At 36.1% G+C, this 72089-nt stretch overlaps 2 protein-coding genes across 2 annotated transcripts; both read right to left on the bottom strand.

The window, feature by feature from the left end:
- Positions 1-19835: 19835 nt before the first annotated feature.
- On the bottom strand, positions 19836-37376 carry SMPDL3A (sphingomyelin phosphodiesterase acid like 3A). The gene is made up of 8 exons (XM_081044531.1): positions 37068-37376; positions 32111-32324; positions 31116-31260; positions 26828-26924; positions 25922-26091; positions 25275-25455; positions 23656-23780; positions 19836-21905 (listed from the first exon to the last, which is right to left on the bottom strand). Exons 1-8 carry the CDS (start codon positions 37177-37179, stop codon positions 21588-21590), a joined length of 1362 nt encoding a protein of 453 aa, XP_080900657.1. The 5' UTR covers positions 37180-37376; the 3' UTR covers positions 19836-21587.
- Positions 37377-44494: 7118 nt separating this feature from the next.
- FABP7 (fatty acid binding protein 7) lies at positions 44495-48576 on the bottom strand. The gene is made up of 4 exons (XM_081036453.1): positions 48250-48576; positions 47618-47790; positions 46884-46985; positions 44495-44854 (listed from the first exon to the last, which is right to left on the bottom strand). The coding sequence occupies exons 1-4, from the start codon at positions 48320-48322 to the stop codon at positions 44804-44806; spliced, it is 399 nt and encodes a 132-aa protein (XP_080892579.1). The 5' UTR covers positions 48323-48576; the 3' UTR covers positions 44495-44803.
- Between the last annotated feature and the right edge of the window lie 23513 nt (positions 48577-72089).

A 72089-nucleotide genomic window follows, 5' to 3' on the forward strand; every position in this document is an offset into this window, starting at 1 on the left:
CACAATGAACAAAACAAGTTTCGTGCTCCCATGAAAACATTCTAGTAGGAGGTCGGGGAACAGAGATAATAGACATATATGCATGAATAATTAAATAATTAAAGTATCAGATAGTGATACGTGTACACATACTCTTGTTAGCATGTCCAGAGAGCCTGCTTTGGGTAACTAAAAGCCAAGTGCAGAGCTGAAGGTGACATTCTCTGAAGAGCACGGAAGTTTTTCCCAGGCAAGGGGATAGCTTATGCAAAGGCCCTGCACAGGAGTTTGGGAGATTCAAAAGGTCAGTGAGGCGAGAAGGAATCACTGAAGGTAGGCATGGCCATGCATCCACGCCATTCTCGGCAATGGATACTGAAGAAAAGCGGCTTGAAAAGGATGACACACGTAATGAAGTAACAGAACAACTATCAATAACAAATACGAATCCTGCCTTAAGCACTCAATGGTACTGTGTTTGATTTTCTTAGCATCTGATTTTGCAGCATTATATGAAGAATCCCTCATAAAAGCTTAGTGAAATGTTATATTTACATATCCGAATACAAAATTGCTTAGACAGGATAAGTTTAACCAGCAAGGACTAGTCAAAGAAACAAGACAATATTCATGCTCAGTGATTAAAGCATTATTTATTTAACAAATATTTAACGAGTGCCTTCTAATTCCAGGCATCATTCTTGGTACTGGGGATGTAACAGTGAACAAAACAGAAAAAACACCTGTTCTTATAAAGCTTATATATATTACCGAGGGAGAGATAACCAAAAAATAAAAATTACACAAAGGATGGGATCATTTCAGCTACAAGAAGTGCTACAAAGAAAACATCAGGACCAGTTTGGATGATTGGGTGGCTTCCCAGGTCACCTTACAACTAATCTGTCAGGCAACCAGTACAGCAAACAGTAAGTGAGGTTTCCTTTAATCAGTGGAATGTTGCAACAGTTTTCTCTTTTATTTTTCTTCATTATCTAATCTTTTTGTAGTGAGAATCGTATTTGACTTATGTATTCAAATTAATAAAATATATTAAATAATGCATAAAGATAATCTCATTAACACTTCAGCTGTTAAAAATAATGTTAGGGCATTCCTTTTGCTAAAGGAAAGGAGACAGGTATAAAATAATATTACAAGTAAGGTTTCCAGAAAGATTCAGGGTCTGTGATTTGGTGCCTCTGCTTCATAACTGGAACAAGTTTTCTCAGAGTTTAATCTCTCTTCCCAGAAGTATAAGAAAGCATACTTTATTATTTTTAACACAGATGTTTCCTTCTTTAATTCATGAAGAGTATTATTACCTGGGATACCATTGTTAGCCTCGTGTAATCAAAAAGATAATTTTACAATTTTATCACAGATAAGCAGCAAGAAGCGCTTTCAGGAGTTTGGTCTATGTGTCACGGGGATATTAGTGTATCTCAGCAGAATGAAGCTCCTTATTTTAAATACCCTCTTAATCAAACTTAGAATCAAAACCCTATTGATTGCTACAAAACCAACTATGGAAACAGGTCATTAAGAGTGACTACAATTGCTTCAGCAGGATATATGGAGGTTATTGCTCCATATATCTGAGAAAGAGGAATTTCAGTATTACGGTTCTCAGATGATGGCATCAGTAAAATCAGTGTGTGACACGATTTTCAAATATGCCTCCCCTGACCAGTACGTGACATTAATGAGAAATGACACAAGTGAGAGAAAGGAGACTAGCTCACCATTTATTTAAAGCATACAATCTACTGGAAATAATGTAATACAAGGTCTGAAGAGAGAATATCTAGAAACTTAAGAAAACATTCCACTTACTTTGATCAAAACCAAAACAAACAGAAGTGTTATTTTCTTTGTCCCTACTCTGTTAATGCACATACAAATTTCTAGATAAAAATTAATATAACCATTAGAAAAATGGGGAGGGAGTATTAGGGGAGTCAATAAAGTAATAAAACAGATAAAGTTGATATACTGGACCCAAGTCTCACGAAATGGTAAATTATTTTTGCCTCAATCTTCTGTCTCCCTTTACTTCCTCCCTCCTATTTTAGAAACTCAATTAAAAATAATGTTGTTATAGTGAAGAGCATTCGGCAATTCTTAAGGAAAAATAGTCATCTCTTGCTATTTTCCCAGGCTCTCTTCCCTTTCCTTGAAAGACAAAAAAAAAAAAAAAGCAACAAGGAGAGACTGGCGCTGCCTGGTTCCCCATCATGAGATGCTGATGTAATGGGCTGGGGGTGCACTGACTGGCTGCCGGCAAACTGGTCAGGCTCTCTTCACACATGGAACGGCAATCGGCTTACAACTAAATGACATCTGAGCACAAGCTGTCACCACAAAGGCAACCAAAGAAGCAGCATTCAAAGTCCAACAAAGCATCCCTAAAGCATGAACAGAAAGGAGTCCCTGAGGCTGCTGAAGAGAGAAGCTTCAACATTCCTACCCCTTTGTCTGGGCATTGTGCAGTCTACAGTGGGAGAATGACTGATGGAACACCCTCTGAAGTTCATATTTGGAAAAAGTGCATGTTTAACCTCAGGAATGGGAGGAAATTGCCAAGATATAGAATAAACAAATAAATAAGAAGATGGAGGAAAAGAATAAGAAGGGAAATGCAATGCCACGTTTTAACACCCAGAACTGGTGATGTTTGTTACAGTTTAAGCTTCCAGTCAGCGCTGTTAATCGTTCACAACCAGAAATTTTGTGAACTGCATATACTTTGCATGTCATTTATTATATAATGTAAGCATGAGGAAGAGAGTCATCTCTTCAAAGTGGAAATGCTTTTTGTTGGGAACACTTTTAAAAATTATAACATTGACCAGAGATCATGAAGTGACATCTAAAATATAGTTCAAGTATAATAAATCTGTTCTTCCTGGGCAGAGATTGTTAATTAATATTCTATAAATTATTTACAATCACATCACTGGTTATGTCAGAAATGTGTTATACTAGAAGAAATCTACCAGCTCTAACTTAAATTGGCCCTGAGATCTGAACCGCTTCTCCTTAGAGGACAGTGTAGGATCTCCTACAAGATACTTCTCTATATTATTTACAAGCCTGTCGGCCTACCCCAGCTCTGCAGCCTTCTATACATGCAATACTCACCGAATAGCTCACATAGCGTTTGCCTGTACCGACCTCTTTGTCATCACCTTCCTTTTCTGAAATGCCTTCAACAATACCAGGTTACATCCTTTTATGATAGACATGTTTATAAAGACGTTTGGTAAGATCCATATATGGCAACTCGCTGAATTACAGGTCATTAACAGGCATATGTCGATTTCCTTCTAATTGAGCTAACCAGAATAATCAAAACATTGAACCTCCTAAAAACTGAATGTGAAAAAAAATGAATATGAGATATATAAGGTTTTAGAATTAGACATGGGATGAAAAAGAAAACTAAGAGCTTAACTCACGAGTATGCATAATTTACCTTATTTATTTAACAAATACAGTTATATGATGCTTACATTTTGCCAGAAAATATTCTAAGCACTTAATGAGAATTAATTCCTTTAATATATAAAACAGTTTGTGATATAAATTTTATTGATCATTATATTTTATAGATATGGAAACCGAGGCCCAGCTTGCCATGGTCATACAGCTAATAAGTAGTGGAGATGAGGTTTGAATTTCAAAAGCTGAGCTTTTAACTTCTCTACCATACAGCTTTCATTTTAAATTATGTTTAAGATTTATTTTATCAGTCTTTTCAAGAGCTTTGACACCTATTTTTTAAATAAAAATAAATGTCAATTAATTAACTTGCAAAAGTAAACATGAGCATTAAGCAGCTCAAACTGCTATATCCGCTTAGCAAGCATGCAATTCCAGCCACCTGGGAAGTCAAATCATAAGTAAGGTGCTTAATAAGGAAAGGATTAGAACAAAAGGCGTTCACTCTGTGTCTTAGTTTGGACTGCAATAACAAAAATACTGTAACCTAGTGGCCTAAACAAAAAATATTCATTTCTCACAGTATTGGAAGCTTGGGACATCCAAGATCTGGTATCTAGTGAGACTGCCCTTCTTGGTTTGAAGATGGCCATCTTTTCATTGTTTGCTCACATAGTGGAGAGCACAGAAAGTAAACTCACCTGTCTCATCCTATAAGGGCACTAATTCCATTCATGAGGGCTCCACCGTCACGACTTAATTATCTCCCACAGTCCCCACCTACTAATACCATTACATTGGGAATGAGGATTTCAACATGGGAATTTTGAGGGGACACAAACATTCAGTCCATACCACTACATGCTTCAAATGCAGAAGAGCATCAGGTCCCCACATCCTGATGCATGCATCTCCACCAAAGATAGAACCAAGCCATGTGCCTATCTGATACAAGAACTTTTCTAAGAGTTGGCCCTGGAGAATCAAAAGTATCCTCTGATTTTGGGATTGGGATATTTCACATACTGGCCTTTGTAAAAATAAGCACACTGTCTTCATATGCATCACGTTTTCATTTGGAGGCCATCATACAACAGAACAAGACAAGGTACATATTTACATCTAGAGTGTCAACAAAGAGGACTTTGAAGGCAAACAAGTTAAGAAAATACCACAGTACAGCTTCAAGCATTATGGATTCGAATTTTAAAGCAGAAAATGTATAACAGTAATTTCAAAATTGAGTATATTTTAATTGAGACTAGGTTGAATTATTTCAAAAGCCTGTAGTTATTGTTGAAACACCTAGAAAAATAATAACAACAATAATAATGCTATTACTGAGAAGTAGAAGCTGAATCTACATAGTGTGTCTACAATACTGCAGTCAGACTGGATATGTAAAAAAGGAATTACATTCTCTGTGCATTTGAGAAATGGGAGGTAGGGAAAGGGGGTGGTTCCGGATTTAGAATCTATAATCCTTCTATTACATAATCTAATATAATCACCAGGTGCTGACAGTTTTCTAATTGGTGTGTGAAAATGAGATGGAGAGACACTTTGCAAAACATACTCTAGTTTAATCCAGAGTAACTCTTCTTCTAATTATTTTTAAAGTTACTCTCTCTAAAGTTAATCAATATAAGTGATTCAAATAAGATAACATTGTCATTGATCACATGGCTGAAAGTCTTTAAAAATAATAATAATCATTGTTTAGCAAAGTGTGCACTCTCTGCTTTGCTAGTGAGGGTGTAAATTGGAATATAAAATCATATGGAGAAAAATTGGTATCAGCAGACTTAAAAATGTTCATATTGTTTGATCCAATAGTTCCATTTCCAGAAGTTGATGCTAGGAAAATAATCAAAAATCTATTCAAAGACTGATGTGTAAGAATATCCCTCATAGCATTATTTATAATAGTAAAGCATTAAAAGCAACCTAGATTTTTAATATTAAGTAAATGGTTAAATTAGTGGTTATATTAATCATTTTAGATCCTGTGTCAATGATTACCCATATTTTAGAGGACATTTACTACCAAAATTTCTCAAGAGATTGTGGCAATTATTCTCCCTCAGCTCTGTGCTAAGTGGGCTGCACCCAGCTCAGTGGTCTGGCTCTGTCCTCTTTGCCCTATCTCAGGCTGCCGCCTCTTCGTGTGCCTCCAATTTCCTACAATGACTCAGATTTGCATCTCTCCCCAAAATGTCCTGCTGCAAAATCTGGTTCCAATCCCTAATCTCTCAGTTGTCTTCCCCAACTCCATATACCTCAGGAGGAAGCAAGGTACCAAATTTCTCAGTCCTGAATCTGATAATCATTGGTACCTAGGGACCAACAGAGGTGCGTCATGTCATTTGGAAATCATGCCATATTTGGCTATTCCAGAGCCAGACATACAACAGGGGGTCACTTTCTGGGAAATCCGTCTGCTTGAGGCAGAACTCTACCCCTGCCCAAGTAGCTGAAGAACAAGGCTGGATCCAGAGGAATGCAAAGTAGCTGCTTGAAGCTCTGTTGATTTTAATAATATTTCTCTGTTATTTTTAATTAACCTATCAATATATTGAAAGCAAAGAATTGGAAACCACCTGACTCACAAAAGGATTTGCTATCCATTCACTTTTTCCACACTATAATATTTCTAAGTGCCCCTTTATTTTGTATCTGGGAAATTTTTACACAGTGGTATCATGAACCACAAAAAGATTCTGGATAGATGAGTTGAACGCCTTTCTTTGTAAAGTGGAAGGAAGATGGTTATGAATAAGACAGTGGGGAAAAAACTGGCTTGAAGCATTTATCATAGTTGCTCCCTTAAGGAGATAAATTTTTGGAAGGAGTGTACCTGGAAAAATCTTTCTCAGTATTATCTGGGCATGTCACTATACATCTTTGGGCTCTAAATTTGCTATGATCACATAATTCCAAAGATAGAATAAGTATTGGAAATTTCATCAAGTCCTTCCATCTATATTCAGATAAATGAAAATAGTGCTAAACATGCAAAAAAAAAAATAAAGAATCAAACCATTTCTTAGGCTTTGGGGCATGTGCCCACCTTCTTACTACAAATTACAAATGGGGTCTTTTGGCAATTACCCTCCACGCCAAAGAGCTTCTTCATTTGCAACAAAAGCCAGATTTTCAAATCTCTCCTCCGCCAAATATAATAGTGTAAACCACTATTTCATTATAAATTCAAGATGCCTCAAAGAGAAATACAATCAAAGGAAAATACGCTTGCAGATCTTGATAATAAAAGAGACACAGTGAGGCTGATTAAGTTTGCCTTAAAAATCTGCATTGAAGAGTAGGTATGCCAAAAATCCCCTCTTGCTAACTACTGTTTTTCTTTCAGTGATAATGACTTAATAGCCGCAAGAAGCACCCAGGAATTTATTAAAATCCCTATTATTGATATGAAAATATCCTTTATTGTAGTGCTTGATAAATTATTTTATAACCTGCACATTTTAATCAGTAAAAACCTTTAAAGTTTTGAAAATATAAATTTGATCAATTTTGCAATTAGATAATCACAACCACATACACAAAAGAAAGCTTCATGTTTTTCTTCTCCTAAAGCTTCAAAGGAAAGCATGAGAAAGACAGTGCCCTTTTCCCAGGAAAATGTAGCTTACAGGCACATAGCTTCCAGCTACTCAGTGCTGAATTAATAAATGAAAGAAACATTTACTATAGGACCATTTAAATAGAATGCCTTAAAGAGATCTTGAAAAACAGAAAGATGCCATGCTAAGAAAGATTATTCATTTCAAAGTCTCAAAAAGAAACTGAAAATGGCTGTGGGAAAGTAAGAAGAATGGTTCATACAGATCTTGAACTTGGCCTTTTGGGAGAACAGATATATTCTACCCTGAGTTTACAACATTTAATCCCCATCACCTCCACAAGAAAAACTGTAATGAAAGCCAATTATCTCACAACATGCCATTAGAAAAAATGAGCCAACCACTTTCAGCTCCTTACTGAGTTACAAGGGGTTACCATGGTTCAGTCAGCCTCATGACAAGCAATGCAAAACACGCAGTGTGACTAGAGATTACATAAAGGCACCAGGGATCCTGCTGTAGGAAATCCAATGGTTCCTTGTTTTGTGGCAGCGAAACAGTCTGCCTAAATGGTGAGTATAGCAAGAGAGAGAAAGCTCAAGAAAACTTAAGTAATATTTTATGTACAATTTTATAAGCTACCTAAAACAATTAAGAAATCGGTTATGACACTTAAGTAAAAGGGGGGGGGGCATTTAAGAAGACTGTAAATAAAACAAACCTCACAATATTGTCCCTAATTTTATCATTTAATTAAGTATTCCATTATTTCCCAATATTGAAAATAAGCTGTATATTGTTTAATACTGCATTGACATAAAGCCTCCTGAATTTGATAATTGTGTGTGGTTGTGTAAGATATTGTCTTCTTGGAATGCACACTGAAGTATTTAGGGGTAAAGGAGTAAAGGGCTGTATTTCCACGCACTGTAGGAAATACAACCATGGTTGTCCAGTAACTGTCACTTCTGTTTTGTTTTGTTTGGGTTTTAAGCTTGGAAGTTTCCTTGAATTAACTTTTCCACATTTCATTTTATACATCTGTATTTGTATACGTATATATATATACTCATATGTGTGTATATGCTAGTTTTTATTTTTTTTCTGAACTATATGACAGTTGCAAACATCATGCCCTTTACCCCTAAATACTTCAGTGTGCATTCCAAGAAGACAATATCTTACATAACCACACACAATTATCAAATTCAGGAGGCTTTATGTCAATGCAGTATTAAATAATATACAGCTTATTTTCAATATTCATCAATTCTTCCAACAATGTTCTTTATGAAAATTTTTGTCCCAATCCAGGACTTTGCATTGCATTTACTTGTCAGATTTCTTAATCTCCTTTAATCTGACTTAATTCCTTAGTCTTTCTTTTTCTTTCATACCATTAACCTTTCTGAAGATTATTGGCCATTGTTTTGCAGAATGTCCCTCCATGTGTCTGATGGTTCCTTAACTGTATGTCCATTTTACACATTTTAGAACATAATCAGTGCATCACAACAGGAAGCTCAGCTCTTTCTTAATGATGTTAACTATAAATATTTGGTTAAGGTGACATCTGCCAAATTTCTCTAATAAAGTTACTGCCTTAATTTTTGTAATTAATTTGTAATCTCCAGAGAGATACTTAAAATAGTGCAATAGACTGCTCCTCATCAAACTTTCACTTAATAGTTTTAATATCCATTGATTTTGCTTGAAATAATTATTATGTGATGCTTAAAAAATCATTTAAGTATATTTTGAAAAAACCATATTATTAGAAATGAAAAAGAAGAGATTTGGATTTTGTCATTTCTCATTTTTGTATCTTTATATGTATGGAGAGATAAATACCTGTGCAATTTAATCAAGCATGTAATTTTATTGACTTCATAAGAAATAGAGAAATGTTTCCTTCCCACTCACATTTTCTTTGAGTGAAAAACCTTTCCTCTCATGAGTGTACTTTAATGTATGCATAAGTGCACATTCATGCAACAGTTGTTATTATTTATTGCTTCGTACCAAAGTTATGTGACATAATATTTGTAATACATTGGTGTGTTTTTCCCAAGACAATTCTTACTTTTTTCATGCAATTGCAGATTTTTCCCCTTGTAAACAAAAGGTTTGGAGGATGGTTGTATGAGGAATAGATTCTCTTTTAATATCAGGTGCTCTGGGGGCCCAGAACCTGTGTAGAAACTTGAAAACTGTTCCATAAACTGGAATAATCAGATATACTAGGAACTAACTTGTATCTTGCATAAAATGGATGCTCAATAGACCATATTAAATGGATAATTGACTGAGCTCCATTAAATATATAATGAGTTGTTAAAAACAAAAGATAAGAGAAAGCTTTCTAGCAACACACTGGTATTGAAAGTAAAAATGCACTTAATATGTAAAAATCAAAATTGAAGACAATTATCTTATACTTGCAAAATGACATTTTTTTATACCTACTCTGAAGTAATAGATAAAGGATTAACCCTTTCTTGCATGATTCCTAAATTATGTATTTATTGTCAAGGACAAAAAAGAAACCAAAATATAAAACAGAAGTTTCAATCTGATAGTAGCAGGTCAAGACAACTTCATGCAGCCTTAGTGTTTGGTTGTATTGTTTACAATTCATCAATGACAATCAAGTGAATTTCCTCATAAAGAGACATGTAATATCAGATTCTGTGATTCTGAGCTCTCAGAACAGGCAGATTCCAACAGGACAAAGAGGCAAAGAGGCCTTATTTACTAAATAAACAAAACATTTTTAAATACTGACAAGCAATTTTGGAAAGAAAATAATTGTCTAACCCAGCTGTGAAACACATAACTAAAATTGTTTTAATAGAAGAGTTTATTATTTGTTATCCTTTGAACCTGATGAATTATGCATTGATGCAGAAAGTGCTGAAAACTGCAAAGTTGACTAGTATAATGGAAATAGTACTGAACTTGAAGTCAGGGTTTGAGTTTCAGCTTCTTTACTTAATTAAGCATGCCCCCTAAACAGGTTACTTAATCTTTCTGAGTCAACTCTGCCCATAAATAATGTGGTAGATAGGCTAACCTGCTTGTGAAATATTTACGTAGTAAAGGAGTTTTTATTTTGAAAGTCCATGTAGGAAATCCATGCAAATGCTGTACAGTTTTTTAACAATGTTTATTTCCTTAATTGGCAATTTATGGACATTGGAATATATTGAATTGATAATGACCCTAAAAATTTAAGTTCTCTACATACGCGTATGCCTAGTGCTTTAGGTTGGACTTAGTGTTAAACGACATCTGTCTAGCAGTTCATCATACTGCCACTGCATGAATTCACAGAATAAGATCAAAAGGCACACAATAATTTAAGCTCCATTAACGCAAGCATATTTTTTCCTGGATCCCCAGTGCCTAAAAAAGCATCTAGCATGTAGGTGAAATTCCATAAATATTTAATGAAAGAATGAATTTCGTAAATACTTGATGAAAGAATAAAATTTATAAGTCCTAGACAAGGACTAGGAGTGATCCTATTGTTAGAATCTGGAAATAATGTTAACTGATAAGTGGATGGGAAGAACAATTACTGATCTCTGCATAACAAACAACCAAGCAATGCAAATCTTGAAAGAAGAGAAACCTTTGTCCTAATCCCACTGTCTTCCACTGGTTCAATAGCAGAAGGTGTTTACCAACCGGTAATCAAGGCATACAAGGTCCGACAATTAAGTTGGCTAACTCATCCTAGAAAAAATGCTACATACCTCATTGCTGAATATCACTACAATCACCTTTGAAGTACTCCTCTTGGGAAGCTATGCACTGATGCTAGTGCCTAGTCCACCCTTCAAAGCATTTCTGGAACACTTTTTCTGGAGTGGCCATCAGAGCTGTCCTCGTAGTACCTTTGATGTCCTGCATGTCATCAAAATGTCTTCCTGGGGCGGCTGTTAGCTCAGTTGGTTACAGTGCATTGCTCTTAACAACAAGGTTGCCGATTAGATCCCCAAATGAGTCACTGTGAGCTGTGCCCTCCACAACTATATTGAAACAGCTACTTGACTTTGAGCTGATGGGTCCTGGAAAACCACACTTAAAATAAATAAAAGTTAAAAAAAAAAAGTCTTTCTTTCAATATTTCCTTTATCTTTGGGTAAAGAAAGAAGTCATTGGGGGCCAGATCAGGTGAGTCGGGAGGGCATTCCAACACAATTATTTGTTTACTGGCTAAAAACTCTCTCATAGACACTGCCCTGTGAGCTGGTGCATTGCCGTGATGCAAGAGCTATGAATTGTTTGTGGAAAGTTCAGGTGGTCCAACTTTGTCCCACAGCCATTTCAGCACTTCCAAATAGGAAACTTGGCTTTTTGTCCAGTTGGTACAAATTCATAATGAATAATCTCTCTGATATCAAAAAAGATTAGCAACATTGTTGCAATAAAGTTCTTGAATTTAATTATTAAACCTTGTACACCTCTCTCCAGCCAGTGCAGAAATCTGAGTACCAGTTGCCCTCATCTTCAATCAGTCTATCCCTTTCTATAACAAATTAGACTAAAACTCGCAGAAAATATGTAGGCAAGAAATAGGGAGGACAAATGTTTGTAGAACTCAGGGAGATGTAATCCTCATAAATAAAATTATATGTACATACGTAGGTAGAATGAGCCCAAGTACTACCACATATGGAAAATTACAAGTTTTTCCATAATTCTGATGTGTTAGCATCTCAGACAACCAAGCAGTAGATAAAAAATAAGATATCAGCTTAAGTCAAGTAAAGCCTCATTCACTATATGTCTGATATATACTTAAATTAGCCTAGTAGCGAAGCAGCAATTTGTCATCCAACTTTCTATCTAAGAACATATTGACTAAAAGTCAGTGTTGCATTGTTTGTGTCTTACTCTAAAATATCCCATCAGAGATACTGTGTTTATATGTGCAAGTTAGTTTAAGCTTCAGTTCCAGGGGCAATCTATCTCTATCATTAAAAACCCACGAGCTCAAGTGACCAACTAACTTAGCCTACGAAGAAGGCAAGGCCTAGGGGTGGTCAGTATGAGTTCTAATCAGGAAGCTGTTACTCTTTGCTAATTAGCACACGATCTCAAAAATGAATTTTTAGTGGTGGAAATAACAGCTTGTGGACTGGCATGATGCATATTGAAAATGGACTCTCAGCAGTGAAATTAAAGGTATGCCAAATGTGTAGATTAACTAAAATGGCATGGATAGGCAGATGAATGGACAGATAGACAGGATTGATAAATCACAGATAGACAGATGATAGACAGACAGACGTAAATATATCTGCATTTTTTTAAGACATCCATTCTTTCTAACATTTAAGATTAAAGAACACAAAATGGCCAGCAGCATTACCTGTAAGGATGCGACCTTAAGCTAAATCCCTACCTCCTCTGGCTCTAGTCGTATTTGAACCTGGGCCCAGCAAAGAAAAAAACAGTGTGCTCTTTGACATACTTACCAAAACCTCCTTCCATAGTTTGAACCAAATGGAAAAAGTTAATAAAATTTCTATGTTCAAAACCAGAGCCACATATAAAGCTCTGCATGATCCACCACGTTGCCTAATGGGATCAGATACCATTATTAACCTCCATGAACTGTTATGGCAGGCGGGTAACAATCAGCTACATGGAGATGACTTTTCTTGTGGCACAGTAATGCAGGAACATAAAACAAACAAGCAACAGTTTGTCTTTGTTTAAAATTTTCACATTTTGTTCATGATGCTTGTTTTACACTTATTTTGACTTTATAAAAAATTAGTTCTCTTGATTACTAAGTTTTTCGGTACCTCCTCCTCAAATTTTGCACCAGAAGTTAGTGCCTCACTGGATTTTGAGCATCTGAGGATTTTACAAGTCTGAAAAATTGTCTCTAGAATTTTGGTATTTGTCTCCAGCAAACTGTTCATTCAAGACGGTGCTCAGAGCACCTCAATGGATGGCGAACTGGATATTCCAGAGACTACAAAATGATTGGTGTAAAATATTCGTTCCGTTTTTTTTTTCTTGTTTTATATGTTATCTTACTAATAAATATTTAGTTGATAAATGTCTCTACTTGTGGTATAATTTAGCTCAAACCTGCTTTCATTTTAACCCAACACCAAAGAATTGGGAGGCTACCATTATCTGCCAAAAAGAAGCCAAGTATAAATTGAAGTTGACTTAGGTCAGTTCACAATACTCAAGGAGAAATGCATGGGATAAAGGGTAAAGATTATTTAATTTTATTTACCTACATTTTTGTAGCTTATGTGTTACACATATTTTACATGCTTTATGAAAATTGACTCACAACAACCTTCTGTGAGAAGCATCATTAGCATCTCTGTTTTACAGATGAGAAAACTGTCTTGGTTCTCTTGGTCAAATCCAGAACTAGCTTTACCTTATTTGAACTGCATGACACAAAAAGTCCACCATAAATATTATACAAAACTAACACAGCAAAAGGAAAGAAAATACTGAGTAGTCTTCAGACCCAGAGGGGGCTATACTTCTAAAATAATTCTTCACTGAAAAAACAAAAAATAAATTTAGAAACCTTGTTAAAATCCTTAATTGAATGCAAAAACAGAAACTCATGACTACAAATGATCAGGAAAAATGAGACAGCAAATCAGTAAGATATGTCTACTCTATTAATATTTTGGAGGAAGGAGAAAGTTTAATTATTATTAAGTTAAATGTAAGTCCTCTTAAATCCTTCATGAAAAATGCTTCTGTTCCACTCTTGATTGAAATCCACTTAAAACTCAATTGCAGCACTGATTGGCATAAAAATACCTGGTTCAGAAAAATGTCTCCAAAGACTAGTATTTCATTCTGCCTATTCTGAGTTTCTGGTATAAATTTTAAAGGTGGATATAATTTCTGGATTGAGATCCTCTTAGCCTGATAGCCAGTTTTTCCCCAGCTTTATTGAGATATAACTGACGCAAGTTTAACATATACGTGTTGATTTGATAAACTTGTATATTGCAATACACCTTAGCATTAGCTACCACCTCCATCACATCAGCTAATTACCATTTTGGGGGGGGGGTTAGTACAATAATTGTTATATTATCCATTTATGTGTGTGTCTCCCATTTGCTTCATGTTTCATTGACCTTTGTACCCCCATACCTACCACGGGCCTTGCACATAATAGGCATTAAGAAAATGTTTGATGAATAAATATATGAATGCACTCTTCCCTTTTCCATAAAACAATTGTTGAACATATGGTAACTTAAATAAACACATTGTGGCTTCTAAAAAAAATGAACCCCCAATTTAATAGTCTGTGGCCTAATATTCTCAACTGAAGGAGATAAATAGCATCTTAAATGCACTCTTATTGAAAAGATCCTCATTTACTTCTGAAGCATAAAGATTCCAGATGAAATATTTTCATTCTTTCTAATGTAGCAAACATATCCATTAAAATGTAATAACAAGCAGATGGCATTCTTAAAATTTTAAGTGACTTTTTTCATTTTCAAAGGATTTCAATATCCGTATGTACTAACATTAATGCTACCAGCCCTTTCCAAACAAAGCATTATAAGAAATCACATATACTTCAGCTAAAGATTACAGCTAGATTTTAGGAGAAAAAGATATTAATGAACTGCCAGGTAAACAGAAACTACCTCAGGCTGCTGCTGTGGTCCTTTGACACCATATGGGCAGCAACACGCGGCTTCCATAAGACAAATGAACACCAGAGCAAAATGCTCCGTGTAACTCTAGCCATTGTTCCAAGCACAGTTCAGTTGCTGTATGAGTGATCTGAGAATAAATGCTTTTAAAACACATGCATTAAAAAAAAGGATTTTGGAAGTATCTGGCAGGCACTTCAATATTAGTCACTGAAATTATAAAATCTGCCTGATAGACTAATCAGAAAATGGTTTCCTTTCTATATTTTGATGACCATTGCCATGTTTATATAAATACATGGTTTTAGATAAAACAATCATTTTAGAAAATTTTCATTGTTCTTCCCAAATATTGAAGACTTAAGTGGACATCTTTGTAATATAGTTGTTAGTATTTCTGACTCTTTCCTTTTGTGACATGACCGGCACAACCCCCACTAATTTGTTCCCTGGGAATGAAGTCCATTGTAATGAAGGAAATTTTGTTAAATTTATTGTAATTGTTAAATCTGTTTTAATTGTATTTGATGTGGTTTAAAGGCACTCAGTGTTCCCAATGAACTGTACACACACACACACACACACACACACACACACACACACACATCACACTAATGTGTGTGCTAGAATGAGCTCCACAATGTCAAGGATCTTGGTCTGTTTTGGTCACTTCTGTATCTCTAGTACCTAGAACAGTGACTGGAACATTACAGGAACCCCATACATATTCGTGGAGAGAATTGTGCCGTATAAAACACAATGGTTATGGCTATTTTTGTATAAAGTGAAAGTTCCCCCAAAGCAACACTGAAAGGTATGTTTTCCTTACCTTCATCCTCATTTTTTGTACCTTTTCATGCCCCTGTCAAATCCACTCTGTTCCCTTTGGACATCTAATAATGTTAAATATAGTATCCATATTTATAACTTTTACATAATACTTACTACGTTTGTACAGAAACTGAGTTGTACACTTTATATTTTCACTTAATTCCCAAAACAGTGTTATAAATCAAGTGATGTTGTAACTCTCATTTAATAGATGAAGCAAATTGAATGACAGAGAGGTAAGTAAATTCACTGCTCTCGAAATGAGTGGAGGAGCTATGACCAGCTCTCAAATGCCTCTAACTGGAAGCCCTGACCCCATCACCCTATTGTGTCACTCTACACTGACTCCTCCTCACTAAGGCCTCCTCACTACCTCAGTGTGAGAGGACACGTGACCCTTCTTATCTGATGTCTCACAATCTCCACATCCCTTTTGAGGAACAAATCCTTCTGCTGCTACTTTCAAAATGCATCACAACAAAATCTATTTCTCTCCTTTGCCATCACCTCACTCTGCCTACAATCCCCTCACATGGCTGTTTCAAACCCTCCCAGTGTCCCCAGGCTTTCACAATGAATCACTCTCCATAGAAAAGTCAAAATGATCACTTTCAAAACTGAATCTCTATGTCCCTTTACAAAAAGTGAATAGGTAATATTTAATATGTAAAAAATATATAAAGAAAAGTAGAGAAAATGTCTGCATAGCTACTAACTATATCATGATCTAAAATTTTACCAAACACATTTAGATCCCTTATTTCTCTCTCCCCTATTAACTTTCCCATTCAGTACCTTCCAACATTCCTGTATTTGATATTTATCAGCACACATTTTTGGTCTACTACATATATCTCTCAGCAACATATTCTATTTCTGCATTTTTAAAGATTGATAAAAATGGTAGTACATTGTATTTATCCCTTGGAACTTGTTTTTCACTCATTGTTATACTTGTGACATTTATTCATGTTAATTTTCACTTCCATATAATATTCTACATTCTGAATAAACAATATTTCATTTATTCATTCTCCTGTTGATGTATATTTAAGTGGTTTACAGGTTTGCTATTGTTATTACAAACAATGCTGCCAGAAGTATTTCTATACATTATCCTTACTGTATGCTTTTGAGAGTCTCCTCTTAGGTGCAGTCCTAACACTAAAGTTGCTAAGCAATATAGAATTTCATCATCAACTTTATATTTTAGAAATGACCCAATGTAGTTATTTGCAGTGATTCAGTTCTTTTGGAAGACATAGCTCCAATAGTTAGAGGAAGGTGAAGATTATAGCCTTCTTCCCTCACAACTTTATCTGATGATATTAACAATGAAAGCAAGTCTCATAGATTTTATTTAGCAAGTAGGTCCAGAAACAGTCATATCACCTATACTGTTGGGCCAATCAAGTTCCATCTTTCCTTTTTGGCATAAAACTCATTGCATAAGAGTTACAAAAGGTAGATGTGACAATATTCGAGAAGCAGGATTTAGCTCACCTTCCAAGAGTCTAGAGTAACAGAAGTCTCTCAGGGGTCTGGACACAAGATCAGATGGTGTCCCAGCACTAGGCACTACTAGGAGGGCTGCTGAATTCACTAAGCAAGTTCTTCTACTGCATTCATGCAAGATGGTAGATGCTTGCTCAGTTTAGCATAATCATTCATCATGTGTGAAAGTATTAGTGTGATAAATAGAAAAAAATTCACTTGAATCGATGTTTTCTAATATACATAAGCAGGTATGTTTTGCCCCTAAATCTCCTGGCCCATCTAAATCGGTGGCTCTTATTAAGGACTCTCTCCCATTTCCCTCACTTTTACTCCCCTTTTTCCCTATCAGTGTGTGGCTAAATACTGAATCAAAATTGGTTTCAAACTAATTTAAAAAATAAAAAATAAACTGAATGGCAACTATAATTAAAACAAATATTCACAGGATAAAAGTACAGCATAGAGAATATAGTCAATAATATTGTAATAACTATATATAGTGTCAGATGGGTAATAGACTTATTGAGGTTATCACTTTATGATGTGTATAAATGTCTAATCACTATGCTGTTTTGAACACCTGAAATCAATAAGAATATAAACAAAAATAAAATTTAAAAACTGGTTTCAAAATAGCAATTTATAAAGTCTAAACAAGATATATTTTGAGAATTTGCAAAAACACTATCAATAAAAAGGCAAATCAAGTTTTAGAAGATCCAAGATGGCAGAGTAGATAAACACTGTGCCTGTATCCTTCTATGAACACATTAAAATTACAACTAAATTATACAACAATCAACCTAGAAAATCATCTGAAGTCCAGCCGAACAGAAGTCCTGTAACTAAATATATAAAGAAGCCACATTGAGACTGGTGAGAGGGGCAGAGATGTGGAACAGGCCCCACACCTCCCTGTGGCAGCTGAGAATCAGGAGAGATATCTCGGCCATGGAGGTTCCCCTGGGAGAAGCCAGGAACCCCAGCCCACCACACCAGGCTCCCCAGCCCAGAGTAATGGTGCTGGGAAGAGGAGCTCCCACAACATCTGGCTGTGAAAAACAGTGGGGATATCGACCATTTGGGTGGGACTGAAAGATGCGGGAAACCCAGATGTCTTCTTAAACAGCCTGCACATAGACTCACTTGCTCGCAGGCACTCACCTTGGGCTCCAGCAGAGAGACGGTGACTCGGGGGACCTTGGAGACATACGGGGCGGCAGACTGTGGTGTGTGCTTCAGGAGGCTGGAGGACAGTTGGCATTTTCCCAGTAAGGTCCTCTTCCCATGTAGCCAGCAGGTGGGTGCCATCTTTCCTATGTTGAGCCCACCCCCCACAGGCCAAATCTGAATCTGATTGGTCTGGTGAGCTCTGCTGCTCCTCCCTGCTGACTCAGCTGGGACCCCACCCCACCCAACTTGCACACCACTAGAGGTACTTTCTCCAGGAGCAGCCAGACCCTCTCTAATTGCACTCTTTCTTGAAAATCTATCAGAGTACACAGACCCTGAGCAGGCGATGACTGGCCTCGGTGTGCTCTGAGACTTTTGCTGAGTTGCTCCAGGCTCGGTACTGGCACCAAACCAGTCTACATTAACCAAGTGACCACAACTCTTCCCACTCTAGTGACTCCTTAAGACCCTGCCTCACCCAACTCATGTACCACATGAAGCTTTATCAGTGGCTGAATCTTAAGGGAGCCCACAGGTGGCAGCAGGCCTCCAGGTGTCCTGGCTTCTTGCGGAGTTACCACAGCCCCGGTACTCGTGGCAGCTGTCCTCAGTTTGCATTGTGGCCTCTCCCACACACATGCAGGTTGACACAGGCAGCAAGCAAGTGTCGATCACTTTGTAGCTCCTACCAGGTAGTACCCGGCCAGTAACAGGAAAGGTGTCTATCGATGGATGAATGGATAAAGAGGAGATGATACATATATAAAATGGAATATTGCTCGGCCATGGAAAGGAATGGGTTCTTGCCATCTGAGGCAGCATGGATGCACCTGGAGGGTATTGTGCTGAATGGAGTATGTCAGACAGAGAAAGACAGATGCATGTGATTTCACTTATATGTGGAAACTATTATAAAGAACAAAATTAACAAACAAAAGAGAAACAAACTCATAGATACAGAAAACATTTTGATAGCTGCCAGACGGGAGAGGGGTTGAGAGTATAGGGATTAAGAAGTACAAATTGGTTATTACAAAGTAGTTATGGGGATGTAGGGTATAGCATAAGAGATATAGTCAAAAATATTGTATTAACTACATATAGGGTCAGACGGGGACTAGATTTGTTGGGGATGAGAGGCATCGTGCATAAGGTTGAAGGGATTAAAAAGTACAAATTGGTAGTTACAAAATAGTCATAGGAGCATAAAGTAAAGCCCATAGGGAATATAGTCAATGATATGGTAATAACTGTGTATAGTGCCAGGTGGGTACTAGGCTAGTCATTGGGATCACTTCATAAATTATACAAATATCTAACCACTATGCTGTACAGGTGAAATTAATATAAAATAATATTGAATGTCCACTGTAACTGACAAATTTCAAAAGGGGGGTAGGGAAAGGGAATAAAAGATCCAAATTTCCAGGTATAAAACAAATAGGTCATGGGGATGTAATGTACAGCATAGGGAATACAGTCAATAATATTGTGATAGCGTGGTACAGTGTCAGATGGTTGTTGGATTTAGCATGGTGATCACTTCTTTAGATATGAAATGTTGAATAACTATTGTGTACACCTGAAACTAATATAATATTGTATGTTAGCTATATTTTTTAATAAAAACCTTTAAAAAAAGACAAGTTTTACTGTGGACATAATAACATTTATTATATGATTGAACATAATCTGAAATAAACCATAATAAATAATCATAACATGCTCTGATTAGAGAATTGAAAGTTCATTTAACTACTGACAATGTATCTAAATATTACTCAAACTTTAAGATTATTTAGTTCTATTTTAAGGTAAAAGTAAACTGAATACAAAAAGGTAGCATTAAAAATTTTAAATTATAGAATAATGTGAGAAGGACCACCTATGTTCACTGACCCAAATTCCCAGAAGATGCAAGAATTTAATCCACAATAATCCTGCAAACTCAAGCTTGTTTAATTCCAGTGCTGGGAATCACTGTCTAAGTCAGCTCACACCATCTTTGGTTTTCAACAAATTTCTTTACATTGTACAAAACTGCTTTCTTAAGATTTTTGTCAGTGAAGTATAAAAATGCATAAATACGTGATGTAGTGATCTGATAGTATCAACTTTAAATATACTTGAATGTAGGATGATTTCTAAATGATGTGATGATTTTATAAGAATGAATTTTTGCTTTGTTTCAGTATTCTCACATCTAAAACACACTAATTAACTATTTCTTAAATAAAACAAATGTTTATCTAGTGAATATTAATAGTTTCTTAGATATGATATTGTTATTTTGTAATATTCATGTTCTCAGCCCTCTGGAAATCAAGGTAATTTGGTTTCATTATGATGAGCTCTCCTATCTACGAGTCGTTCTTTACATGAAGTCAAACGAGTCACAAGGATAATGAATCCCACACTCCTTACTGATTAACCTAAGGCTGCTGATTGTAGGTCTTCTCTAGCAAACCAATGTTTTGGGGTGTACAACCATCTCTTTCCCTAAATCTCTCAGCCTCTTTCTCTTCTCTTCTACTTTAATTCTCCCACATAGCCTGGAAGCAAACAGCTTGCGAAAAGCTGTTGAGAAGCAAACAACCATGGGAGAACTCTGAAAACAACCCCATGAAATGAAAGCTCATTTTTATCCTCTCTCAGAATACTGTGACAAAGAAAATGCCACCACTGCATCCTAGTATACTTCTTAGAGAAATATTCACACCTTTCAATTAATTTCGACAATTATTTACCAAGTGTCAGGCACTGGACTAGGACCTAGGCCTTGCGCTAACACTGCAGTTACAAGTACAACATGTGACATTCTCCTCCTTAAAAGTTAGCAGTACTAAAGAGCACTCCTGTTCATTCACAGAGTAAAGAGTGAAGCAACACTTGTCCTGTGATGTTTCATTGACTTAGAGCCCTAATGAGACCTTGGCGTTTTCCCAAGAGCAGATGATGCATGTAAATAGCGTTAACCTCAGTTTACATGTGAGATTAAAACAGCTTCAATCTCAGTTTACATATGAAGTTTTAACAAGAGTCAATTAAAAGACTGAAAATTACCTTATTAAGAATAATCCATCATAGTAGGAAGAATCATTTGCTTTATTATAAAAAAGACAAGGTCAACAAGAGTATAAAATAGATATATAATTAAACTGGAATACATATAAACTGGAAGACAGAAAATTTACACCTGAACACATCATTCAAGTAATGGGTAGTTTAAATATATTCAATGTAATAAAAATGTCTGATATTAAAAATGTTTACATTTGGGCATCATAAGAAAGAAAGGAATTCTGTTTGCCCACTCATTAACTCACAAAGATTTACAATTCCCAGAAACTGATCTCAGAAAGAGAGCAATGTTACATTTTCTATGAACACAAGTTGTGAAATACTATAGATTGTGCCTTACATAATATTGTTTGAGGCAATCTACATAGGAATTATGATCAAGACTCATAATTGCACAAACCTGAAAGGCCTTACATTTTGCATTGCAAATAACACTGCTATCATAACTCACAAAGAAGTAATCATAGTATTTTATAAATTTCTTACTGTCTGGGATTGCAAATTGTTTAGCTAATCCATGCAAACTTTTTGGCTGCAAATCTTCAATGTCGTAGGCCTGGGTCAGGACATATTCCGGCTTCCAGTTGGCTACTCCCTTTAGATTAGCATCTGTCAGGTTCAAATAATACTGCAACATATCCTATGGTTAAAAACAGTAACAAACCCTGGTTCACGTTTTGGCATATAAAGTATTGCACAGTAAGAAGAGTCCTTATGAGGATTTATGTGACATTCTTAATTTAAAGTTGTGGTAGTTAAAAAAAGTGAGAATTGGTTTTAAGCAAAAAAATCCTGATAGAAGATCTACATTTGTTTTTATTTAAAAATGAAAGAATATAATAGAAAATAATCTAAACTATAGAGAGATATACAAAATACAAAGCCTTCAATTCACATACTTCAGAAGTAGCCACTGCCAATAGTTTTGTACACAGCAGTGTATGCTGGAGGCATCTTGTACCAACACACAAGAGCCGATTGTCAGATTTTCAGGAATCTTGTGAGTTGGTTGATATTACATTGGCAGCTTGAACTTGGTCATCATGGGAGTATTTACATCATGGAAATTGGCAAAACACTACAAATCAAAGAGCTTTTTCCCCTCAGTGAACAGGTTGTTAAACATTTAGCAGCACTCCAGTGTATGTGTGTTGGTCCTGCCTTTATGTACAAAACAAATATAAATATTTAGACTATATATACCCCTTTACTATCTTTTTGGCTCTTTTTAAAAAAAAATGAAGTCATACTATACAAACTGTTTTGCACTTTTAAAAATTATTTGGTGCTCTATCAGGGACATCATTCTATGTTGGTACATGTATACCCACATACATACATGTACATATAGGTGTGTGTGTGTGTGTGTGTGTGTGTGTGTGTGTGTGTGTGTGTTTGTATCTGAGATTCAGATCCAAAATAGGCAATTAATAGTTATAAAAGAATTCCTTTGGACTAGTTTATCTATTAATTACTTTATTTCCTTATTTAATCTAATATTTATGGATTAAATGTTTCCCTAGACCTACCTCCTTTGTAAAAACATGTTCTAGGGAATAACAGAGCTACCTCCTGTTAAAATTTATCTAGGAAAAAAATCTAGTTAGATTAATAGAGACTTTAACTGAGAAATTCTTTTCAAATTATATTTGTCAAAAGAGACACAACCCAGAAGCTAAATGCCCAGCCTTTGATGCTAAATTGATCTAAAGCATAGAGTTATATAAAGCTCCAGAGAACTTTTGTCACAAAGATAAATGTTCAGCTCAACTTATTTTTTTTACAAAATGTTTTGCCAATATTTATTGAGCACTTACTATGAGCCAAGCATTTTTCTAAGTGCTTTGCATATATTTGTTCATATAATTCTCACAGCATATATTTGTTCATATAATTCTCACAGGATATTTTTGTTCATATAATTCTCACAGCAACTTGGTGAAGTCAATAATACTTTAATGCCTGTTTTACAGAAGAATAGACTGGTACAGAGAAGTTAGGTAATACAGCTCATGAGAGAGTATGGGTTCAGAACCTACACTCTTCTTCACAGCTATGTTCTAAAGAAGAGTAATTAATAACAAATATGGCTTAGTGAAAAGTTTCAACCTGCATACTAGTCGGCAGATAAGGCACTACCCAATGAAATCTTCCTTTAAACAAATGTGAAGTCTTGAGAAGAGATTTAGAGAAACACCCTCCCAAAGGCTGACATCATAAACTCACACTTAGAAAGTACTGACATGCGAAACATAAAAAAGAAGAAAGACATAAGATTTTTAACATAAAATACAACTCACATAGCTGCACTGAAAAGATTCAATTAAAGTAAGGAAAACTACAAAGACATGCACAAGTAAGGGGTCAATTCTAAAATGGTGCCCACTTACCAATAATGTATAATCATGAGGATCATACTGAAATAGTCTGATACCAGGATTGTTGGTCTGTTTTTGTAAAGCATTCTTCACTGGGGTAACAGCAGGAGCCACAAACAAAGAATTTATTGGGTTTCCTGGACAAAACATGTGTACATAAACATAATCTTTTAGAATTTGAGTTTAACTACATTAAAATTATGAACCAGCTTCAGATTAAGAGATAAACAGACATCATAGCCAAATAATGTATGATCCTTGATGGATCCTGACTTGAGACAACAGTAAAAAGACACTTTTAAGAAAATAAGGGAATTTTTACTATGGACTGGTATTCGATGATACCAAAGAATTATTGTTGATTTTTGTTTAGGTAAGTTAATGGTATTATGGTTATTCAAGTTACCTATATATTTTAGCAATGCATATAGAAGCATGTAGAGCTGACACAGATCTGTTGTTTGAGATTCACTTTCAAATACTTCAAAAAATATAAGACTAAAAAATGGAGAGGTAAAGTAAATGTGGCAAAGTCATTCTTTTTTGTAATTAAAGTTTATTGGGATGACAACTGTTAGTATAACTTACATAGATTTTAGGTGTACAATTCTATAACACATCATCTATATATATCACATTGTGTGTTCACCACTCAGAGTCAGTAATCTGGCAAAGTGTTGATAGATGTTAAATATAAGTGATGGTACATGGGGGTTTGTTTTATCATTCTCTCTGCTTTTATATATTTGAAAAATTTAATTTAAAAATTCAAGTTTTATAAGTACACTCACACATAAATACAAAACTATTTTGTTCTGTATCTCTACCTGAGACAATATTCTAATAATTACATAATAAGAATTTTATTAATGTGTCACCATATTTTATACTATCATAGAACTAAATTTCTTTCTGAGTAAAAAAGCTATCAAATGCTGGAAAATGGTCATTTTTACCAGCCCACTCATTCTAAATGAAAGAGGTAAAGCATTTCATAACTGTTCACCAATTACTGAAAAAAAATACATGTTGTTTTTTCTCTTGGCTGACTACTATAAAATCAGAACTCTCATTTTGTTAACTCTCAGTTTTCTGCCCTCATGCAGACAAAATTTTTAAACATAGATAATCCCTATTTCATTTGATGCTAGAGTTTAATCTATTTTTTTTTCTTTTAAGGCTGAGAAGATGACAATGTCACTAAGCACTTGAAAGAGCTTAATATATTTTATTTTAAACCAATGGTAAAATAAATCGCACTTGATCTTTAAATTCACAGAAGTAAAACAAGTCATATTAAAAGAAATGAGTCTAGCGGGTAAATATCAAACAGTAATTTCTCTAAACTTGAGGATCTAAAAGCAAATTTGAGTGACATGAGGGTTTCAAAGTCTTGTGTTGACACCAATCAAAAGACAGTAGCCCTGTGGCGCTAACAGGAAGAAACCCAACTGTAGGACTATGATATGGCCACTCACCATACAATAATGGAAGGTAATTAAATAAAAGCTGGTGTTGGCAGGTCCACTGTAGGAAACATTTAATTTACTAAATCAGCAAAAATTACTGGAGATCCTCAGCTTTGCTTTAGCATCTTGAATTGGGGAAATACAAACAAGACATTGCATTACCTTTTTTATCGGAAAGAACCATAATGCTGTCTCTGTGAGTGTGTCCATAAAATTGTCCTGCAATGACATTGCTGTATTTTCTAAAAATATCTATCAATTTTTCATTATAGTATTCTCTCATGGCTGTAGTGCTCATTGAATAGGGCAGATACCCCACTGGAATATGAGCTATGATGTATACCTAAAGAAAGAAACACAAGGGGGACTGACGAAATCTTTTTGCACACTTGTCATAACTAAATGCCATTTAGATACCCAAGATTAAAAGTAGATTCGTTAAAACTTAGAAAGCAAATATACTCTCTCTCCTAGGTATTACCAAAAGAAGATGAAATTAGGAAACTATTAATTTCACGATATTTGCACTTGTCTCATTTAAACTACACTGTTTATAATATAAGGTAACTGTGACGTTGGTCATAATTTTCTTTATATTAGCCACTTTTTATATCATTTGATGTCACTCAATCCCCAAAACATTAAAAACAAAACAAAACAAATAATGACAGACACGAATCATGAGGTGTTTCATGTGAAAACATCTTCAAATTTTAACTTTTATTAATACCTGACCTCTCTCAAGTTTAACAAATATACACATTTAGCCTCCCTTTTATCCCCTGATGATTTTGATCTATGAAACCTACCTTCTCCTTATTTTGCTGAGAGATATTCAGTGTACTTTCTAGCCATTCAAACTGATTTGCTGGGTCAGTCTCATTCAGGGTGACGACATCTGGGCCGTAGTACAAGTTTGTGTTTAGACTGATGATCCTAAGGTTCGGATTAGTTGAAACTTTCTGTGAATAAAAGCCACCTATAAAAACAAATTTAAACCACATTCTAGAAAAACACACAGATATGCAGTCACTGTGAAAGCAAATTCTTACTTAAGGTTTATAAGGCAGTCAGGATGGTTATATTTATTTTTCATACTTTGGTTTGTACATGCATAGGTTGTCATTAGATAAGAATCCCTTTTAACAGACATTTATTGCAAAACTACCATGTGTTAGGTCCAAAGCTGGCACTTCCACATGTAGAAGTAACAATAGATGTATGCGATATTCAGATGAAAAGATAATTAAATATGTTGGCACTAAGCCATGAGGTACTGAATTTTGTAAAAGAAAGATTAATCTATCAACTCCTACTTTTATATGATTAGGGAGTTAAGATGAGAATAATTGTGAAATACAAAATCCAAAGAATGGGAACACACATGGAACTTGCCAGAGACGACTGAAGAAATGGCAGACAAATGAGAGTTGTTACATCTTTGTGGAGATGACGCTTGAAGGCATAGCCCCATTCACACCAGTGAACCAGTGGTAACAGAACACCCAAGAATCTACTGTCAGTATTAGCCACTGAGATCTCGGCCTTGCTTTTTTGTCCTGGGCCCGCTCACCATCCATGCCTTTCCTCAACTTTCAAACAAGACTTATGGCTCTCCAGAATTGGTACACGCAACCAAATATTAAAGATCTAAGTCTAAACAACATGGGAAAAAAATGCAGACACAAATGGGGATAAGTAAATCTTTTACTCACCTTTCCTTAAAGTACGAATAGCTTCTTCATCTAACCATGGTTTCCAGAGGTTTGCTACTGCACTGTACACCTTGCTGGTGAATGTAGGCAGTTGATCCTGGCCACAAAGAACATCATTCACCATTGAAACTCTAAAGATATGTGGATTAATTAATTTAAACATTACTTGAGTGCTCACTACTATGTTAGGCATCTGGAAATACAAGGTGGGATACCAGATAGACTTAATCTTCAAGGAATTTATAACTTAGTTGGGGAAACAGAGACAGAATATAAACAAACCTATAAGGCAATGTAATGTGCTAGGTGCTACTGCAGAGGTTCTGAGAGTGTAGAAACAATCAAGTCTGGTCCAGAGAGTCAGAGGGGAGAAAGAAGAGAGCATTTGAACCAAGCCTTGAATAGTGATTCATTACTGTTGACAAAAAAAAGTCATCAGACAGAGAAGGACAAATACTTTATGATTTCACTTACATGTAAAATCTAAAAATCAAAACAAAACAGAAACCGACTCATAGGCATAGAGAACAAACTGATGGTTGCCAGTGGGTAAGGAGATGAGAAAAATGTCAAAAAAGGTAAAAAGGAACAAGAGGAACACATTTCCGGTTATAAAATCAATAAGTCACAGGGATGTAAAGTATAGCATAGGGAATATAGTCAATAATATTGTAATAACTTTATACATGTCAGATGGTTACTAGACTTGTCATAGTGAGCCCTTTGTTAGGTATATAAATGTCGAATCACTATGTTATATACCTGAAACTAATATTAATATTGTACACTAACCATATTCTTTTTAAAAGGCATCAAAGCAAAAACAATAGCTGATGCAAACACAGTTCCATATACAGAGAAGAGAATGCATTTTAGTGTGGCCAGGGTATAGGATGGATGTGAGCATATGCTATTAAAGAGACACTGAAGACAGGTTTGGGCCTGAACAGGCAGGGCCTAGTGTAGTATGCAGAAAGAATGGAGAAATTACATGGTTTTAGAATTAAACCAAGTCCTCTGAAATGTTAACACCAGTATAAAGCTTCTTAACTGTTTGAATAAAGACTTACAACCACAAGCTTTTTATTTGAAGAATTCTCTTATGTCAGCCTAAATTATATCAAAAATGTTTTTATTTTTGTAATATTATGCTAGATATATACAACATTAATTTTATTTTCATAAAGTATCTTTTATCATCCTATGTTATCATATTACAATAAAGTATCTTTATAGTGACATAAGACCTAGGGAAGAAAAAAACAAAATTTTAAGGAAATAGATACTGACTAAAAACCCAGAAATCATTTGTAAAATTGGGTAATTACTATTTTTTGTTTTAAACACTTAAATTAAAAAACTGAAGCCATTTTCTTCACTTTCCACATTTTCTTCTCTACATTAGTGACAGAGACCTATTTCTTAAAGTTTTCCTGTCAGCATCAATTAAAATGCTTAGTTGTTTTTCAAGATGACACCCTAGTCACGTTAGTTCCTAATCTATATGCCTAATACATGATGAAAGTAAATACATTCAGAGTAAGTACTAACCAAATGACTTGTTTAACTATAACTAATTATCCGAAGTATATTTTCAGTTTGTGTCAGAGATCAGAGTCATCTGTCTGAACATTACACAATGTTCTAGGCCAATCTAGATTCTGATTAAAAATTGGTGAACATCATCAGTCTTAGCCATTTGTTTACTTTGGGATGGATGCCAACATACTGGAATGGCATGAAGAATCTTAAAATCATATAAAAATTACTCTAGACTTTTCTATTTTAAATATGAGAAATATCAACACCAGGTTAGTTAGGTGGTTTATCCAGGGACAATGGGTCAATCTCAGAGCTGGGTCTAAATCCCAGGTCCGTGCACCATTACTCTTACGTCCAATTATCTATTGCACCATGTTATCATCAGTCCTTTTTGGCTGTGACATGACCACTGTTGAGAACTAAACTCCACAGTGTGATGGGAGGTGACCCACCCAGAAGTTTCGTGGTACCGGCCTTACCAGTGTAAGAGTAAATGAGGACCCTGGAAGGAATGCCTGGGCTGCCCACACTAGTATTAAGTTCTAATGGAATGGGTGAGGACATACATATGTATATGCATGTTTATGCAGTTGTGTTTATACAGATGCTGACGGGGTTTTAATGGAAATAACACATGGCAAATGTATTTGTTATTAACATCCACCAGAATTCAATCTCAGATATCAGTCTCTAGTAAAATTTGTTGTGGGGCTTTCATGTTACATTTGACATTCCTGAAATGTAACATGTGGTGTAAAACAATGGCAGTAGAATAATACAAAGATTTTTCAGATACAAAGTCATAATCAAGAAAGAGTAAAAAACCAACACAACTATTTAAGGTATACAGGCTGCCCAATTACCATAGCTGTACATATAATAGGATATAGTTTAGAAGTTGGAAGGTATCTATATTTCTGAAATATTATAAGATGTGACTTCATAAAAAGAAGACAAAGATAAAAGTAAAATGAAACAAATCCTCAAAGGAGTTGAGAAAAAGGTATCGCATGTCACAACTTAATGCTATAACCACCACTCCACTCATTGAGGGTTTATTATATGCCAGGTAGGAAGTTATGCCTTTTTTATCTCGTGTCACTAATTCTCACAAAAATGTTGCAAGGCGGGTATTATTGATCCTATTATAAGTGAATGTCCTGTGGATTAGGGACATTAAGTGAAGTATCCAAGTTGGTCATGCTATTAGAAATAGTGCAGGACAGGGATTTCCATTCTGGTGAATGTGACTCTAAACCCCATGTTTCTATTATACCAGTCTGCCCGTCACCTAAAGCATATAAAAACAATGTGTGTAACCTCTGGCTCCTGGAGATTTTTCATCCCCAAACCACCATACTGTGTGGTCTAACATCTCAACAGTAACAAAAGTCAACCACTGGTTGAGAGGCCAACTCTCCAAGACTCACATATTGTTCATCAAGACTGGAGGCCAGTGCCAAGAAGTCACTTGAAACTTAAGCTCATCCTAGAGTACAACTTTTCAAAATCACTGTATTCAGGTTAGACGAACTAATATATTCAAGACCCTCATGAAGCATCCTTTTGATAGAAGATGGGAAAAATACTCTAAGAAAAAAGAAAAATGTAGACAAAGAGAGTCCTGAAAGTAAATATTGTGTTCTGGAGATACCAATTATGTTAGTCTGGCAAGAATAAGGATGTGTGAAAGATGTGGGTCTAACTGAATACAAAAGATCCAGGATATGGGCTCCCCTCTAAGTGATTGTGAGCGCTTGAACAAGCAACTTATCCTTTCTAGGCCTCGGTTTTCTCATCTATAATATGAAGAGTAGATCTAGACAAGGCTCAGCAAACTTTTTCTATAAAAGGCCAAATAATAATTAGTTTAGGCTTATGAATGATATGGTCTCTGTCACAACTATTCTACTCTACCGTTATAAAAGCCACAGGCAATACAGAAAGAATAGCCATGGCTGTGTCCCAATAAAACTTTATTTATAAAAACAAGTGGCAGGCCAAATTTGGAACACAGACCACAGTTTGCAAAGCCCTGGAGTAAAATTCTGAGATCTCTTGAATTTGTACAAATCTGGGATTCTACACTACTATAACAAGACCGTATAACCAGGGTTGGTATCCAGCTATGGCAGTTATGCACAGGCTACTTAACAAATGACTGCTCTGATAAGTTGAAGCCCAGGCTATACAGGCATTACATATTCTGAACAGCGTCTGCCTTGAATCATACCTTAAATTGATAAGCAGGACTTGAACATGGACCTCTCTCTTTGGTTCTTACAATAGCTTCCTATATTTTTAAAGTTTTTAATCACAGACTAGCTTAGATTATATTAGAGTGTGGAGAGCTTTCTATGTCTCACTGAAATTCTGAAAAATGTAAGCATTTGTCAGCGTTAACCTTCCTTGCTAACCTTATCATGGAAATACAAATGAATGACAAAATTATTCATAAACAAGAAATTAAGATTATAAAAGAAAACAAAAATCAATGGTTCACAAACGAGGTAATGTGCTTCTGAAAACTCACTATGGACATAACATTTTACCAATTACTAAGAGTCACTTTAAAATCCGCCCCCCAAAACACTCATGCTGCCATCCTTGATGGTTGGCATTAAGAGCACATTGCCTCGATAAGCCCCACTCCCACACTCTACCATCAGCTAGTTATTGTCATAATTTTGACACTACTGATGGGTAAAATCCTTTAAGCACTTCTGGAAGTTGAGGTCAAATTTACCTGTGGCCAATAGTCATGATTACCCAGCGCAGGGAAAACCTGGAGATTTGGAAAGAGACTCTGGACGGTAGTTGTCATATTAGCAATCACACTTATGACTCTGTCTGTTGAGAGTTCATGCACTGGAACATGAGGTGGGCTATCCCTGGAAAGGAAAAGAACCATAGAGAATAAAATCAGTTTCTATAAAAAAGTACTAGATTTATGTGTGAAGCCTTGCTCCACCAAAAAAACAACAGATAATTAAGAGTTGATAAACTACTCTTCATTTACCTTAATCCTACACAAAAAAAAAGTGAAATTACAAAAGGTAAACTAGAAATATCAGCCAATTTCACTGCCTGACTGAAAATTTATGAAAGGTAAAAAATTTTAGTAATTAAAAGTACAGATTCCAGAGCCCAAATGCCTGGATTCAAATCCCAGTTTGCCACTTACTAGCTATGTGCACTTGGGCAGGTTACTTAGGTGCTCAGTGCCTTCATTTCCTCATCTGTAAAATGGGAATAATAATTAATAATAATATCTATTATAAAGATTAAATGAGTTACAATGTATAAATTAATTAAAATAGTGCCATGGTCATTATTACAGGAAGTATAGGCCTCTTCACTCTACAATGATGGATAGAATTAATTAATCAATTATACCACCAGAAGATGATACGAAATTGCTATCACAGACTAACTCCTATTGTTGCCATCTGTCTTCAATTATTTAACCAAGACATTTATCACATTAATAAATACTTCAAGACACTGATACATGTGTGCTATTTATGGATTCATGTTCATTAACATCAACATCTTTCTTGTATTCTAAAAAAAAGACAAAATTTTTCTTATCTCTAACAATGTTGATTAATTTGACCTAGTATTTTTTAAACCCAAATAATTCTTAAACATAATTAATCTTATGGAATTCAGCTTTCTAATGAAGCTTAGGATACTATAGGTAAATACTGAATAACTGATGGTCTTTATATAATCACTTACCCTGTCCATATCATGAAAGATGCTTCTTGTTCTGAATTTTTAATAAAATCAAATGCTGACAAAATAAGGTGATATGGAGAATCACACATAACATCTCCAAAGGGTCCAGGATCAGAGGCATTTATGCCTTTGGATGAAGCACACACTTTTGCGTGGTCATCTGTGATGTGGTAAGTAGGGTCTAAGTGTAAGTCAGTCACATGCCAAAACTGTCCTGTTGATTAGAAAAGAAATGGTGCTAAATCTACTTTTTTTTGGTATTCCCATACAAATATTTACAGTAAGTCTAGACACAGTTGCTCCTCCCTGTTATGGAGCAAAGTCTTAGTAATTTAAGTGTTCATATGCCCTGAAGTTAGATACAATCTTTTCCTGTGAGATGAAGAGTCTAAGGACAGTAGGAAGAATGTACTAGAATTTACTACTTACATGTGCCAGAACTGAGGAGGTCAGGGATAACAAGACTATATGACAAACACAAACTGCATAATGAAATATACAGAGACATCCTTCTAGGAGGTCAATAATAATATCATATTGTGTCTTAACAGCATGTCTGTTTCATTCCAAAATGTAAAGTTTTATAATTTATTTACATGCTTCTTGTAGAAAAACTCATATAGAAATAGCATGCGGTTTGTTAGGGTGACACAGTGAATAGATTGTAGAACCAGGAACTAAATATTAAGTCACCTAAATTCTATTTTTTTTATTAGTTTCAGGTGTACACAACAATGTAATAGACATTTATCATTTACACTCCTCACAAAGTGATAACCCCTCTCCCCTAATCTACTATCCCTCTGACATCGCATACAGCCATTACATTTCCACTGTCTCTATTCCTTATGCTGTACTCCATTTATTGTGAATATATATGTATGTATAATATATATACTTATAATTGACATTGATTATTATTCAGCTTCAGGTGTACAGAGCAGTTATCAGGCATCTACACTGCCCATGAAGTGATCTCCCTAATGAGACAAGTGTCCATCAGATACCCTACAAAATCTTTACATTATTGATTATATTCCCCAAATTAACTTTCGTATCCCCGTGGCAATCTTGTGTAAATCTAAATTCTTGCAAAACCTTCCCTCTTAACATTAATGGGGAAAGACTATAAAACTTTAATACTAGCTTTAACCCAAAAATTGAATTCCAGAAGTTCTTAAAAGTTTTTAGAGGAATATCTTCTACATTGTTTTAATATTGAGACTTTTTCACACTTTTAATTTTGAGTTCACTCTGTAATTTACATCAGAAATACATCAGAAGTGACAGTAGCACCACATAACTACACCAGAAGCATGGAGCAAAGTAGAATGCAAACTGTTATCTACACAAAGATGAAAAATGCTGAGTGTGCATGTAAGCAAACACTAGAATAAAACCCAAAGCTGGAATAATAAAGTAAAAAGAAAATTGAAAACAGTTAATTTGTTAAGATAGAAAAGGTAAGTTGTTTCTTCACAACATCGTTATAATTTTATAACACATTTAAATTCACAGTTAAGAAATGGTAAACAAAAGATCCAGAAGAAAGATAGAGGTAAAATAGTCTTTATGGTCAATTACTTGGTATGCAGTCCCCATTTGAAAACATTAGCCAAAAGGGATTTATTTTATCCTATAATGCAGAAAATATGCCTACTTTTATCACCAGTTTAGACATACTTTATCCAACAAGCAAAGTGGAGATAGCAAATAGCTCAGAATTGTCCTTCCATGTATATTATTATTTGTGAAATGTTAAGGTGTAGTAAACTGCACACCGCACAGTACAGTGTTATGGTTCAGAGTAGGGACAAGAATCAGACTACCTGACTTTGAATCCAAGCTCCACTGGCTAATCTAGCTGTATGATCTTGGCTTGTTTCATCTATAAAATGGGGAAGCTATTACTGCCTACCACCTGAGGGTTAAATGACTTAATAGAAGCAAAGCTCTTAGAAGGTGCCTGGCATCTAGTAAGTTCAATGTTAATTGTACCCTTATTATTTTGTAACTCCAAGTTTGCATTTAAGATTGAACTTCCTCATTTCCAAAGAATAGTTTAAATTTATCAAGTACTTACTGTAAGTTTAGTACTTTCTGTTAATGCTTTACATATATTAACTCATCATTATTTCCATTTTGCAAGTAAGGAACTGCAGCACGCAGAGATTAATATGTCATAGGCAACAGAGCCAAGACAGGAATTCAGGAAATCTGACTCCAGAGGCCGCGTTGTTCGGCCGCGTTGTTCTTAACCACTGCACACGCCACATCTCTGCATGTGCTCACTTTCAAATGGCCTTCTGTCTCACTCACCTCATGTAAAATAGATAATGACAGCACCTACATGATATACTGTGCTGATTAAGGGACATGAGATTATAAATACATTAAATTTTTGTAAACAAAAACTGGAAACACATTGAAGGACACGTCCCTCTGATATAATTTAGCATCTAGAATATGCCTGACCTATAGTAGGCCCTCAACAAACATTCTATAATTAGACATAGACAGATTTCAAGATTTCCTCAAGATCACACGGTGACTCAGCAATGAAAGCTAAACTGGAACCAGTCTCTCCAGACTGGCAGTCCGGCGCTCTCTCCACAACACCGCATTGCCAGACAGATAAGTGAGGGGTAAATAATTACTTAGATGCACTGAAGGGTGTCTTTAAATAGATGCCAAGAACGGAGCTCCGACAGGTTCTTAACCTGGAATTTATGAGTAATGAACCTCTGGAGGCCTCACCTCCCACCTATGTGTGTGTCTGTTTCCAAGACCACAGACCTGGCCTGTGGCAGAGCCCACACTCCCATCCAGACTCTCCGGTTCACAATCCAAAGTTCTTTCCACTATACCACACTTACTATCTTGTTCTCCAGATAATCTTTAAAAGATGCCCACAAATGTTTGTATGTGTCTGTGTGTTGTCAACATAGCTAGATAAATGCTCATAATTATACCAAAAAAAGGAAAAAACAGAAAAACTTACAACCTATCTTAGAAAGTTTTAATTTATTCTCAAGGACCTAGTAAACCATAATTTAGATGTTTGGACATATGGCTGTTTAAAATAGGTGTTTTTATTTGTTTATGTCAGGTCCTACCAAATAGTCCCGCAGGTCCTAACCTACTAAGTCTAAAGAATTGTGGCTAAACACACTCAGGGGAAGCTCCTCTGGGTTGTTGTCCTCTGACCACCAGGACTTGACAGGACAGAAAACTGAACCGGGAATTTGCACACACACACACACACACACACACACACACACACACACACACACACAAATATCAAGTGAGCAGAAGCCAGTCATGGCGAGGGTTGTAAGGAAATCCAAGCATTTTGGGATGGGCGAGGAGGAAAGGGGAAGGTCACATCAAGTGAAAACACATGTAAAATAATATATCCGGTGTGAAACTGCTAAGTCAACACTTAGCAGCTCTTTGAACCCCGGTCACCCTTCTCCCTCTTCCCTAGGTAACTCAACTTGTTGCTTCTCTACCAAAACACGGAAGTGTGAACTGGAGAGTCACTAGACCCCAGCACCTTGTCACTAGAGCCTTCACCAATCAGATTCTTAAAAGCAAAAGGTTAATTTCCCATTGGTTGGTCTCACGCCACCTGAGACATTTTATCTCGAAATCCTAAACAGCCACATAATTAAACATAGCTCCAGCTTTAATAAAAGCAGGAACCAGCATACAGAAGTATATTTTGAAACAACTTCTTGCTGTGAATGACAGTTGGGAAACCAGATTTATAGTTCTTGCTCTCAACCGCCTGACAGCTGAGTCACGAGGACTTGGCTTTCAGACAAAGAGAGGGCATTTTTCACAGAGTATTTCCAAAGTGCTTGAGAGGCAAGAGCAAAGAGTAGAGAGGTTTGGGACTAAGCACTGCACTGAGTTTCAGAGACAGCTGTGCGGAAAGCACGGGACAGAATTCCATCTATCTAATTTTTCCCCCTCTAAATAACAGAGCAACTATTTTTTTAAAGGGAGTCTGGAAGGTGTGGGTACCTTGATCTTTGAAGCGGAAGGCTCAAAAATCCCTCACCCAACATTTATCTACTCTGCAACAGGGGTTCTCAAACTCTATATCAGAATTTCCAGGAGCGTTTGTTAAACAAATTGTCAGGCCCCAATTCTCGGCGTTTCGGATTCGGTAGGTTCGGGTTGGGATTGAAAACATGCAGTTTTTTAACAAGTTGAAGTGGTGCTGGTGCTGCTGGTCCCAGACCACACTTTTGAGACCCATCACTGTCACAGGCACTGGGTAAAGTGTTAGGAATGAATGAAATTGGCCTCGCCCGCGGGGATCCCAGCGTCCAGGAAAAGTGAAATGAAGGCCCCATGATTTCTAACGTAGACTAGGTGTGGGTAGCACCGAGGCTGTGACCGTACTCTGCATGAGGGAGTGGAAAGAAAAGGCCACCAAACTCGGTGAGCGGGACAGAAGATACTGAGTGCCACTGAAATGCACCCCCCTCAGGTGAGGCAGAAAGTTTGTAGCTCCCTCTGGGCTCTGGGCAGATTCGGGGCCGCTGGAAGGGCGGGACATCCAGCTGCCAGCTTCTTTTTTCCTGTTAGCACGCAGCTTTTCCTTCCCTCCCCCTGGGAGCAAAACATCCGGAGGCACAAAGTGTAAACCACCTCGCGGGAGGTGGAATCCAGCTGCCGCGCCCCCTAGGGGCACCCCCACGGGAGCAGGTCCTTCTCCCAGTCAAGCCGCTGCCTCCCCGCGGGTCGACTCGGCGCTCCGGTCCCTCCGTGGCTCTCGCCCTCCCGCGCCCAGCAGAAGGTGTTGGCGCCCAGCGCATCTGGGGCCCAGTTCGCTGGAGTCCGGGTGGGGGCGCCCCGCGGCCCCACGCACTTCTGACTGAGCGGGCGCTTCCGCCCCGGCGCCCTCCGGCCGCTCCGGGGAGGGGACGGGATGCGGACGACTCACCCACCGCCGCAGCGGGACTCGGAAAGCCTGCGGGCGCCAGGGGCAGTCCCAGACCGGGTTGGCAGTGCCAGATGGTCAACAGGCAGCAGAAGATCGCGTCCAGCAGCGCCATCGCGGGTCACGGCCACAGGCCTGGGAGACTGGGGCGGTCCTGCGGCTCCACTCGGACCGTCAGGCTCTGGGGGTGGGGAGGAGGCAGAAGACAGACGAAGGTGTAGACGCCCAGCGGTCACGTGCGAGGGCAGAGCCTGCAGCAACTCGGTTAGCCCGACCAGCAGCTGCCTGATGATTTCTTGCCCTTGTACTTCTGAGCCTCAGTGATTGGCCTCGGAAGGAATGTGTTGGGCTAGACCCCGGCCTAAATGCCACCTGGCCCGAATCTCTCCTCAGAAGAGGTGCAGAGAACCTTGGAGTATCCTGATGTGGGGGAGGTAAGCAGAAGTTTTGGATCACACAGTGGATCTCAAAGTGTGGTCCTGAACTGGCTGCATCAGTCCTACCTAGGGATTCTAGTTAGAAAGGAAAATTTCCAGGCTCCAGGCCAGGCCAATTGCACTAGAAACTCAAGGGGTGGAGCCCAGTAATTTGTGTTTTTACAAGCCCTCAGGGTGTTGCCAGAGTGGTAGTGCTGTTCCACAACTACTGCTCGAATACACTAGGTTTTGGAGTTTTGTTTGTCGAAAAACAAAATTTAACCAAATAAACTTGACAATCAAATTGACTTTATTAAAGGGCCCTGGACAGGGTGTACAAAATAGAAGGTTTTTATAGGAAAATAGAAGGTTTTTATAGGAATAAGGGTGGGGCAAGAGAGCTGCTAACAAAAGAAAAGAAAGGACAACAAGACTAGGGAGGAGGGGGAGAAGGGCAAGGGTTTCTATCATGCAGATTGCCTCTTCATTCTACAGGGATGTGGTTGGAGAGCGCAGTAAGGACTGATTACCTCAGTGGTGTTTACCAGAAAATTCCAGACTGATTGTTTAAGAGTATATTTCTGACAGAGATCAAAGTGCAATGGGTCAGGTATCAAATCTAGGTTTGGTATCATGAGCTATTTAGCACAAGTGAGGCCATTTGGGGCCTGTAGTTTTCTCTTTAACGGTGTGTTTGTTTTTAACAACTGAGTTAGAACACTATCTCAGAACTGAGATAGGGAGGGTGGAGGCAGGGCCTCCAAGAAAACCATTAACCACCTGGTAGGGCCTGCTACAAAACCAATAATGGCCATTGGAGACAGGAGACCTGTAAATCAAGATGAGACAGGGAGACCAGCCAGAACTTGCCAAAACCAATATGGTGACAAAAGCCACCTGCAAGTAACTTCCAGCCACAGTATATGGTCATTATAATACATCTCCTTGCTAAATGACATCCTACCAGTGCTATCATACTTCCAGAGAGGACCATATAAGGACAAAAAGGAGGTAGGTGTATCCCCACTATCCAGAAAACCCACGACTTCCCGAAACAAATAGGAATATTCCTCCCCGTATTCCCGTACTAAAATGCTTAACTAATAAAAAACCACAGAGACAACTGCTCTGCCTATGGAATAATCTTTAATAAATAAACTACTTTTGCTTTATTTCCTGGCTCACACTTGAATTCCTGCGCAAAGCCAAGGACCCTCTTTTCCTGTAACAGAGCCAGAGATGGATGAAAATCATACATAAAGCCAGTGGATTTTATTCTTTCATGGAATTTTTGAAGATGCTTCTAAAGAGAAAACCATGGGCCCAAAATGGTGTCACTCATGCTAAAAGCCCAAGATACCAAAACTAGATTTACTATCTAACCTAATTGCAGATTCAACCTCTCCCAGAAGCAGAATCTTACTCAACTAATCAGGAATTTTTTGGTCAAGCACTGATAAAGTAATCTATCACTTGGGCCTCTAATCCACACAAAGAAAGAAGAGGCAATCTGTAGGAGAAAAACCCTTGCCCTTCCCCACCCCAGAAGTCTTGCTCTAAAAATAAACCTTAATTTTGTTAATAGCTCCCTTGCCCCTCCCTTATTCCTATAAGAACAGTCCATTCTGTACAACCCCTTAGAGCACACTTCTTTTTTTTTTTTTATTAGTTTCAGGTGTACAAGACAAGGTAATACTTAGACATTCATCATTTATATCCCTCACACTGTAAACCCCCTCCCCCCATCCATTATCCCTCTCACCTCACACCGAGCCATCACATTATATATATAAAATTATAGTTGGCATTCATTAATGTTTAGCTTCTGGTGTACAATGCCATGATCAGGCATCCACATTATCTCTGAGGTGGTCTCCCAAATAGGACACATGTCCATCGGATACCCAACAAAATCTTTACAACATTATTGAATAAGTTCCCCAAATTAATTTTCAGAAAACCCTGAGGCCATCTTGTGGTTACCAGCTGCTTCCTAATCCCTTCACCTTTCCCCTTATCCCCACCCCCTCCCCGCCCCCGCCCATCTAACAACTCTCGGTTTTTTTCTTTGTGTCCTCAAAACTGTCTCTGATTAGTTCATTCACATATTCTTTTCTTTAGATTCCGCATATAAGTGAGATCATATGGTACTTGTCTTTCTCTTTCTGATTTATTTCACTTAACAAAATGTTCTCTAGATCCATCCATGTTGTTGCAAATGATAAGATTTCTTTCTTCTTTATGGCTGCATAATACTCCATTGTATAAATGTACCACAGTTTCTTAATCCAGTCATCTACCGATGGGCATTTCGGTTGTTTCCATATCTTGTAGAGCACACTTCTAATTGCTAGGTGAGATGCTGTCCAGTTTATGAACCACTTAATAAAGGTAACTAGATCTTCAAATTGACTTGGTCAAATTTTGTTTTTTAACAATACTTAGTTTAACAAAAGAGCCAAGATTCCCAAACTGCCTTGGGTTCCGTGTTCCTTCCAATACCATTTATGAGGATGCTAACCCCTTTAAGATAAAAAAGAATATAGTTTAAATTTGTAGGGCATGGAATTCCTTTGGAGAAGAAAATAGTCTCCCAAATAACAAACCTCATAAAAGATGTTGTAAAGTATATTTGTTTCCCATCAGAGAAAACCTTATTTTGGATCCTGTGTAATAAAATGGGAACGTGTCTCATGAAAGAGGCTTTGAAATGGAGATCAAGGCGCCTTCATTTTTTGTTTCATGTCCTGCCAGGTCAGTTCAAGTCTTGCCTCAGCTTTAGGATGATTCCAAAGCCTTTGAGAATCAAAGTTCTTCCCAATGGTGTACAAAATGGTTCTTGTAGACCTAACCGCAGAACCAGCTCCAACTGGTCCTATCATGTTTCTAACAAGATACTGAGTTACTTTTCAAAGATCACAGAGCAAAACCCCAAGTCATGCCAAAACCAAAGCATGCACAGAGGAGAGAACTTTGACGTCTAGGTCCACGCTGAACCAAAGTCTTACCCCACCCCACCCCTGTGCCATGGAACCAAAGGAATGGAACATGACAAGAACTTGAACACTGGAACCCTTTCAGAAGTAAAGGGTCTGTTGCCCAAAAAGATCTGGAGCTGAAGCCCCTTACTGTAAGTTACCATAAATGGTCAAATTCCCAAACCTTCACATTGAAAACTGTCCTGCCAATGCTTCTGCCTACCAACCTGTTCCCCCAACCCTTTAAAACTCACCCCAAACCCTGGATCAGGGGGACAGATTGGAGCCTTGCCTCATGTCTCCTTGCTGGTCAACCTCTTGATAAAACCTTTCCTTTTCTCAAAAACCAGTACTGTAATATTATTGCCTTCTATGTGCATTGGGCAACCAACCCTTGCTTGGTAACACTAGGAGTTTCTCAGTCCACAAAAAAAAGAGTATGGCGGAAAATGGACCAGGAGAAAGGGGAAAAAAGAAAAGAAAATGATGAACCGATGAGAGAAAACAAGTTTAAGGACAGCAAAATAACTTAGTGGTTCTATTCCAAACATTTTCAAAGATGGGAAAAGGATTTACTTTAATTATAAAAGATTGATGGAGAAACTGACCTAAAATGGATCCCTGCCATGTGGAACTGACCTAAAATGGTGGCCCAAGCGGAGAGAGAAGTCCCCAGCCTAAACTTCAGCCCATTTCTGCATAGCCTCCTCCAAGCAACACCCTGAGCCAATCACCAGAGGACACCTACCCCTTCCCCAACTCAAGGAAGTCCCCAACCCATAAAAACCTGCTCAAAACCTTGCTAGGGGCTCAGTCTTTAGGAAGGATCCCGCTGAGCCCACTGGCATAATAAAGCTGACTCTCCTAACTCTCTGAGTGCCGCTTGGGTTCTTTCCCCGTCCTGTTATCCGTAACAAGATAACAATTTTCACTTTATTTTCATTTCCAATAAGCCAGGAAGTAAATTGGTTACGAAATAATTCTTAAGTAAATATAAAATATGGCATACGCATTTTAGAACAAAAGAAATACTTGAAATCTGTGGTTACCAGAGGGAAAGGGGGTAGGAGGGATGGTAGAAGAGGGTAAAGGGGCTAAATATATGGTGATGGAAGAACTGATTCTGGGTGGTGAACACATAATGTAATATATGGATGATGTATTATAGAATTGTACACTTGAAACCTATGTAGTTTTGTTGACCATTGTCACCCCCAATAAATTTTAATTTAAAAAAAATTAAGAAAAAAGAGAAATACTTCAATTCTTAAAAGGCCAACATTTTGAAGTTAATGGGTAGATATACCATTCTCCTTTCTACTCCTGTTTTCTTTGGCTGTCCTTTATATCCACTCTCTAAAAAGCACAATGCTTCAACATCTCTGGGTGTATACCTCAACCCTGAGTATTTGTAGGTCTCCACGTTCTAGGTGTTGTGAGGGTATAGTATATATATAAGTGAGAGAGAACTCCTGTGGAGGGAAGAGCTGCTGCTTACTCATTGTCAGGGTTCCGTGACTGGATTTCACAAGATAGCCTTTAGCCTAGTTTCCATATTTGGGATCTTGGAGTTTCAGAAATGTTTTTCCAGGGCCTAATGGTCAAATTGCCTTTGGGCTTATTAATTTTTCCTTTTTTGTTAACTATCTTAAAAAGGGAGGAGGTGGGGAAAAATTAGTACATTGACAGGTTATTATGTGAGACAGAATACGTCTTGAAGAAAAATGATTTGCAATGGCCCTGTAAACATTTAAGCAAAAATATGTTAATTATCTTCCTAGAAAAAAATGCATTTGATCCATCACTGCAACTCTTGATCTTTTAGCCCAGTGTAACTGTGTCTCCTTTCTGTGCCACCCAGAAACTTTTCTATTCTTCACTCTGTAAGACAGTTATTGTGGAAATAAATGCTAGAAGGATATTATTTAGCCTAATGATAATGACCTGAAGCTGAATCCCCATCCTTGGCCTTGTATCTTTAACAACAGACAGGCCAGAATCTATGCCAGAATCTATGCTCCTACCAGAACATAGGCTGAAATCACCAAGAGAAAGCAGTCCTTCAGGAGAAGCAAAGATGTGGGCTGTCAGAGCAATTGGAGCATATGCCCTCTCAGAGTTCTGCTTCGCACTTTTATTTATTTTTTCAATTACAGTTGACATTCAATATTATATTAGTTTCAGGTGTACAGCATAGTGCTTAGATATTTATATAACTTATGAAGTAATCCCCCCCATAAGCCTAGTTAGTGTCCACCTGGTACCATACATCGTTATTATAATATTATTGACTATATTCTCTATGCTGTACTTTATACCCCCGTGATTATTTTGTAACTGCCAATTTTTAATTCTTAATCCCTTCACCTTTTCTATCTATTCCCCAACCTCCTCCCATCTGGCAACCAGCACTTCTTGTAGCTATGAGACTGTTTGTTTGGTTTGTTTATTTTGGGTTTTTTTCAAGATTCCGTATATAAGTGATATTTGTCATTCTCTGTCTGACTTATTTCACTTAGCATAATACCCTCTAGGTCCATCCATGTTGTTGTAAATGGTAAGATTTCATTCTTTTTTTTTGGCCGAATAATATTCCATTGTATCTATATTGTATCACATCTTCTTTATCCAATCATCTACTGATGGACACTTTTGTTGCCTCCGTATCTTGGCTATTGTAAATAATGCTGCAGTGAACATAAGGATGAATATGTGTATATCTTTTTGAATTAGTGTTTTGGATTTCCTCAGATAAATATTCAGAAGTGGAATTGCTGGGTCATAGTTTTTAAAGACAAAAATAGACTGTAGTTTTAGGAATGGTAACCTTAACCAGATAATCTTAAATCTTGACATTGTACATTCAGATGTTAAATCCTATAGTTGCACTTTAGATTTTTCTACTCTTTATTATAGTAATTAAAATAATAAAATAGGTAATAATATCATTGTAGTAAATTGTGTAAGTTAAAGGAAGTTTTCTCATACTTATAAGTAAATTGCACCTTGAATTAACTTACAGAAACTTGCTGGAATCACTGGGTTAATTAAAAATTAACATTGCATATTTGTACTGAAAAATGTTTACCCTTTCCCCACCCTGCCCACAAAGGCTAACAGAGAAAAGATTTCCTAAGGCATGATCAGGGAATATAAAAATCTCACATTTTTGCTTCAGAAAAGAACTTAGCTGAAATATTAATTTTTGAGAGGAAATAAGAAGGAAAATTTCAAGGTTTCCAATTCTTGGTATTATTTACTAGTCATGAGAACTTGGATATGTAAATCTAATCTTCAATTTCTTTATCGGTAAAGTACAGGTAACATTTGCCTTACCTGCTTCACATTGTGGGTTTGAGAAAATGTATAAATAGCATTTTGTAAATAGTGAAATATAAAATAACATTTGTTTGTATTTACAAATGCAAACCCTTGCCAGCTACAGATAGATATTTACTTTCTGTCCTTTGGTCAACTCAGTTCCAACAACTCCCACACAAAGAATGTGAATGCTTTTCTGTTTTTTCTACAAATACTCCGTTTTGGCATTGACTTATTGACTTAGTTCAGCTCAATGTACTTTTATGGAGACACATCTGTATGATCCAGGATAACATTCACTCTCTTTTTCTATTTACCTTTCAATAAGAAATTTGAATTATATGACATTTTGATTGTATGTTATTTTGATTATATTTACCTTTCAATAAGACATTTTTATGTGTATCACTTTGCTTCTTTCGGCTGCCTGTTTCTAATAGCAAGAGGTCATTTTTGCAACTCAGCTCACCATGACAATGCTTCTTTGCATCCTGGCCAAACGAATTTTATCATCACATGTTCTCTTTGGGAGTTTCAACCAAACTATAGCATATTCACATTTCCCTAGACTTCTGCTTATTTTTTTAAATTAGTATTTTAAACAAAGTGCTAACTTTTCCAGCCTCACTTTATGCCAGAGAAAGGCTATTTTATTTAAAACTCTAATATACAATTCCCAGCTAGATTAGTGAAGTTATAAACAACAACAAAATTTCTCATGGGTATAAGATTTTTATTTCAATTTAATTTACATTCCAATGGAAATTATAAAATGTATTCATTTCTTAATTTTTAAAAAAATGCAGCTTAAAATTTTAATGCAAACTATGAAACATGATAAGTTTGCAGATCAAAATTGGGCTAGTTGCTTAAAGTAACAAGTTTTTAAATCACCATTTTCCACTTCCACACCAAGGATAACCTTCTAAATAGCAATCAGCCATGCTGTAATAGCAGGACAGCACTGAGTCTTGAGAAAACAGAAACGTTGCAGAGCTTCTCCAGCTCCAGATCAGGAACCTTCCTATGCTTTCTCATAGTGGCGAACGGCAACCACATCACCAAAAGTCAGAGTCTGAAAGAGTCAAAAGATTATCACATCTTTTTACACAGGAACATCTGTAGCTGACATTTTAAAAGATTATCATATGTATGGTTTAAATATTATGCAAAAGAATGATGGCATTTACAAGCATTAAATGCTGTATTAGCTTGTCACTTCTTAAAACAAAAAGAAACCCTTATATTTATTGAGTGAATAACATATATATATATATATTATAACATATATACATTATAACATATATATATATATATATATATATATATATATATATATATATATATATATATATATTTCATGTCTCTAAAAGGAAAATGAAACAAAAACTGAGATGAACTGTCTAGATTCAGGTCAACAGAATTCTTTTTGCCTTAAATTCTCAGAGTAATGGGAGCAAGTTAGATATCTGCTTTAAAAATGAATAAAACCTGTAGTAGTTTTTCATCGTTTTCAATTCATGACCTAGATAACCACCTAAGAGTTTTTAGAAAATCCAAGCCATTTGGTCAAGTGGTGTTTGCAATGACTTGTTACATCAGCAGGAAAAGGTAAATGTACGTGACTGTCATGCTTTAGCCTGTGTACACCTCGGTGGTTAGGTGGGATGTAATGTGAAACATGGTTTCTTACGTCAAATCCAACCTGAAGAATTGCTACAAAACCTCTCTTTACAAAATTTAGGGGTTTTTGTGATGTTCGCTCTTTTCATGTATCGATGTGATTTTCAAGAGAATAGTGTGCCCTTATCATTCATTGCTTTATCTTTTTGAACTCAATTTTGCCTGAACACAGTCATATAGCCAAAGCTGAGCTATCCACTTTTCTGTATCAGGGGGAAAAATGGACGTGAAGCATAAAGGAAAATTCAGATCAAAACTTGTAGAAATGAATCCTTTCTTTTGATAATCATTGCAGAAAAATGTGGGCAAATATTCATGAACATGGAAGAAAAACTGTCCCTTTGCTCCCCACCTCACTTCCTCCCATGAAAAGATGTATGAATATGTAAATCCGGTGTTCAATCAAGAGCAACTGTGATTGCAGTAATTAATGGGAAGGCAGGAAGCAACAGTTTCCTTAAATAACAAAAACAAAACAATCTTTTCTGTTATTATCTTAGAAGGGATATGTAAAGCAATCCCACCCCTCCAAATATCCCAAAATGATACAATGATACATCGACTACTTCAATGTGATCAAAATACCATTACTCAGTTCATACACACACACACACACACACACACACACACACACACACACACAGACACACACGTCTGGGAAGCTAGATAAAGGCATAACATTTTTCAGTTTATAATGTTACTCCATCATCAGAGAAATTATTTTTAACTATTTTCTATTTTATAATTTTTACATGACTATTAGTATTGAACAGGTACATGTAAAAGATACATGTAAAAGGTAACATGCATTAAAAAGATAGACTGCAAGGAGTAATATCAAAATTGTTTTCTTTGAGGAGAAATTATAGAAGATTTTTATAGTTTTGTTACACTGTTGTGTTATAGTCTAAATTATCTGCACTGAACTTATATAACCTTTATAAACTAAAATAAGAAATGTTTAAAGATCTTTTATTTATTACAAGAGCTATAAAGTAATTTTTCTGAGATCCAGCAATCTTGATATCTTATAGGAACATCTATCATTTTTTTATATATTTTCATGATTAATGACTTTATAATTAGATTTCATTTGAGGATCAGAATTGGAAGTAATCCCACAAAAATTCTTCTTTGATACAGTTTTAGCTAAATCAATGGCAACTTTTTTTTTAGCCTCACTAAGAATTTTTCTTTTTCTATAGTTAAAGAAGTAGAGCTGAGGAAACAATTAGCTAGGATCCTTTTTATTTTTTTTCTGTTTTACACATGGTTAAGGAAACTTGCTAACAACTTAAGCTCATTAAAGGGAGGGAGGGAGGAAAAAAGGGAGGGAAAAAGAGGGAAGGGAGTGAATCAGAAGAAGGGGAGGAGGAAGGGAGAGGGGTAAAACTCAAGGAAAGGAGAATTCCATTACTTACCATAACCATTTTGCCATCCTTAATTTCTCTTACAAAATTTGTTTCTTTGCCATCCCATTTCTGTACATGAATGAGTTTGTCTCCATCTAGGCTGACAACAGACTGAGAGCAACAACAAAATGCAGAACAGTAATTGGTACAGATCTGATTTCTGATGTGGAAATCAAGTGAAGTGATTTTTGAAAGAGCTGTATCACTGAATAAATTGGGATCAATTATCATGTTAGTACCATATCTTCTGCTGTTTCTAGAGTCCTTATTATGTAAACTCAAATCATTAATAATTTAATTGAAATGTGTACATCTAGATGCAAAAACTTATATATTAGAAATAAAAATCCTGAACAAGTGTTTTAGGACCAGTCACCCTTCTCCTTTAAACAAAGCTTTAGAATGAGGCAACCTATCTACTTAGTCAATCCAAGGCAATCAGAAAGATAAAATAGAATGCAACTGTTCTTTCAAAAGAATGTTATTAAATACTTTCTGAAAGGTTTGATATATAATGTGAAGACGTATGGTAAGAGATAGATTCAAGATTCGAGCTATAAGTAACCCATTGTTTAGAACAAAACTAATGTGTGCTAGAATACCAAATTAACCCTGACGTCCTTCTCTGTGTGTTGAAATACTGAGAACATTTTCCACTTCCCATCATCTAAAAGAAGTAGCACGAGGAGTCTCTTTTATTCCATCCTCCGCATCCCCACCCCAGAGAATAAGTGGCTTCTTACCTTACAGTTTCTGTCATCTGCAGTAGTTTCATCAAACTCTTCTCCCAGATGGAAGCTAATCTCTGTGTTCTTGAATGTGCTTTGAGTCCTGATCACCACTTTGTCCCCCTCCTGACTGATGATCACTGTTGGTTTAGTCACATTTCCCACCTGTCTAGTGGCAAAACCCACACCTAAAACAGGGAAGGAATACAGTTAGCTGCAACTTCCAAAATAGCTCACAAAGCAGGAAACTGGTTTCCTATTTTGGAATCCAAGTCCTAAAGTGTAAGTTTCATTAGAGCACATTTAGTCCATTAATCACACAATACAGCCACTGAGCTGTAATAATAAGTGGATGCCTATTTGGATGCACGAATAATAAGTGCATGCTGAAGAGAAAACAGCGAAGGCACAGAAGAAGCTTCACTTCTCCACAGACCACCAAGTGCACCAATATTTGGCCCTGGGCAAGAAAGCAGGCTACTGCCACATTGAAAATCCACTCCCTGAGAAAGGCATAGCCTAGGATCCAGTTACCACAATGTGATCTGTCTTTGTCGCTTGCCAATCTAAGGGGTGAAAAAAGGAATCTGCAAGTATATGAAGCTGCAGGGGTGAAGAAGAGAACAGCACATCTTATCTTTACCCACCTAGAGCCTTCATGTACTCATCAAAGTTCTGACTGTCCGTCAGTTTCCAGGTAGCACAGAAAGCTTCCACCATCCTAGCCCTTTCCCGTTAGCTTCCAAAACAAACAAAATAGACGGGAGCGATGAACTTCGGATCCTATTGCCACTGCAATTCAGAAGACCCCTTTGCACCTCATAGCAGCTCCTGCCTTCTTATTTGGAAAAGAAGTGGGCAGAAAGCCAGGGATTTAAATTGCAAACACACCCTCCCGAGTCCTTTCCGGAGGCTGTTGCAGGGGGAGGGATGGGAAGGGAGGCTCAAGTGAGGTTCCAATCCTCTTTGTGATTGGCTCAGGCCACTGGGTTAGCGGAGTAGGTCGAGTCCCTCCCAGTCCTCACCCAGCAGCCCTTTTGCCTGAGAAAGCTCTGCGAGGGTTCAATGGAGCTGGAGTCAGGGAACGGGAAAATGAGAAAGGGTCTTTCAGGTTCAGCTCGAAAACTTGGCAAAGGAAATTTCAGGCTGTGAGGAAAGAAAAAAGATGCACAATAGGACATTCAGATTGATTTCCGTTCATGGCAAAGCTGGTTACAAATGAGGACCCCCCCTTAAAGAAAACCACTGAAATGCCAGACTTTTTAGACAAAAGAGGCTGAATAGTGCCTTTTATTTTCTCTCATATTTACAGGGAGAGCAAAATACAAGCTAGAATATGCCAAACTAAGAAAACAGGAGGAAGAGAGGGGTAAATGCCTTCCCTAGACTCTACTACTAAAGGCTGCTCTATCAATGGGACACTGACTAATTTTGGCCTCTTCCCAACACAAACTAAGTTTAAAGATCCCATTGTTCTTTCTAAGAATGTGAGAACCAGACTGAGATGGAAAAGGGACCTAAAGAAGAGTATGGTTAGAATTCACTAATGAGATACAAAAAGAAAAAAAAAGACTTTTTTTTTTTTTTTTTTTAACTTCCTTCAACAGACTATATAATCCATGTGGAGAAACTGGACAGAATACCATTTGGTAAAGATTTAAAATGACCTGCACTATAGAACTTTCTTGATTTTCTGAGGCCACAATTACAAAAATGCACTCTACATTTAAGTTACGGGTTGGTAATGGGGGTGGTCAGAAAGTGGAGGAGCAGTGAGACTCACAAGAGCTTTGACTTCACTTTGTCCTGTCTCGGGGTACCCCATAATTGGCACAATACCTCAAGGGTTCCAAGTATAGTATTTAAAGACGGTCTCGAACCTCCCCTTCACTGAGAGGTTCTTCTTGCTTTACCATTGTAGACCATAAATGAAAAGCAGGTTTCCTCCCTTTTGTGGGGACAGAACAGGGGAATCTGATTTAGAAATCCATGTTTTTCTCTTTTTCCCTGTTTAAATCTCAGCTCACTGTCTTTCAACTTCTGTCCACCCCAAACACAAGACAGGCTCAGAACATCAGACTCCAACTGTCAGCTCAAGGAGTCTACTTTGGTGTCTCAAAGGTACCTCAAAAGTGCTCGTTTAACACAAACTCAATCTTTCCCCACATCAGGTCTTCCTTTTATTTCACTATTTAAAAAATATTAAAAAAATATATTTATAATTGATTCTCTAGAGTCCTTGTTGCCATTTATTAATATATAAAGGCAATAGCTCTGAGAGAGGGGTCAATTTCACATCTTTCCTTTTTTAAGTCTGTGGATACATTTGTATTCTAAAAACCACAGCAAAATCATAAATTGCTCCTAGGTTTAGGAAAATTGGGGGAAAAATTCCTCATAGGGTTGAATCTCCTGGCACCTACTTTATGGCGATGTTTTTCTTCTTACGAAAACAGAGAGTATTAATACATTTTCATCACTGCTCTTGAGCAAACTAATCTAACCAAAACCATGACAGTATTTCTTATAAAATATCCAAGGTTCTGCACCAAGAGAGATTAAATTACATTTCAAAGTACTTGTCTGAGATTCTTTTTGTTACTAGATTGCACAAAATAAAATGATAATGGAATATTTTGATAGTTGGAAATATGTAATTACACAATGTGATTGCAATCTGTCTCATATCTCTTTTATCTAAGTAATAGATAAGATCAGACAACCCCTTTTGCTGAAATAGTGGTATAAAGTTCCATAGGGGCTCAGCCGTCTGTCACCCACACACCTATCATCATACTCCCCCACAGAAAAAAACAATCAACCAGCTAAACCAGCTTTAGGTGCCAGGAGAGATGAAGATTCCAATTTTTAAGCCAGGGTTAATGCGATATGAGTAATGGAATTTGATGAGGGAGTGCGTGTGGAAAGAAACCTGTAAGTTATATGTCTCTCAGTGTTGTCAATTTTTTTTATATTATTGCGCTTTTAAAAATGTGGACAAGAGCAGAGAGGAGATGTACCTCCAAGTGTGATATATTCTTGAAAAGAATCATTGTACTCCTGTACTGGAGAATGACAAGCTAATAAAGACAATCTGATGAGGTATTGACTATTTTTCCAATGTCCTCATTGTTTTCTATTTTCTGCAGTTTCTCCACCCTTTACTTCCCATTACCTAAGTATTCCACTCTCCATATTTTCTTGGGCATAAAATGTAGAGGAAACCTTTTACCCACTTCTATGTCTGACTAAATGACTTGGGAGAGAGTTATTCCAGATTTGTTATAAAAGAGTTTTGGGACTTTCTCTCCTCAGGCCATTTATATGCCACAACTCTGTCAAGGAAACTCTCCCCTCAGTCCCCTAGTTAATTTATACTTGTCTTTTAAAGGTTATCTCAAATATTATTTCCTCAAGGAAGATTGAATCAGAACCCCAATTAGGTCACCCTATGGTTTCATTTGTCTTTTTAAACATACTGTGATTTTAATTAAATATGTTTGTAATCAATTGTTTAATAGTTTTCTCCCCCATTAGAATGCAAATTCCCTGAAACATCTATTTTAGCACCTCTGTTCTTTATTCTCCATTGTGCTCAAAATTGTCTAGCACAGTATAAAGTCCACCGTGCTCATTCAACAAATGTTAAAGATATGAACAAATATACAGAGTGAACACAGAGAATGAGAGCACTTCAGAAAGTAAGTATTTGAACTATTTTACGTATGGTCTTTTCCAAGTTTCTATCCAAATGTTTTCTCTTTTTGTAACCTATGCATATGTAATCACCCAGGCAGCATATCTAAAACTCTTCCTCACTTTTGTCGTGTTAATTTTGGCAGAAATTAATGCTCATTGTTTTTAGGGTCTTATTTTCCTTTGAAGTAAAAGCACATAGAACAGTCTGAGAAAACATCCAAATGCATGATGGGTTTACTAAATGCAAGAGTAGGAGACTTTTGTGACATGCCTGTGTGAGGAAACCTGGTTGATGCCAATGAGCATGCATGAAATTGTTCTTTCAGTGGATCCTTTGGTTTGCTTACTATGGGTTATCATCATTAGTAAATAAAAAACGTAGAAGATTTTCTTTTGGGGGGGGGAAACGTTTCTTATAATCTTTGAAGATCTCTGTTGTTAACTTTGCATATGAAATGCCAAAGTAAGCTTTGAGTAATGATTACCAGACAGATAGCTATAAAAGGAAGGTATTAATATGGGATCAGTTGAAGATTAAAAAAACCACTCTAGCTATTTTTAACAGAAACAGGGCAAAATATAGGGAATTTGATACTAATGAAATTCTTAGAAGAATTGAAGGACTAGGTTTTATGCTGAGCTGAGCTTTCAGGAATACTCTCAGAACATAAAACCACATCACAGAAACTGTCCTGTGAAGGAAACTGTTATCTCTACTATAATCACAAAGCTGAGGAATCAAGAAGCTGTTTTTCTACCTGCTGGCTCCAGAAATTTCCTGCCTTAACTGTCATCCAGGAATGAGGGAGGTTCATTCAGAGCCACACCACATGGGCCAGATCTCAATGGCAAAATGGATGTCTTGGGTACATCCTCTCCCACCACATAACTGAATCAATTATATTTGAATTCAAGTCGTACACAAGTACCTATGATAGGCATGACCTAAATCAAGTTTAAGTGTAAGGGAGTTTGGGAAATGTTGTTTTACTCTCTCTGTTGTCTCTGCAAAGCACAGAGGACAACAGAAGGCAGTGAGAGCAGAGGTCAGGTGAATCAATCTACCACACCCCATCCACTGTTCAGAAATGATTGGATATGTTTTAAGGGCATTTGTTAAGAAGGGAGAATTAAAAAAAAAAAATAGAGATCTTGTATGTATAGAAATATTCTAGAGTAGTAGTTCCTAAAACTAAATAATCATTAGAATCACTTGGAGAGATTCATAATAATGCAGGTTTCAAAGGTATCCAAGAGATCTTGATGTAGGTGGTCTGGGGTAACGCTGGACTTTGTAGTGAAAAACAAGATCTTAGGTTGAAATCCTACGCACGCGTACGCTAATGCATTGACTTATGATTTATAAAGTAAACAATATATTCCAATCTGTCAAAATCTTATTAATAAATTTTCATTCTAATATTTCTTCAAAGCTAAATACAAAATAAGAATAGGAGACCAAAAATACTACTAGTTCATTGACCCTACCGATGATTGCAGAAATTGTATGTGACTCATACCAAAGTGTCGCCGCCACATTAAAAATAAAGTGTTATTTCACACTCAGCAAAGAAGAAACATGACCCAACCATCCTCAGGATGAAGTATGTTAAACCAATGCTAAGATGTAAGGTTCTGTGTTTCAATGGAGAGTATACTCAATCATATTACAAATTTCCAGGATTCATAAATTTAATCGGCTCTCTGTTCATTTATATTGAGACTTTTCTGAGAACACAGGAAAGAAAGTCTTATCTCAAGAGAGCATATGATCTACCTGCACCTTCAGATGAATAAAATATATTCATACTCATTTTATAGAAGAAACAGAATCCTTCAATAAATGTTTTCCATCTAAATTTTAAGTCTTTGCAACACATCATTCTCAAGATAATTTATTGGAGTTGCCCTTGACATAGTTTGATCAATAACATCATTATAAATTATAAATGAGCCACTGAGATTTGTGGTATTTTTCACCTAATAGCTGATTGGAAAGCATAGTACCTATATTATAAGCATATCTTTGTTTTTTTTGTTTTTTTTTTTTTTTTTTTTGCAGTTTACAAAGCCCTTTCACGTTCATTATTTTTTTTTAATTAATTAATTTATTTATTAGTTTCAGGTGTACAAAACAAGGTAATACTTAGACGTTCATCGTTTATATCCCTCATACTGTGAACACCCTCCCCCCATCCACTATCCCTCCGACCTCACACTGAACCATCACATTATATATATAAAATTATAGTTGGCATTCATTAATGTTTAGCTTCTGGTGTACAATGCCATGATCAGGTATCCACAGTATCTCTGAGGTGGTCTCCCAAATAGGACGCATGTCCATCGGATACCCAACAAAATCTTTACAACATTATTGAATACCTTCCCCAAATTAATTTTCAAAAAAACCCTGAGGCCATCTTGTGGTTACCAGCTGCTTCCAAATCCCTTCACCTTTCCCCTTATCCCCAACCCCCTCCCACACACCCATCTAACCACTCTCGGTTTTTTCTCTGCGTCCCCAAAACTGTCTCTGATTAGTTCATTCACATAGTCTTTTCTTTAGATTCCATATATAAGTGAGATCATATGGTACTTGTCTTTCTCTTTCTGACTTATTTCACTTAACATAATGTTCTCTAGATCCATCCATGTTGCTGCAAATGATAAGATTTCTTTCTTCTTTATGGCTGCGTAATACTCCATTGTATAAATGTACCACAGCTTCTTAATCCAGTCATCTACCGATGGGCATTTTGGTTGTTTCCATATCTTGGCTATTGTGTAAAGTGCTGCAATAAACATAGGAGTGCATACAGATTTTTGAATTGGAGTTTTGGATTTCTCCGTGTAGATGCCTAGGAGTGGAATTACTGGATCATAGGGTAGTTCCATTTTCAGATTCCTGAGATACCTCCATACTGTTTTCCATAGTGGCTGCACTAATCTGCAGTCCCACCAACAGTTATAAGCATATCTTTGAATGCTAGGAATGTAAAATTAAAATAACATTGGGGTAGTAATTCATATTTTTTTTCATTTCCAAAGCAACTTTTATAAGCTAGAAAAATCAGTTGACACTATTATTATATTATTTTTGCTGTTGTTTTCAAGCACACGGAAATAACTTTGCAAATGTTAGTACCCATTAATTTGCTGAAGGGTGAGCCTCCATTTAAGTCGTTAAGAAAATGCCAGAATTTAATAAATTTTATGGTTTTCATATTAATTTCCTATCCATTTGGAAATATTTGATATCCTGATATTAACATTTGTGATGTAAACAAATGGATTTTACAGAGAAATTGAGTAAATTAAGGTGCTTCTGGAACGTAAATACACTCACTAAATATATTTTATTTTTCTGACATTCTGATATATATAAGAATGTGCTCATTATTGGAGAAAGTGAAATGACTCTGTAAAGCATATATAGTAATGCATTTTGTGTGTTTACGTGTTTTTACACAATAGTGCTTACCAAGGGATATAATTATATAAATTATAATTTTTCTTATAAATATAATTTATAAATTATAAATAAGCAGCAGTTTTGAAAGACTTTTGAATCTTAGGGAGTATACGCTGCTTTCATCCCTAATCTGTACTATTTAAAATGAAATTGAAAGTGCATAGATAACATGTTCTGGGGAAGTCCATGTCATCATGAGGTTACCTTCGAATTTCCTGAGGTGAGTTTTCATGGATCGCTTCCAGATTCCTGTCGCTGCCAGCAATGGGAAATTTCAGGGTATGGCCTTCTAATTCTCATATGCTCAAAATGTTTTGTACCATGTGAGACAGATAGATGTACCATGTTAGACAGAAATCTCTTTCCTTCGTTTCCACAGAGCAACCAACTGACAGGAGACATTTGCAAATTTGGCACATTTTTCTAAAGTTTTGGGAAGACAAAGTTTACATTGCAAAACTACCAAAAAACTTTGTTTGAATGGTATAACATCTTCATTCCTTTTCCCATTTTTCCTAAACCAAATTCCTATTCATTTCTAATCCAGAATTCTTTAACCATTTCTTTTATTTCCTTGATACCTGTCAATCCATGAACACAGTATTGATTGATTATTAAAGCTTCTTCCTTAAGAGAAAATTCTAATGCATTCTGGGTGTTATCTGGAACACAAAGTTAGTTTAGTCATCCTCATTGGTTAATGTCATAAGCTTATCATTTGTCTATACAGGGCCAACTTTCATTTACTTGGTTAGTTACATAATTAATTATTTTCATTAATGTACTAAACAAAAATCAGTGAACCCTCCACCCAAAACAAAGCCTAGGACTTTGTCAGCAACCACAAATTTTCCTGCATCCTTTCCCTGCTTATCCCACCCAAAATACCCATCTGCCTGAATCTTGTGTTCACGTGTGCTTGCTTTATTTTTAGTGTATCTATATAGTTTCCTAAAGTATATATTATTGTAGTTTTCTTATCTTTATAAATTGTGTTACACCATTATATTATATCCTAAAAATTAACTTTTACATAGTTTTTTTGGGAGGTACATATCTTGAATTAAAATTTCTGGGTCATAGGTTAACCTTCAATTTTAGAAGATAATGCCAAATTGTTTTCCAAACTGAACTCACCAGTTTAGGCCCTCACCAGGGGATTCACATCTCTCCCAAAACTTAGTATTGGCAAGCTTTTTAATGTTGACCAATAAGAAGCATATACAGTGATAATTAATTTTGTCTTGATTTACATTTTCCTAATCACTGATGAAGAGAACATCTCTTTATGTGTTCATTGGTTTACGGTCTCTTCCTCTGTAAAATGCCTATTCATCATCTGCCCATTTTCCCATAGTTTGTGCTTTTCTTATTGTGTATTATTTATCCTGATCATTTTAAAGTGTAGATGTTTTGAATATCTTATTGTAACCTTCACTTTCTTTAGTGTAGTTTTTGATGGCCCAAACACCTTACTTTTAATATTGCTAAATTTATTAATGTTTTCTTTTATGGTCAATGTGTTTTGTGTCTTCTTTAAGGAAACAGTTTATCCAAGGTCCAAAAGATAGTCACCTATATTTTCTACCAAGAGTTTTAAAATTTTAACATTTGAGTCCTTAACTATCTGAACTATTATTAAGTAGTTCTGTTCCCTCTTTCCTGCACTTTCTATTTCCCTCCAGCCCCTTGAAATTAGAGAATTAGAAGTAGCATATTGCACCTTAATAAATGTGGTTTCTGTATACAAGGTGCTATCATCTTGAACATATACTTAAAAACTACTTAAAGCAGTAAATTATAAATATGGTAGTTTTTCCTGCACGTAAAATGTCAAACTGTCAGAAATTTAGGCAGTGAGGGCAGAAGAATATTCCAATTAATTTCACAGTTGTTTCATACCTGGTAGCTGATCCTATGAACCCATCTTCTAGCTAAGCTAAACTAAGCTAGCTCTTCTATCTGAGAGGAGGGTTTTACCAATTGCCATCTGGGCAGCAAATATAGTTAAACAAATAAAAAAAGATGACCCAGATGAAAAGGAAATAAAAAGGCTGAGATTCAAAAATAAGCTTGATGTGATCAAAAGATTCAAGGAAATTAATAACTAAACGAAGGAATTAGATTAACCAAGGAGACCGTAGTAAATAGAATGATATCATTTGAAGAGAATTTCCAAAATGAAGAGACATTATGAACAGCAAAAGTGGAAATGTTAAACATGAAGAAAACAGAAATACCTAATAATTAGCCTAATAACTGTAAAAACATCAAAACAATTGGAATAAGATATGTAATAAAATTATAATTGAGGAAAACTTGCTGTAGCTAAAAATAGGCATTAGTAGTATATATAGATCACAATGCAGCAGCATTTGATGAAATAAATGAAAAGAGAACCAAACTTTCTAATTCTAGTGATATTTTTGAATCAAATGTAATTCAAAGAAACAAATATAAAAAATAAGGAAATAAATCCAATAAACATTCAGTCAGAGAAAAGATCATTAGATGTTATAAGAAGTATGGCTGACCACAATCTTTTCCATTGTAGCATTTCCATACCAAATAAATATAAAGCAATGTTACAGAGTTTTTGAAAAAAAAAATGTGACACAATTTTTTTTTCATTATTTGTGAATGTAGAAGAGATTTTCTCTTTGAAAGTAAGTCAAACAGTATTCTCATAACTGTTTTCATGTGTTGCTTGTCCACAGGAAGAGAGTGCATTTAGCAGTGGACTTGAGAACCCAATTTACTCTACAATTATATTTATCTTGCAAATTTGGAAATTCTAATTATGTACTTCTGTCCTAACAGCCTATTTGACTTGTGTCTGCTCTGAGACAAGATCAAGGTTTGCTGTTAAATACATTTCAAAATCCTCAGGATCAAGTCCAGTTTCTGAAAAATGACAAACACTTTAAAGCACTAATTTTCATCTCATAGGAAAGACACACACACACACGCACACACACACACACACACACATCCCTTCCCTGAGGGGAAGATCAGAAACCAGGTCAAAATTGCTGTTGTTCTGACATACAATGTCAAGAGAAAGCATATAGTTTCTATCAAAGAGGATATAGGGTATAAAAATTGAAGGAATGCCTCAATTTGGGATTTCTTGGGAATTCCTCAGGAAAGATTATCCTCTGTTTCTTTAAACATCTTCCTTTCTAAACTTTAACAAATCAGAACTGAATTAAATTTCATAAGTTTTTTTCAGAAAGGATTGAATCATTACATGTAGTGTTTCAATTTAGAGACCATAAGATTTTAGCTCCATTTATTCAAAAGTGTGATACTTCTTTCAGCAACGTGTTTATTTTCTACATATAATTCTTAATCATTTTACTCTCTTCAAGATAACCTTGGGTTGCAAAATTAATTAAAACAAAAACAAAATAAAGCAAAACTTCACAACCCAGAGATTAGCATTCTTAATCTTAAATCTGTGCAAATCCAGTACATAAACAAATTAATATAATAATCTTTGATTGCCCTATATTAAAATCCTATTATGAGAAGATTTTCTTGTTTTGACTTTGAAAGATTACTAGTCAGGTTCAAAATACAGGGTTTCTTTCACTGACTATCTGTATGTTTATCAATGGATAATTTATTTTATCACTTTACCGTTTGAATCATAATCTGGAAATGATGGTTGTTACTCTGGATCATCTATTAGGTTCCTTCCTTTTCTAATGTCCCAAGAGAATTTTATATTTCTATATTATGTTGGTCTGTTGTCAGAGTAACTTCATAGAAACCCTGCCAGAGAAGTTATTGTCTTGTAGGGGTCTCATACCTAACACTCATGAAGTAATTACCCAGATGCGTTCAGGATTATAATTCACGGCAAACAAAATTTTATTGAATGTTGTCATGCAGCAGCCTAACCGTCTGTCCCCTCTTGCCTATCCCTAAACAAAGAAGAGTCTGTGAGACTATTCCTTTCAGGGACTTTGCTACACCTTTGTGCTTACACCTCATGTCTTTCTGTTTGACCCCCAAAAGATGGTTGGTCAGCCAATGATGGGTAAGATTCCTAACAGAGGGAACAACCCAAACCAGGTGCACCCACGCGGGATCACCAGAAGAATTCACGGGGTCAATGGAGGTGGGCACAGCCTCCCACCTTCCCCCAGCTAAGTAGAGCTTCTGCCTATGTGGCTATATTCTTTCCCATAACCCGTCTGGAAAGTTAGTCAATGATGTGATAACATCAGTTCTCCTTCCATTCTTATCAATAAGTTTTAGCATAAAGTATTTGTCCCTGGGGAGGCACATACCATAATTGTTAAGACATCATGGGACTTTCAATTCCAGCTGTTTGCAGGCAGGGGTGATTGATTTGAATTAGTTTTCTGGTATGATATATGAGACTCACAGACTGTGGAGAAAACAATACTACTTTCTTGTATGTATGTCAATAAAAGCCAGAAGGCGGCCTGATTTGGGGCTCTCAGTCCTTTGAGGCTGGGAGCTCTTGGCTCCTTGGCACCCTGTTTCATAACTTTCTTGATTTCTGTTTCTTTCTTAACCCTTTGCCTCCCCTTCTTGTTCTCTCACTGCCTGTGTTGCGCTGGATGCGACAATTGAAGTAAAATTTTGGGATAGAAAATATTTTACATTTTTTCTGAGGATAGAATTGGGAAATGGAGAAAGAACTACATAGCTATGTTTGAGTTTCTTGGGTATATCAAACTAGATTTTCAAGCTTGATTTAGATCAGCTGGAAATCTCATAAATTTTACTTCAATGTGAGCTTGATTTTAAAAAATCTGATTATTTACTTAATAAGGAACCAAATACTAATCATTTGCAAAACTGAAAAAATGTTCATTTTAAGGTTTTATAGTGATATATGCTCAATTCACTTTTTTCTTTCAAGTATTTCAGTACATGGGCTAACAAATTAGCCCTAGTCAACATCAAAGAAAACGTTCAGCAAAGACTTATTTTATTGTTACATTAATTTTGAAGCAAGAATTATATTTGAGGAAACCACACTTACAGATTCATCTTTCAAAAAAAAATCTGTCTTCTCATTTCTTGTATTTTGTAGCTTTCATTATATCCATTTTGGCAACCACAACATAACAACGTTATTCAAAAAATCACTTTAATGTAATGTTATAACAAATTAAGATATTCACTGTTGTTAAAAAAGAGACACTAACAAAAGACTAGTTGTTCAATTGTCCAATTTAATAATTAATGTAAATTACTCCTCAGCCATATTTTTGTAGTCAAGAGATGAAATGAAAAGAGGCATAGCTAACAAGCCAAAAGTGGCTATAAAAATGAAATGCTAAAACAAAAATTTCAATTAACCCAAAAGAAAGCAGGAACAGAAGAAAAAGGGAACAAAGAAGAGATGAAATTGGACAAATAGAAAACAAAGAGCAAGATGGCAGAATTAAATATATATATAGGTGTGTATATATATACATATATATATATACACACACACATATGTACATATATGTCTATATATCCATATCTATATCGATATTTCCCAAGTATATGCTGTCTACAATAAATTTTATTCAAATATAAAGTCACATATGTTAAAAATAAAATGGTAGAAAAAATATGCAAATGCTAATGTGAGAAAGCTGAAGTATTGTTTTATTATGACACAACGCAGACCAGGACAAGGAATCTTACTAAGGCTCTTTTAGAGGGACATTTTATAATGATAAAAGTGTCAATTACTCTATTACTGTTTCTTGTAAAGGGACATGAGAGAAGTCCATCTTGATTGGTTTGTTCTATACTTGGATGTGTACATTTGTCGAAAACTATCAAACTGTGCACTTTAAATGGGTATATTTATTGTATATGCATTGTATCTTAATAAATTTAAACAAGAAAAAGAAAAATAGTGACATTTTCCAACTGAACCATAAGTGGGCTAGAATATTATTATAGCACAGTGATTCAGACAGAACATATGTTCTTTGGCCAGACAGCCAAGGGCTAAATCCTGCCTCTATGCCTTACCATATATAAAATTAACTAAATTAATTAAATCTTTTCTGTGCTTCAGTTTCTTTTTAAAATGGGTGTTGTCATAGTTAAAGGTCATTGTGAAAATTGCATAAGTTGATGCAAATAAAGTACTTATAATAGGGTTACAGCAAGTACTCAACAGATGTTAGCTATTATCCTATTCTGTGTCCTCTCCTCTGCTAACTCTGATTAACAGTGGATGCTTCCCACAATCAACGACATTATTTTAATACAATGAAAGGGAAAAAAAATAAGAGGAGGAGTAAGAAAAATGTTTCTTTATTGGAAATCAGTTTTTAACTTAGGCATTAACTAGAATTATTTTGCATGTCTAGATTCTTAGCTTGAGCAATGACAAACCTCTTCTTGTAATTTGATTTGCATAGTAGGCACACACCCTGTGGGGAAAGATGGCAGCCAAATACAATTTAGAATTGTTGCCAAGAATTCCTGTTACGAGGTTTGGAAACTCTCAGGAGGAACCTATGGGTTCTGTCCTGTCACACTCCACACATAGGGTTTGCCTAATATGCATTTTTGAATAAATTAATGAATGGGAGGATGTGGGAGTGATTCTGAGTATGTGACACTAGAGGCCCTGCTTTATAACTTTATAGAGAAAAAACCCAAGAATAGAACAAAATATGATATTGGTCGCAAGGAATCTTGTTTCTTTAATATACTTCACTGTATAGCTCTAATATTTTCCACTATAAGATTTAGAAGCAGCTCTGCTATTCTAATTGTTTCCTTATTTAGTGATTGTCTCATTTTTTTGCACCCTATCAATAAAATGTTTGTCCACCTTTTTGTATATAAGTTATGAATATTTATTTATTCATAACTTATATACAAAAATTGCCATATTAACAGTATGACTACTATAACACATAAATACAAAATGTAAATTGAAGGAAATGAGATGAAGATAAAATAAATAATATTTTTATGTATTGTCTTGCGCATTGCAGATAGCTCCATATTACTGTTAGCTATTATTCCAAGGCCAAATATAAACACATACTTTGGGTTGAGAAGTATCTTCCATAATAAAGGACATAAATTCACATTTCAAATGGTTTTCTTGTAATTGTGAACTTTCTTAGCCAATATTTTTCTGTTAAAATTATTTATATTCTCCTAATTTACACCTTAAAATGAAGATATTTTCCAATCTTTTTATCTTATTTTATAATGCTGAGTTTAAATAAAAATAAATAACATTATTTATGAATTCAATTAACTGGGTTCACATACAATACAGTAAATCAGCTGAAATGGCATGAAAAATGAGACTGCTTATCATGCACTCTTTTCTCAGGATACTTCATGACAAGTGACTGACATATGCCTGCGTAAATGACCAATGTCAATCCATATATAAATCTTAGTAAAGATTAATTTGTATCTTATTTTATAAAATTAAATATGAATGGGAATATTGATATTTTCTTCTGGCACCTCAAAAATCACCTTGCAGACTCCCTGGAATTTAGGTACCCTCCTTCAGCATACAATCAGAAAGGCCCACAAGCCATATAAAGAGATGAAAAGCCTCAAGGATAGGGAGCATGAATTTGCAGTCCAGGCCTACATATAACAATGCATATCTTTGTTATTCTATAAGTGAACTTGATCACTAACTCGACTTTCCATTTTTATCTAATAGCAAAAAAATAAATAAATAAATGTATATGATCACTTGTTCTGGAAACTCAGTAAAATTTGTGATTATTGAGGCATTTCAGGTTTTTACTAAGTCAGTTCAAGGATTCCCACTTCCTCCTTTCCCATGAGGTTTCATCTATGATCTAAAGACCTAAAGGATGAGATGAAAGAGCCAGGGGCGGAAGGGCCAGAAAGGAACTGGTTGTTATGGTGATATCACAAGATCAACTCCTCAGTCACCTTTTTTGGACATTTGCTCTCATCCCCAGTACGTCTGATGCTGGTATTTCGTGTCCCACATGAGAGAAAGGGCAGTCTCAAGAAACATGATATTAAGACATTTAGCTGCTAGAGGAACTTACTGACTTGTAATTCCATGTAGTGCATTGAGGAAACAAAGGGTAAAGCTGGTTTAGAGGAGGTAAATCTGCATTTATCTTTCAGAAATGGTAAGTCTAAGATATACTTTTAGGAGCCACCAGACAAATATTATTGATTTTTAAAGCACAGGGCTGAATTAGACCATCTAACTTTTAGGCTCCAAGGACTGAATGTGAACAACACAGATTAGTGATTCATTAATAAATCAAGAAGAGTGGAAGTTCCAGACAAGGAAGCTGTGAAGCGTTGGCCAGTGAGGTGGGAGGAAAACAAGGACAGTGTCATGTGTCAAAAGCTAAGGGAAGAAGCACCTCAAGAAGGAGTGAATGAGTCACTGTCTGTTGTGGTAGGTACAGGTTAAAAATGGAAGAGTGAAATGATTGTAGATCCCTGGTGCTTCAAAGGATTGTTGGGTCAGCAGTATGAGAAGTAATGAACAGAAGAGAAAATAAATGGTTGTTAGAGAACAAGATCTAGAAGTAGTAAAGTTATTGGTGATGTCAATATTTGGGCTACGACCAGATGAAGAGTTGGTGAATAAAGATAGAGAACAATGTAATTGAAAGGGACACCAAGGGACTGCAAGGCCTGAAGGTTGAAAAGATCTTCTATGTGGATTGAGGCTACAAAAATTATGAGGAGTTTAAGAGATGGACAATGAGCCAGGTGATTAGATCTTCATGAAATGAAGAGGTGTGAGAGAAGTTCTTAAGCTAAAAAGGGGGGATAGCAGAGAAGATAGTCTTCTAAGAGGCTATGCACATACAGAGGGAAAAGGGGAAAAGGAACAGTGATTGGAAAGAATTGGAGAGAACAAGGGAGAAAGTTACCCTGCCTTCAGGTTTAAAGGTCCAGGAGTCATGGGAGGAAAATGTTCCCTATTGTTAAGGGAAAGTCAGACTTCTCTTAGAGCAAGGAGGTAAAGGAAAAATTTAGATAAGAGGATGAAGTGTGTGAGGGTTTTGCTGATATTGGATTGTGAATTCCTGCATCCTGACACCGTGAAGTTTGAGGGGGTTGGAGAGGGGCTATGCTCTAGCCATAACGGATGAGAATATGAATTATGACAGATGAACACGAAGGCTTGGGCATTGTGAACATAAGGCTATTCCGAAGCATTATCAGCTGAGGGAAGTCAATGTTTAGTTCTCACCGTAAAGTCTTCATGGAGATGGTATCATTGACTATTTGTAGTAAGAAAAGTGAAAGTGGTGGGGAGCAGCGGTGGTCTCAGCAGAGGCACTGAGCACGCTAGAGCACGCTAAGGCACTGCCTTAGAGCCTACTGTGGGCAAGGTCAAAGCTCAAGGAGACACAATGACATTGAAAATCAAAATACAATAAGATAATACATTTTGTACTGTTTAACCAATGTGTTTTTCATCTTAGAAATTATTTTATCCCATTATTCTTCAAACTAGACTTCAAGACACCTACTGCCACCATTGAAGAGAAGGGCTGAGATCCCCCCCAAAAAAGTTTTAGAAACTAATGCTTTTGAATTGAAAAAGCCTGACCTTTTGAACTACTTGAAGGTCTCAGGGAAAATTAAGAAGAAAGGAATAGTTTCAGCAGTGCTTCAGGAGGAGTGCTTGAGGCGTAGGAAGGGTCTGAGAACTATAGACCAGTCCAGGAGTTGCTTTAGTAGTAGGGACATTTCTTTCATTGATAGAGAGGTGTAGGCAGAGTACGTGGCACTGAAGCAGAGAAGCTAGGGGTTTGGTGAGGAAAAATGAGGAGATACTTCCCTAATTTTTTTAAAATAAAATATGACACATTCATCAGCTAAAAGCAAACCTTAAATGAATTGATATTATCTAGAATTGACAGAGATTGTTACTTTGTGGAACTCCTATTCGAACTGCGGAAAAAAAAAGGTGTTCTATGGAAAGTAACCTCACAGGGTGATCTGATCATAAATTTCTAGCTGGGCAGATCATGGCAGGTAGTCACCCAGGCACATAACTTCTTTAGTAAAAGGCTTATTTTTGCCTCAAGCAAACCCTGTCCATTGTTTCTGTGCATCTACATTAACACACATTTGAAATACCTCTTTTCAAACCCTTCTTTCTTATATAATCTTAACTATCCTGTAATCCAATCCCCACCTTTCTGTCTCCCATCTTCATGGACTTTTCCTTGTGTTCCCTCCTTAACTTCAAATGCATAAAATAAACTGCCAACTGTTATTCTTCGAAGCATTTACCATCTTGCTCCTCATGTCCTTCGTTTGGCTCAAATAAACTCTTGTTAACAATTCTCTACAGGTTTGGATGTTTCTTACATCAACAGAACCTAAGTTTGAATTTAGAAAAACACAGTTACCTTTTCTCATACAACTAAGTCTTGTGGAATAGACAGGACCCACTACATGTAGGGTCCTATCTATAACAAATACATGTACTACAGAACCAAATTATCTTGAGGTGATAGATGGGAGGGAATTAGGGTGCAGGATGAGGCAGACTCCAAAGTCAATAGTGATTCATGATAAACCACTGGGTGTGAGCAAAATACTGAATGCTTTAAAATCTCCAGATAGCTGCATGGGAATCTATAAAGGAAAGACACAAGAGTCAACAGAGCCTTATAAATTGCTGCTACATATATTCAATTCTCTAAATCTCTGGAGAGCACCTAGGAAGGTGTGGAAGTTATATTTAGAGTCGATTCTTTAGGTTCTGAATTTCTTATAAAAGCTGTCTATGAAAGCACAGCAAGACAGAGAGCCCCAGTTATTTTGCCGAGCTGCCATCAAGCAGTGGCCTGGGATTTGTGCTGGAAGACAGGAGTTTGGACTTGTGGTAAAGCCAGCGAGAACCACTTAGGCTCAGAGAGAGAATTGTTTCAGACAGCTGCTAAGCATTTAGTCTGGAGTAAGCATTTTCTTTTTTTGCTTTTATGAAAACAGCATTTTGTTCTTAGTTGAGACTTAAAAAGAAACCACAGCTAAAAACGACAGACCATGCAGGCTTAGGAGGACTCAACAAATTAGAGAGGGGCCCCTGACCCTGTGTAGCCTAAGCCCAGCCAGTACTTTCTTGAATTGGATAGTTGATGGCAAAAAACGAGGCAGTCATTATGTGGAGAGAGTGGACATGGCTAGAACTTTAGGATGGGAAACCAGCTCTTCTGTCTGGTAACTGAGTGCTGTAAAGCTTGGTTTGTAGGGTAGGAGACAGACTATCTCAAATCACACTTATTGTCCTGGCATAATTATTAATAGTGTCCTCTTTCACTGTCAAAACTGTCAGAAGTTTAGACGAAGGGTACAAAGCACCCTATCTATAAGCAAAACGAGTCTTCATCCCTTATGCATGAGGTTTCATCAGAGCTTACTCTTGAAAAACAGCTTCAGACTGCATTATGGCCAAGGTCCCAGAAGAGAGTAAGGAAGGATGGGAGAGGCCTTGGCCAACACTTGAAGAAGGGAAATCCCCTATAAAATGAGTGGCAGTTCTAGTCCAGGGAGTTGCAGATGGAACCCTCTATTTAGGCTTATCTCTGGAGAGGGCGAAGAAATGTCACTCAGAGAACCACAGTCTTCAATGCATAATGAGGAAGTTACTACTCTTGTGAAATACTAGATTCTGAATAGAAAACTGGTTCTCACCTTTTTGGAGATTACAGACAGGGGCAGACACACTTAAATGAGAAGTAAGTTTTCTTTCTCAGAACACAAAGAGTTATTAAAACAAAATATTTTGAAATATAAATTGTGGATTCTTTCTTTTTGCTTTTTGGCCTTTCTCTAGTAAATTAAATCAGTAATCTGCCTGTTAATCAACTAAGTCACCAGGAGAGGAGGTTTGCCCAGAGAGAAAAGCAGGGAGTCGGAGTGAGGGTGGACAGCTGGAGTGGGGCTGTGGATATTCAGTTAGACAAGTCAAATAATTTGGTTTTGGGTCCCTACTAAGGCCCAGCTTCTTTTTCCCAAGCTGAGTCCTGAGGTATAGTACAGGACAGAAATCCTGCAGATGTTTGGAAAGATTTGAGACAAAGAGTTTGCGCCTCCATTCTCAGGTGGGGTAAGAGGACTTAGTGAACTTTGTTGGGTTCCCTTCTTACCCCACAGCATAGCAGAGCATTAGAAGAGAGATGGCCATTTATATGATCTAAGTACATGTGTCTGACACAGGATTTTCCTGAGCTAAATGTGCTCAAAGAGGTCTGGAAATTGCAATGTGTGAAGTGAAACCAGAAAAGAGACCACATATGGTAGTCACCTAAAAGGAAACTTTAAAGGAATGTGACTGTTCCGCAAAGATGTTGGCATGCGTAGATGATGAAAATCAAAGAGTGATGCACCTGCCCTATATCTTGCTCCCTCTGAAGCCACCATCATCACCTGGAATGTGGCCCAACAGCTAGGATGAGGGTGGAGGTAATAATAATAATAGCAAACATATAGGGCTTTCTACAGAGCAAACACTGTTTTACGTGATTTAATTCTCACAACAACTCTATGATGTAGGTACCACAAAAAAAACAAAAAAAAACAAAAACATTTTACAGATGAGGAAACAGGCACACAGAGGTTTAAAATCCTGAACTAACTTAGATTAAGTAGAATTGACTGCTATGTTTTATGATACTTTCTAGACTAGAGTGCTCAAATAAAAAATTAAGTATACATATATATATATGTGTATAAATTTATTACACACAAATTACCACACAAATATTTAAACCCACTAAAAAGATGTCTAACGGGAACTTTTAATTATAAGTTTGTTATATATTCCAGATTAAATAGAGTATCAAAGTAACAGCATATTTGGCACAAAAACAGGAAAAATCAAGAGTAACTCAAGCAATCCAAAAGAATAGAGAAATATCCCACAATCTGTCATTTGCACTTCAGCATAAACCTAATCTTTTAACTTTTCCTTATTCTCTCACTTATCAGCAATCTCCTGACTTCATTTTCCTTTGTTCAGGGGTCTTGCCCTAGAGCAAATCATTCCAATGCTCCTTTTATCAACACCTTAAATTATTTCACAACATCTAGATTTATCTTTTTTTTTTGCCCTGCCTTTAACACTAGTGGATCACAGAGTCAGAGTAAAAACGGAGGCATACATTCTGTTAAATATTGTTCTATTTCCCTAACTTGACAAATATACCTTCATAATCTAAAGACATGTAACACTGATTTTGCGAGGCTGAAAATTAACAAAATATTGAAAACAAAAGAATTTAGTTATTATTGCACATGTCTGATTGCACTGTTAATAAAATGTCAATGTGTGGATGAATTATAATAATGAGCATAATTCATTATTACAACTATTCCAAAAACTTTATTTTTTGCCTTCATTTAAGCAAAATAATTGTGTAGCGATAATCAAGATTTTTCACCTATTTTGTGTCCTATTATCAGCAATCATTCTAAAGGATTAAAAGACAACATGTAATTATATTCATTGTGTACAAAGCTTAAACATAGCTTCATTAAAAAGTAAATTAAAATTAATGTAAATATCCAAAAATTAAAATTATTTTCTACATGTTTTCAAAGCATATTTAGTCTGAAATATCCACGTTATCTATTAAATTTATTATCAAATAAAAATGAAAAATTAATGGGTATTGAACATTAAAATCAAAATTTTTTAATTTAATCTTTTATGTCAATAAAATTAAAACTACTCAGAATTCCAGCATTCAATTTTCATCTAGTTTGAACTGGTATCACAATTCATGGCACATATAAAAGTAATATAAATTGCTTAATATTATAAAATGTTCCTCGACCATCATGTGAAACTGTTATAAATGCTGTTATAATTTATGGTTAATACTGGAACAACAAGTTGTAACATGAAAAGAAGCAAGAAACAGTATGTTTGGTGTAATGAGAAATGATCTTTCATAATACAAGAATCTACTGCATTCTAACTGCCTATGAGAAAGAATTTGACAAGTTAATTTGTCTTTTATCTTATCTAAATGATTCTCCTGCTCAAATATTTCCTGTACTGGAAGCATTATTTGTCTGATAGTGGCAAGGAAATAGCCACCAACATTTATGGCAGTTAAATACTGGTTACGTTTCATTTCAATAATATAGGCTATAGGAAATGATATATATGGAGAAATGATTCCCTGGAGTCTGTATGATATTAGCCATGAGAGCGATACTTAGGGTTACAACTCATGCTACTTCATCTAGGAGCATCAGATCCCTAGAAACGAAAATAGAAAAGAAACTTATTTTTCCTAACTAACATGGAAACATTCACCCATACACAGATGTAGAGAGAATATTAGTCATCACTAAGCTTCCAAGGTTATCAGCATGGTCATGTGTTCTTTAATAAATGTGTGCAGTATTATACAACATTTTTTAAATTCAGGAAAATAAGGTGTTAGTTTGTTTTTGTAGATTTGTTGCTTTGATAAGTGTAGGTATCAAATTCTCCTTCAGTTGAATTCCACTGTGTTCAGATGGGGTTGACCCTCTCTGTCCTTTGCCACAGTAGGGAGAACAAGGGTCAGTCACTGTCAACCCAAGTGACTTCTTTCTAAAGCTAAAAGGTTCAGTACAGGAGCATGTCTCAAGTCAGAGTGACCAAAGTATTCCAGGAATTATTTGCTGCAAGTGTTGGGGTGCAACAATCTCCCATGCAGGATGTTTAAGCTGGGAGTTAGAAATCTGGGGTTGATGATGGCTGTCTTGTCAACCATACGTCTAGTCCTAGTGTGAAAAATCAAGCTGGGCACAGACAAGTAGAACCAAGGGTGACATAGCTTGAACTCCTGAACACAGCCATGAATAAACCAAACAGAAATAGAGGACTAAGAAATGCAGTCATAGCCCAACAGCATTATTGAAGGTCCTGGAACTCCTTTTTTCAGAGGTTGTACTTCTGGACTTACAGTTACATGAATCAATAAATTTTTGCTTAAGTTCAGATGAAGCATCTGCATCTTGCAATCAAAGCTCACTGATGAGTACTTTAAAATAACTGGATTAAATGATTAAATATGGACTCATAATAGATACTGTCTAGACATGGCAAGCAAAGGATGGAGGAAGGCAGAGCAAGAGTGAGTGCTCTCTCATTAGTGGGGATATGAGTGATACAAATGGCACCATTCTAAATAGTGGCATTGCAGACTTTCTCCCACCTAGTAGTATTGAGTGAGCTGTAAAACAAAGGTTAATTAGTTTACTGTCCTCAACAGATATTTAAGAGTTGGATTAGAGGTTTGAAAATAGTAAAAGCACTTGGTGTGAATGACATTGCACAACACAAAGAAGAAAGTCACCATTTCAGTATTTTCATCTCTGCTGCCTGCACCTTCTTATTGGTTCACACCTTCCAGGATACTCAAAATCCAGGACTTGTGGGATTTTGCAGTATTCCAATTATTTCATTTTGAAAGATAAAAAAATTGTGAAAAATGCAATAAGAAAACTGAGAAGATTAATAATCATTATTACAAATAAAAGAAAAATGGAATACTTGGGAACATCCGTTTTAATTTACCAATCTCTATTAGCACATAGGTAAGAAATTAAAATGCAGTTAAAAAAGAGCTTTCTCTTCTTTTTTTTCAAATGTACTTTACTACAAACAAAAACTTTAGAATAACAAATCATTAAAATTTAAAATCCTGATAATCTGTTGGCTAAAAGACCATATAATCTCAACAATAAAGTGGAATTAGTCCATTACTGAAAAGCCACAGGAAAACACTCATTTGATTAAATCAAAGTTTTTTGACAGTAGATTGGAAATCAAGATTTTAGTCTTTTCACTGCTTTAAAGGAATTAAGAATTTCCATAGGAAAAAGGTTTTACATATGAAAGCATTATGATAGCCAGTTTTTTATAAGTATACTGTCATTCTTATCAAATACGTAAAAAGCTTAGGTTTGGTAAAACTTATTTATTGGAGATCTTTTATTCTGAATATATTTTTAAAAGATTTTGTAAGATACTATGAAATATATAGCCATAGATAATATAAATGTATGTATTATTGCATGGTGATTTTGTGTTATTGTACATAATTCATCAAGTGTGAAAGTGTATTCTTAGTTAAAAAAAATATTTAATACCTAATGCTTCTATATTTCTTGGAGATTAAGTACTTTATAAGTAGCTGTAGATTTTTTGTAACTATATTAAGCAAACTAAAAGAATCCAGAATTTTATATGAAAAATAAACAATGTGGTTAAATCATAGTTATTTGACTAGTGAAAATGTCAGTATTTTTTCAAATAAGTTTATTGAATTTAAGCAAAAATTGCAAGTAGTTGGGCTTTCAAAACTACACAGGTAGGAATTTTAGAGACCTGTGGGCTTTACCAAATGTTTTTTTTTTTAATTATTTTACCTTTGAAAAATACCCCTAAAATAAATTTCTTAATTTCCATAAATAGAATCTCATGTTCAAATTTTCAAAATAAGATACAGAATTTACTACTCAATCGTAAAAAAACATACCCTTTATCTGATAAGCTTTTTATTTAGATTTTTGTTGTTTTTGTTTATATATATTTATATATACGTATGTAGGTGTATATACGTATGTTGTATATGCACATATATGTATATACGTGTATATGTATTTATGAGTTAATATGTGTGTGTCTGTGTGTGCCTGTGTGTTTGTGTGTGTATTCTTATAGAATGAGGTATTGAGTCAAAACGGACTAGAACTTAACAGCCTTTGCTGAGGGGTCAATCTCGAAATATTGAAGTAACTGTGGCTCCCAAATTGGGATTTCTAGATTCATTTTCCAGTGTTATTAAAACTAGTCAAAGCACATTAAGAACTACTTAATATTTCATCAATATATCATCCAAATTGGTTATTAAAATGTCTGTGTCACTGCACATTTTTACTAACGTGAGTGCAACAGTAAATTATTAAGATTAAACTCTTAATATATGCTAGGCACTGTGCTAAACACACTAGAGTAATCTCACTTAAATCTTCATTAATCAACCTATGGGTAGGTGTTACTGTTATTCCCAGTTTACAGTGGGAAAATGGAGACTTGCCCAAAGTTTGCAATCTGTGAGAGTTACAACAGCAATTCCCATCGGGTTTGTCTGCCTTAGAGCTCATGCCCTTAACCAGCATACCATATTGCTTTATTTTGGCTAATTCAATAGTCAAAAAACAAATTTATATTTTATTTGCATTCTCTTACTATTTTTTCAGACTTTTCTCCCCCTCCTTTGTGAACTATTTTCTGGTATTGCCCTTTATTTTCCAATT

Source organism: Rhinolophus hipposideros (assembly GCF_964194185.1).
Source record: "Rhinolophus hipposideros genome assembly, chromosome: 3".
Taxonomy (NCBI): domain Eukaryota; kingdom Metazoa; phylum Chordata; class Mammalia; order Chiroptera; family Rhinolophidae; genus Rhinolophus; species Rhinolophus hipposideros.

What these genes read in the sequence shown, in the direction of transcription:
- SMPDL3A (XM_081044531.1), bottom strand. Translation starts at nt 37,179, where the DNA reads ATGGCGCTGCTGGACGCGATCTTCTGCTGCCTGTTGACCATCTGGCAC. An exon ending in TCTTTCATGATATGGACAGG is followed by an intron (nt 31,261 to 32,110) that starts GTAAGTGATTAT and finishes TTTCCTTTCCAG; the next exon opens with GGATAGCCCACCTCATGTTC. An exon ending in ATCATGACTATTGGCCACAG is followed by an intron (nt 26,925 to 31,115) that starts GTAAATTTGACC and finishes CTTTGTGGCCAG; the next exon opens with GATCAACTGCCTACATTCAC.
- FABP7 (XM_081036453.1), bottom strand. Translation starts at nt 48,322, where the DNA reads ATGGTGGAAGCTTTCTGTGCTACCTGGAAACTGACGGACAGTCAGAAC. An exon ending in CAGATGACAGAAACTGTAAG is followed by an intron (nt 46,986 to 47,617) that starts GTAAGAAGCCAC and finishes TGTTGCTCTCAG; the next exon opens with TCTGTTGTCAGCCTAGATGG. An exon ending in AGGATGGCAAAATGGTTATG is followed by an intron (nt 44,855 to 46,883) that starts GTAAGTAATGGA and finishes TGACTCTTTCAG; the next exon opens with ACTCTGACTTTTGGTGATGT.